Consider the following 72,089-nt stretch of genomic DNA (forward strand, 5'->3'; position numbering starts at 1 on the left):
CGCCGTATACGTAAATAGGGAACACTAGTGACTCGATATAATTAATATATTTATTGTGTATTTAATAGAAAAACAGAATGGACTAGATCTACTGAAAAAAGAAGTATAGGACGACAAAAGAAAAGATGTACAGATGACATTGTAGAACTAGCGGGGAAAAACTGGAGGAATGTTGCTCAAGACAAAATGAAATGGAAAAATATTGAAGAGGGTTTTACCCTAAAAGGGGTCACAAGAACTAGACCACTAAAAAGAAACCTAACGTATATTATTTTGTTAACTTATACTAACTTAACTAATACTAAATTAAATACTAAATTAATTAATATTAAGGAATGCAAACTAACCAATTGATTAATAAAGCTTTAATAATAATAATGATACCGGGAAACTGCACCAATCTAAATATAACTCTTTGGATATATGTGTAATTCTCTCACTTCCTCTCGATTGTATGCTACAAAGATTGGAAAAATACACGCTATATAGAAATAAAATATACATATATAAGATTTCATTTGAAATTACCAGCATCAATCAACGAAAATCTAATTTTTGTCGCAGTTATAAAGTACATGTAACTAACTTAACAATAATCCCACGAAACCTAGTTTTTAATCAGTACAAAAATATTTATTTCTCTATTTATTGTAACAAATATTCTTATTTTAATTTTTTTATTTACTATATACTTATATACAACTTACAAGACTTCTTCACTTACACGGTTAACTTTGACTATTATTATTTTACTACTATTATTATTATTATTATTTATTACATTCTCTTTCTTTTTTTGCGTCTGAGGCGAAAACTTACTGCTGTGGTCTCTGGCAGACCGCAGAATGACCAGCGCTGTGGAACACGTCTGCTCCACAGCATAAAGCTGAGCCAGGGCCAGTTACAACCACAACACACACACATATACACACTTTAACACTTGTTTTTTCATAATTTTTTATTGTTTCTTCTTTAATTATTATTATTTACTGCGTTCCGTTAGTAATAAATGTTATGTCTGTCTGTTTTTCTGTCAAGGCGATTCTGTTAGTGAATTGAAGTGCAACGAGATTTTTCCTCAGCTCTTCTTTTATCAGAAGACGGACACGAATCTAATATCGACCTCACTATGATAATTAAGCGTACTCAACTGAAAGTGAGAAAAAAAATTCTCCAAATACTTTGTATTACTCGGAATGGAGTTGAGTAAATATAAAAATAAACCCGTTGTTAAACAATTACACGATGTATAATAATTAGAAATCCTATCATAATGTTATCAGACATTATCGTTGTGCAAACATAAAATATTAACCGTAACAGTTGTTATGGCGTATCATTTTTGTTGCAGTATGTTTGATTTAATATCACAACTATATTCTCTTAGTTTCGCTTGAAAATATACTAATTACGTTTTATTAACGTTACAATCCTTTATAGGGAGTTAGACTGCATAGGGTTTTTTGATAAGTTTTCTTTTAAAATGTATCTTTTTTCAACGTGTTCTGTTGTCATTGATTCGTCGACTTTTGGATCTACGAGTCATATTTCGTACTTATGTTTTAATTATGAATTGTATTATAAAGTATGTAATGACAACATGTTTAACATTTTATTTCCTCTTTGACCTTACTAGACCCATGAGACTTCATGGCCCAAGGAAACAGTAAATTAATTATTGCTATAATTCAATCACGTATGTGGGTATTAATAGCTATAATTGACATGTTTTAAGATTTCAAACATGATTTTGCGTATTAAACAAAGTTATAAAATAAAACAATAAAAAGTGAAACTACCTATTTAGTCAATGAATATTATATGAATAGTATATTGATGTAAAATGTTTATCTTGATTGAAGACATTACGGTATTAAATGACAGCTGGTATAGCCTTATTGTTATCTCGCTTTGACCGCGCGAGGTCATTCTTGGCGCTCCCAACTCCAGCGAACGCGAACACAGCGCGCTCAAAGTCGAACTTCGTGAATCGTGAATCGTGCGACATTCCGACACAAAGTTTGTAGCGAACCGGTCGTGTACGCTCGCTTACTATTAAAAAGTATTACCAACGTATACTAAACTTTTACTGTGACCTAATTACTTCGTGAGTGCAATTCAATTAACGACATGTGAAATTGTTACCGTATAAACAGTGAATCAGTGTTCAAAGTGTCAAAGTTTATCAATTGTGATTGACTGCGCTTGATTGTTTAAAATAGAAATGGTGTTACAATGAATGGCGAATTATATATCTAATTTGAATTGCCAAAATGTTTAACTCTAGGATTTGGCTGCTATTACCGTATGGATTACAATTAATATGCTTGACAACAGCAGGTTTGAAAACACATTGTTAATACTGAGTAAACTAACTTTTCTTAGCACGATAACTTCTGTAGCTATAGCAATAAGCAAACTAATCTGCATCTTGCTCGAGTGAAGGTCACTAAGAAGTCAGTATAGATGTCAAAGCCATTTGTGTAAAGGAATACAGTATTTAATAATAATTTACACATCTAGTTAGCAACGAGATAAATGGCCCCTTCGTTTCCAACAAAACATTTCAATTATAAGTACCTTTACATTTAAATAAGCAAGGTAACATGTGGAAAACACGACACGAAACACCTTGTTATAGAATTTGTTTACATCGTATATTATTTAAATGTGTTACACTTACAGCTAGAAATAACGTTATTTTACGAAAGTGGAAACTTCCCGTTTAAAGTTTGTACTCATTAAACTTGAAAATCAAATGTTTTTTTGCGATTTATATTAATTTGCATACACGTGGTGACTCAGAAATATTCAACAAAACGTGCCTTTTATTCGCTTTGTAACGGACCAAATGTTTATCTCAAATCTCTCATGAGTGGTATGCCCGATGCCAGTTCGTGTTGAATTATGTTAAAACATTGCAAGAGTATATTTTTGGCTCATTGTTATGTTTTCAAATACCGTTTCGGAACGTGAAGAATTCCTACTATATGCCCATTTAATCGCGAAAATTATGTTTGTCTATATAAAATATACATTAATTCATTTGCTCTAGGCTCAGCTATTCGTAGGGTCCGTGGCCTTTCGTATGATTTAAATTTGTTAATTCTATATTATCTGTCCAATTTTAGTATTTAACCATAAGTTTTAACCGAGGTTAGAACATTGATTATTCTGAAAAGGTTTTTATTACCTCTATTGGTTACTTAAAAATGTGTCAAAGAAAACAATAAAAGACAAAAGCAAATTTATATTCAAATTACAAAATTACACGTCGAATTGTTAAACTCTTCGGGTTTTTTAAAATCGGCTAAAACAGTTACAATGGAGATTACAATAATATAATTTACATCTCAACAATGAAAAACACAAAATCAAATTAAAGCTAAGCCTGTAAATCAGCGATGTAATTTTGTTATAATGGGGCGTATTGTCTGAGGAAAATACTTTGTGCCTACAAAATATTTCGCTGGGATCGATCCAGGAATATTTTACACGTACGCCACTAAGCCACGGAGGCGGTAAATACAACGGCAACCTAGTTATTGCAATTCATAGTCATAAAAAATACTTCCTTGTTCCATTATTAGGCTAGAATGTATACTGATGTCATCGCATAACACTGTCGGTACTTACAAGCATAGTATATGTTCAATTAATAATATTGTTACTCTATCATGAGTTTAAGGGTATTCAGAGTCGAGACTTAGCGCTGAGGATGATAATGTACTGTCAAAGTCAAATCATTTATTTCAATTAGGCCTATTTAAAAGGCACTTAAGTCAAAATTATAAGTTAAAAATGTATAAAAATAATGACTCCAAAAGGTAGTTTCATATGGAGAAGAATGGGCAAAAAACTCCATACTTACTCTTTTAAAATAGTTTTTGAAATATTTTGTATACATTGATGTGATATATGTGACGACCATGTACCAGAATAAAAAAACTACTATACTAAAATATATATGTGTTATAAAAACAATGCAGCCGATAACTAAATTATGTGCTCACATATTTACAAATATTGCACCTATAGATTTTATATTATTATTTAAAAAAAAATGGATTTGACATACGAAAATTCTAAGACTCGACTCTTAATCTCAGGTTACGGATTTAATTGTAAGAATTTGCCTGATCTTTTAAAATACAGGCGGATAACATCCTAGGAATAACTACGCTTTATATATTTCCACCTAATAATTAATCGCTTGGGTATGGATACGTTCTATGAAACACCAAAGGAACTTTTTAAGATCCTTCATACACATATTTTACTAAATACTTTGTCCTTAATAGGGTTGAAAGTGAAACTAAATCAGTTTATGTATGCTGTTAACTAATATATTAATGTTATTTATCGTCGCGTCTTGGTTACGACGATAAAAGATTAAAGCAATTTAGTAAAACTGATTTAGCTTTAAGGTAACAAAGGCTAACTGTCGCTTTGCTTGAAAAATGTTTTATAATATTGTAAATAATTATATTATCTGTAACATAATATACTTTTTGGTTAACTAACGAATGTTAAACTAACGGATTCGAATGCTTGCACGCGAAACGTTTTAATTTTGAACTCTAAAACAAATATGAAATAATTAAATCGTTTTTGACAGACTCTGTCGTGGCCTGATTATATTTTTGATTACGTCATCTAGCGACAGATTATACACACATGTCAAGCCAGACTGTAACAATAAACCTATTTCAATGTTACTAATAAAAATTATAAAATGGTTAGATTTTTCACTGTTTGACTTTAGCGTTATAGTCCAGTCAGTCAAGACAATTAATTCATTATAATTCCAAAAGTTTTCAAATTTTGATGTAAGGTCGGGAGTGGTATTAAAACAAACTATAAAATTTTGCAACCTGCTCTGCGGTCCGGAACATTGTTAAAAATAAGTTTTGGTCGTGAAAAAAATTCCAAAAGTTCTGCAAACTTGGGGAAGTTTTCGATATAATATTTCATATCACGTATAAAATTTGCAACCAACCTAAGTGTACGGAACATTTTTAAACATTTTTAAACAGTACTGAAATCATTTAAAAACCTTTATATATACGTCAACACATGTGTTATAACTGAAAAATAAATAAATAAATTTATTTGAAGAAGTATCAGACACAGTTATTCTGAACACCTTATCATTAAGTTATATTATTGAAGATAAGATTGCTGATTTATATCACGTGTCTTATCGTTCTTTGTCTTTTCTATTTTCAAATAAGACATAAACATATAGAGCTACCACAGACGATGTAACCTACAAAAAAAATTATAGACTGTATTATTTCTTACTTTCCAAGTTTTATCTAATCTAATATCTCCTCCTCGGCTCGACCGATTTTCGTGAAATTTTGTGTGCAAGCGGCGTGAAAGTTAAGTGATACCGCTGTCCATGGACACTAACATTGCCAGAAGGTTCGCACGTGCGTTGACGGCCTTTTAAGAATTGGTAGGCTCTTTTCTTGAAGGACCCTAAATCCGCAGAAAAAACTGCCTTAAGAAACGCTCAGTTGTGGAATGACGGATATCGAGGTGATACGGATGGCATTTTGTATTCTGCCTCGACGTCTTATGATGAAACTCAGCTGTAGGTATTAATCCGAACAAATATGGTGAGTTTCCTTTCGGAATCACAGCCTGATTTTAAAAAGATTTGTAACCATGGTAACAAAACCGTACTAATTAGTCTAGCTGGATTTTGAAAATACACGTTTGCGCATTATTTAAATGAAATACAGTTTTAATGTGATTTATATGCGTCCAATGGCGCCGTAAAGCCGTAAAACATTTGAATTGGTTTTAGTTTAGTATTGAGGTTTTGTTGTTTGTGGCGCCAATTAAATCCTAGTCAAATCTAAAGATTGACTCAGACAGACGTACTGTAAACAGTAAATCACAGCTTAATTTCATATTTAAAGAGTTTTTTAAAATTCGTTATCATTACAATCTTCCTATGCGGTACACTCATGACAGAGCGGTCGTGATCGCTTTTTTTTTTTCTTTTTTTTATAAATAATTCCTTTTCTACTCCCCTGCCATAGTGTCCAGGGACTTTTTCTATCTCCAAACTTCACATCACACGTCTCGCGAAATACGCCCCGGCTTCGGTAATATTTTTGTTTACAATATTCATGGGCGAGACGGGTCGTGATCGCTATGAAGTTTGAAGTATTATTACAATACAAGATATTTTTAAAATGTTGCATAACTTCTCTTATCTTGCGAGATGAGATATCAAACTTTATCGAGATAAGAAGGAAACGATTTAACCTGAAACGTCTTCTAAATGTGGAACCAGCTGCCCACTCAAGTATTTCAATTTTCCGAACAAATTCGACTTCCTCCTTCAATATTAATTCAATAATAGCGTACCAATTCTTAAAAGGACGGCAACGCACTTGGGAGCCTTCTGGCAATGTTCATGTGCGGTATCACTTAACATCAGATCCCGTTTGCCCCCTGTTACATAGAAAAAAAAACAATATATTTTTGAAGTTATACTTCTTTTGGCGCGTTAAGGAAAAATAATGAGAGTAAATTTTTACGATGCGCAGCAAACTATCACAAAAAACTGACACCCGTACACCGTCACAGAAAACCGACACTCGCACACCGTCACAAAAAACCGACAGTCGACACCCTGAAGTTAGCATAAAAATATCCATTTATTTAATTATGTAGAAATAATGTGTTTGTGATATTTAAATAAACTTTATTTACACTAACTAAGAAACACTACACACACTAATAACACACTTATAAGGCGAAAGATACAATTTTAAAAAGATTTTTATCTGGTTACGCCAAAGAAGTATAACTTCTAACGCGTGTACATAATAAGTACACACACGTTTTTTTTTCATCCGTAATTCTTATAGAACTTGAGATGAGAAAGAAATAAAAGATAAAATACATTTATTATAAAAAAGTGGTTAGTAGGTACTTTTAGTACCACAACAAAACCGAAGTCCATAAATGATAAAATTGAATGTAATTAAATACTATTTTTGATCAATAGGTATCTATTTATAATATTGAATGCGGCTTTGTGCCGTACTCAAAACTGTGTAAATGAACCCGTATTTATACTCGTATGTAATTCTCTTATGCCAATTCAAATAAAAAACATGTTTTTATTTATTATGCGCAACTAATTTGGAAATAAAACAGCATTCTGGGTATTTTCCTAGGCCCATGCTTACTGTCCAGAGTCCGTGTGACGTCACACAGCTCTCGTAGATTTTCTGAGTAAGCAGCAATGTGAATACAATTTAGGGGCCATCCATAAAGTACGTCACACGTTAATGGGGAGGGAGGGTATCACCGAAGTGTGACATCGTGTGACAAGGGGCATGGGGGGGTCAATACTTTTGTGACGTCACATGTTAAAATTTAAAATACTAAAACCATTGATATACAAAAAACCCAAGATGCACAGTCTCGAATAAAAGTAACGCTCGAAAGTGTCCCGAAACACTATTTCTGTCTCTTTCTATAAGTTACAAGCATATATTATTGCAAAATCAACCTTACACGAATTGTTTAAAGTTGTTATTACAACGATTATTTTTAAATACATACATGAATTTAAAAAATGTGTGACGTCACATCAAGAGAGGGGGGGGGGGGGGGGGTTATAAAAATGTGACAACCTGTGACAAGGACGGGGGGAGGGGTTCAAAAGACCTAAAATTCGTGTGACGTACTTTATGGATGGCCCCTTAGAATTCCTTCGATGCTTATGCGTGCTGGCCTATATCCCATAGGTTATTTTTGTTTCAGGTGCTTTTAGTTAGATTATTATATATATTAAATAATTAACTAATAAACGTCCTTTTGCGTCCGATCGTGAAGCAGATACATTAATCTAAGTCCCAGACCTAAAAAGGTTGTAGCGCCATTGGGTTTTGTTACTGCTTATTAATAATTGATTATTTGTGTCTGTCATATACACAACAAACCCCAGGAATTAAAATTGTATCATTAAAAGTACTGTAATATATTTTATTTATTTGTAGATATTATGTTATGCAGTGTTAGCTTAGTGGTCAATGCGAGCGACTTATCCCTAATGGGAAGTGCGTTCAAAACCGTGTAACAATTTTCTTTCTCCGTTTCGACGTCTGATCACCAGACTCCTGTGTCTACACGTCTTGCCTACAAATAAAGGGTCAGATGCATATAGAATTTATATATATATATATATAAATAATAATAAAATATGATGCTAAGTACAAAACTCGAAGAGGACTTTTTTTCGAGGAAATTGGGAAAGTAAAACAAAAAATATGAAAAATTTAGTCTTTATTTATGATTTTATTCCAAAAAAGCGAACAGTTTCTATGGTGTAACATAAGTTCAATATGTTGAAATGTACTAAAATATCAAGACGAAAATTGTAAAAAATTATTTCTTAATCGATTAATTACATTTTCGAGGAAATTGGGAAAGTAAAACAAAAAATATGAAAAATTTAGTCTTTATGATTTTATTCCGGAAAAGCGAACAGTTTATATATGGTGTAACAGAAGTTCCATATGTTGAAATGTAATTAAATATCAAGACGAAAATTGTAATGAATAATTTCTTAATCAATTTAATCAATGTTCTTTATGGACTCGCGTACAATTCTTATTGTATATTATAATTAGCATTGAGTTAAATTCGTACTATAAGCCTATCAGTGAGTCAGTAGTTTGTACTTTATGGTTTTTCGATACATTACTACAGACTCCCGTCTTGAGACGCGATGAGTCACCATGACTCACAGATTTTCACGGTAACTGTCTGGTCTGATTCATTATTGGAAAATATATTTATTTATTTACACTTTTACGCATAAAAATAAATTAAACACGTAGGTATATGCCTCTATATTCATATATATCTGACTCTTTTCATTACAGCGTTATAGAAAGAGCCGAAAAAGTACTTTATAGTAAAAATAAGTTAAAAAAATAGTTTTATTACATTGGTTTTTGTGCAGTTAATGTTAAGATAGAAGAACAGTTAATGTTAAGGCGATATACATATATATATAATATGTTGCTATTATGGTGGGAGCCCTGCCACAAGTTTTTTTTTTAAATCAAGAAACGATGATTTAATAATGAAGGAAGACAAATATTAAATAAGTTCAGAGATAAATTATTAAAACTAAAAATAAATGCAAGTTACAGTAGGGATATGAAATTGTTAGAATGTTATTATAATATGACGTGCGTTATACCGTAAAATTGTGAATACCTTAACATTATAACAGCGATATAGTTAGCTATCAAAAGATTCGTAACATACTACCCAATTTAACACATTATTTTTCCACCGATTTTTTATGGGACAAAGCGCAGGTTAGCGTTAAGTGGTTACCGTCGCCCATGGACGGCGAGCGGGAGCTTTGCAAGTGCGTTGCCGGCCTTTGAAGTAGGGTGATCTTCTCTTGAAGGCCGTACGTCGTAACGAAATACCTCGAACGGCAGCTGGTTCCATGAAGTTGTGGTGCGCGGCAAGAAAACCGTTTTGGTTCCTGTTGGACCTGGCTAACTTCGTTCCGCCCTACAACCTTTAATATCGTTGTTACTTTAATTTAACTTATTTTAGGATTTCATTAATGTTAAGTATTACATTAATACAACTTTTTTGCAAGTACAGAAATGTTTTATTGCTTGCCATTGCGAAATAAGAATGGCAGTTTTACACATTAGGCATCTTCTCTCTAGCGTCAATATGGCGATACTGCATGTTAAGCACTTTCTGATATCCAACATCTTTTGTTCAGGATCAAAGCATGGTTATGCATCTCCTCATTCACCTCAAGATCGGATTTTCTTGAACTGACACGAATTCGACATAAAATGATGCGTAGTTTTGTCAACAGATGGCACCATATGGTTTTTGCATTCGTAAAATTAATTAATTAATTAATTGTTATTCGATAACTTATCCGATATTTTATTGCTTATTCTGCTATTCGGGACGGAAACAAATCCAACAAATCAAAAACCATGGCAATCGGTCCAGCCGTTCTCGAGTTATAAGTGTTGTAACAAACACGACTTTCTTTTATATATATAGATATATATTTAATTACATGCAATGGTATTTATGCCACCTCGTCACCACTATAATACATATACAAATCAAATAGAAAGGCAGGAAACATACAAGTTTAACTGGATTTTTTTAAATAGCCTCGCAATGGTTCATAATATTACTATTCATACTTATTACTTACAAATGATAAAAGTGACATATCCTATTGATTTAACATTTCTTTATCTGTTATTCATTTATAGACTTGAACCCAAGACTCACCTAGTACCAAGTAGGTCATGCCTTCTTGATTAACCGGTTGGCGATTTATAGGGGTTTCCTTACGTACGCACGATTTATTTTTATTAAAACTTCGTTGCAAGCTCCCTCAAAGGCCGACAATGCATGGAAAATGGGTGTATTCAAGGCCAGTACCGAAGAGTATATTAATTTTTGGATATTATTTTGGGCAGAAATTTCGTAACATGATGTCCCATGCTAAGCTGGTGAAGCTTGTGTTACGGGTACTAGGCTACGGATATACATACATATTATAGATAGATAGACAAATAAATACATATTTAAACACCCAAGACCTAAGCACAACACCAAATGCTCATCACATCGATGTTCGTCTCAGCCGGGGATCGAACCCGGGACCCATGGATTCGCAGTCAGGGGTACTAACCACTAGACCAATGAGTCGTCAAATCTATGTGCATTGATTGAGATTTTTGGTACAATAGTAATTGCAGCTGCTATTAAATGTCTTATCGGAAATTGCCAAAACATCAGTTAGACGAATGTGTAAAATGAAAAACAATAGAATTACAAAAGTCGAAAGATTTTCATACAAAATTATTTCTGTAATAGTTGTTTCTTTAATCGATCAATTCTCCTTCCAAACACTTTAAATGTTTAAATATTAAGATCTAAAGTCAGATACTAATCGCGCATATAATAATAATGCTTTTGCTAGTGCGCAAAACATGAATTTGTTTTGGGTTCTCAAATGCCGTGAAACGACCGGTCAAGGTCACACAATGTGTATTAAATTATAATCAATACGTAATTTGTTTGTATTTTATTAGGACCCAAATGACTTAAAAACATGTGAGCAGTTCAGTGCCACTCTCATACCTGAAGTTGTAGGTTCGATCCCCGGCTGTGCACCAATGGATTTCCTATGCGCATTTAACACTCGCTCGTATGGAAAAAAGTAAGGAAACCGACATGCCTTACACCCAAAAAGTAGTCAGGTACAGAAGGCTCATCTATATACAATAGACATTGGAAACAAATGATCAGAAACGGTAACCTGAGGCCCAGAACTCACTCGTTTCTTCTGTATGATGTTTACAACTGTAATATTTTTAGACTACAGTACTATAAGCGCGAATTATAAGCGGATATTAGGGAAAATATCACCGCACACGGTAGAAGTCTTTTAAATTAGTATTTTGTTATTAATTGCCTATTTCCTTAACAATCGGGAAAAACCCACGTCATATTTGTTGATAAATGTCTTCGTTTCGTTCGTATCAGATTTAAACCACAAAAGGGTACATATTACCTGTGAACTTATATAATATGTCGCAGCCAACTAGCTTAATTAGCCGTTCAATGAAAAGCCTAGCCGCTTAACTAACGGCGCCGTTTAACTAGCGGCCTGAAAGATGTTCAGCCAGTTGATTAAACAGCTAGGTCTTGGATCGATGACGTTTAATTACTTGCCTAGCCTGTTGACTGTTAGTTTAAATTTAATTTCACTTTCTGCCACACTCAAACTCGAAATACTTCAAACGGTCAATATGGCGTTGGCAAACCACAACTTTGATGGTGTTTTCCAAATTTTCATGCAATTTAGTTTTAAAACAAATCCTTTTTGACGTGATAACGTCTTTAAAATCGTTTTAGTCGGGTGACATGTTCAGAAACTTGTGTCACACCAAAACCTCACGAGCGCGATCGCAGGTATAACGAGAGAGAGACGGACCGATCTCCCGTCTCATCTCGAGCGCTGCCAATAATTCCGTGAATGTATGAAGAAAAATGTATATCATAGTCGAATAAGTAAACTTGTCATTTTACACCCGAAATTTATCATCAAAAGTGTGAATAAAACGATAGATGTAATTTAAAATTTGAAAAAATTGTTATCTTCATTAATTCCTTACTTCCCAAAAACTTATACATATCACCAATAAGACGTTATCACGTAAACATCTCGATCGTAAACCTACTTTACAAACAACCAATATTTTTATGTTATATCTTTATCTTTTTATTTCTGCCATATAATGACTCTATCGTACGACTGGCCTAAGCATTAGCCTGTCAGTTTATTAAATCTTGCAACAAACGCTACGGCTGAACATCTTTCAGGCCGTTAGTTAAACAGCACCGTTCACTCTCGGTACTCTTTTAAAATATCAAATCATCGTACAAAATGACTATGGCAAACATAGAAGAAACCAAAATGAGATACGGTCCGCTCTTGGACGGTATTATTTTTAAGAAATAAATTCCCAAAATGTGTACTTTAATAACGAAAAAACACTTCTTTGATACATGACTTACTTTTTTTGAATCGATCAACTAAATATGAACTTTCTTTTGAGAGACCTGTTTTTAAATTTACAGCTAAAAGTTTAATTATATATTCTCGTGATTTAGAATGGAATAATTGTTTGGTAATTGGTAGCACAATAAAGAATGTGAATCTGTAAGCTTTCAAAAATAATATTTGTTTATTAATAATGAATGAAATCATATAAATACTTGAGAGTTATTGGAAAGAAACTAGGTTAAATTATGACCGTATTTAAAATTATATTTTCCTTATTATTTTGCGGTTAAATATTCTATACTCGGTGTTGTTCTTGTTTTTGTTCGTGGAAATGTTTGTTTTATGAGAGCTACGAGGCTCGGAATAAAGTGTTAAACGCCGACCATGGATACCTACAACGCCGGGGGCTAGTGGATGTGTTGTCGACCTTTGTTCGCAAACGTTGCAAAAAGGTTTCACATTGATATTTCTCCATAGACCGTAGGAATTCAGCTATTTATGCGTGAAAGCGTAACAAACTCTTATACTTGTAATAGGTAGTGTCGTTAGAAAAAGATTTTTTATATTTAACTGTGTATATATATAGTTTTTTTACATCACATTAACATAAAAAAAACAACAATAATTAAAAGAAGTAAAAAAAATGGATAGTCTTACTCGTAAAAGCAGTTTATTCCAGTCACTTCAGTATATTTCCTTATTTGGTTAACATATATTGTATATCTATAAATACCAATAAACAAATGCATTACTCTCAGCACGTAACTGGCCCGGATTTTGTTTTGGGGAAAGTTCGTGCATAGTACACAAAGACTTCTGCGCATAAAATGACAGTGCCAATTTTTTTTTATGGCTCTGGCACGATTTGTGCATTAGCCAGCGTCAAGTATAGGATTTTTTATAATTCGTGCTTGTCTTTTAGAAATACGACCGTGTCCTCCATGTACGGTTTAAGCACTCGCCCGGTACCGCACAACCCTCCCAAAGGCCGAGAACAAATTTAAATTAAATTAAAATTTGCCCTCGAACCGGGAATCGAACCCGGTACCCCTCACCTAGCTGCCACTTAATAAGACCGCTAGGCTATCAGTGCCAATTTACTATAAGTCTAGATATTTGATATCTATCTGTCACCGTACAATTGTAAACACCGTTAGATTGTAATCTACCTCGCGAGTGAACTGTCGAAAGATTGTGAACCTCAACGCACTGCTTATAGTCTAGTCGACAAGTTGAAAATGGAACAAAATAGAGATACTACTCTTAAAATTATGTGCGATAGCTCATTGGATCCGGAATGACGTCTAGAAAAATGTGCTAAAAGCGTGTATTAGCACATAAAAAATTGCAAAAGTTATAGACCATTAAAGATGAAAAAATAATGGCATTTAGTTTTTTGCCAATATTTAATAAACTTTTAATATTTAAGAAATTTCAAATAAAGATTCTGAAAGAGGAGGAAATTTCTAATAAAAAACTCCAGACTCCCAGAACTCTATCTCCATTATTTATAATGTTAATTTAACGCTGAAAATAGGTCTGCGGGTGACATTTTTAGGATTCGCGCGTGGCGTCAAAAGCGACTACGGCACATTAATTAATTTATTTAAGGTATTGAATATTTTTTTTTAAATTTGAAAAAATTATGGTGTGTTCTGAACACTATAATTAATTTATTCCCGTTGAAAATTTTACTTAAAGTTAATTTTTCAACAAGTTAAATAATTGTTAACTAACGAAATTTTCTCGAACGACCGTCTTAATTGTAAGTGAAAAAAAATGTTTAAATAATGGTCGTAAAAATATTTCGCTTCGTAGAGCCTTTCTTACATACATACTTAACAAGATCGTGCCATAAAAGTTAAAAAAATATTTATACTTTGTTTATAACAATTTTTTTACTTAAACAAAAACTTAAAAATCCATGTAATGATGTTAAAAAAATTTTTTTTTTTCTAAATCATCATATAATCGTTTTTTTATTAATACAAGATATTTATTAATTTGCAAAAAAAAAATTCCCGCAATTTGTTGATAAATTTTTTTTAAACAAATTGATTAAATCAATATTTTTAAAAAAAATTTTAACACAACTTTATTACATTAAAAATTTTATGATTTTAAAAAAAAAAAATTTTTCCTTAATAACAATTTTTAATTGTTTATAATCGTTTTTTTTAATTTTCTATTGTTTAAATAATTAGTTAAGAAATTTTTTTTTTCCTAAAAATCATAATTGACAGTCTTCTATAAAGTAACAGAAAAAAATTTTTTTTATCAACAATTCTATTGTTTATTAACTTTTTGATTATCATGAATATTACTTTTATTTAAAATTAAAAAAAAAAAATTCTATACTTTGTTATATATGGTTGTTTTTGTTAATTTTAGAAAAAAAATAAACGAAAGTTGAATATTTGTTTATAACAAATTGGTAAGTTAATAAACAATAGAATTGTTGATTAAAAAAAAAATTTTTTTCTGTTACTATATAGAAGACTGTCAATTATGATTTTTAGGAAAAAAAATTTCTTAACTAATTATTTAAACAATAGAAAATTAAAAAAAACGATTATAAACAATTAAAAATTGTTATTAAGGAAAAAATTTTTTTTTAAAAATCATAAAATTTTTAATGTAATAAAGTTGTGTTAAAATTTTTTTAAAAAATATTGATTTAATCAATTTGTTTAAAAAAAATTTATCAACAAATGGCGGGAATTTTTTTTTTGCAAATCAATAAATATCTTGTATTAATAAAAAAACGATTATATGATGATTTAGAAAAAAAAAATTTTTTTTAACATCATTACATGGATTTTTAAGTTTTTGTTTAAGTAAAAAAATTGTTATAAACAAAGTATAAATATTTTTTTAACTTTTATGGCACGATCTTGTTAAGTATGTATGTAAGAAAGGCTCTACGAAGCGAAATATTTTTACGACCATTATTTAAACATTTTTTTTCACTTAAAATTAAGACGGTCGTTCGAGAAAATTTCGTTAGTTAACAATTATTTAACTTGTTGAAAAATTAACTTTAAGTAAAATTTTCAACGGGAATAAATTAACTATAGTGTTCAGAACACACCATAATTTTTTCAAATTTAAAAAAAAATATTCAATACCTTAAATAAATTAATTAATGTGCCGTAGTCGCTTTTGACGCCACGCGCGAATCCTAAAAATGTCACCCGCAGACCTATTTTCAGCGTTAAATTAACATTATAAATAATGGAGATAGAGTTCTGGGAGTCAGGAGTTTTTTATTAGAAATTTCCTCCTCTTTCAGAATCTTTATTTGAAATTTCTTAAATATTAAAAGTTTATTAAATATTGGCAAAAAACTAAATGCCATTATTTTTTCATCTTTAATGGTCTATAACTTTTGCAATTTTTTATGTGCTAATACACGCTTTTAGCACATTTTTCTAGACGTCATTCCGGATCCAATGAGCTATCGCACATAATTTTAAGAGTAGTATCTCTATTTTGTTCCATTTTCAACTTGTCGACTAGACTATTACAATTTAACGTATTATCATTCGGTAGATTGTAATCTATTGAAGTGAAACCGTTGCCCCCTGTTCTATAAAAAAATATTTAATCAATCAGTCTTAGATATATTATTGTATTATATTAGAAGGTTAGCTTAGAGTATATTAAATTATATAATAAAAAGGGCACATGTAGTCCATTGCAATGACCCATCTAAGGGTAATACAGCCTTCCCTCTATTACCGCCGGCATGCTGATACGGCTGATAATGGCGTAAAAACATTCCACACATGCACAATCAAACATTGTAGACGTACTGCAATAGTGAGCCCCGTCAATATTGAACGCATTATTGGACTGAAGATGTTCAATGTTAAAAATAAGAGAAACCGTCATCATCGTAGAAGAATGTCGGATTTAAAAAAAACAAAATCCACTTTTTATCATATTTGGACACTACATTGACTAAATATTACGGCTATATTAAAATAAAATCCATGTGTTTTTCAAATTAATCAGTGACGTATTTGATAGCAACACGTGTGAAAACTGTGTAATATAATGTTATTATTTTTATTTTGTTTCAAAAGAAACCCTTTTGTTTGCTTGTATGCCAATTTTCATAATAACAGAATTTGAATTAAAATAGTTATGATAAAAACTAACATGATTCCAACACACAAATGCACAAAAAAGAACAATAAAAACAATGACGTACCTTAAAATATAACTAACATGATTACATTATTTTGAAATGGCTGCCCTGTAAAGTTTACTATTTGTCAGATCCGTCACTATTCTACGACTATGACGAAACATTCTAAGATTCTATACATTTTTGATAAAGACAGCTATAGATGAAAGAGATGTAAAAAAAATTCTAACATGTAACATTAAGTTGAAAGTGTTTTTACGCGTTAACTTCCAAAACTTCAATTAAAATATAAAGTGCAGTTATCAGAGTAACAACGAACGAATTAACTTGGGATGGTAAATATATTTATTATACAGCTCAGAGCTTGTAACTTTGTTCTTTTATCAACAGGATACTGTGTATTCAGATACTAGACTTCCTTTTGCGTTTTGTGATAATGTTTTATAAACAGTTCGATTGAAAACAAAAGAATAACGTTTTTAGAACCATTATATTATGAGCAGTTTTGGCCTAGTGGCTTTAGTGTGCGACTCTCATGTCTGGGATTGTAGATTCGATCCCCGGCTGTGAACCAATGCACTTTCGGACGGTGTCCTGTTCTGTATATAAAAGAAACACCGCTTACACTAGGGAAAGTAAGTTAATAAGTCAAACCCTTAGATTTTAGGCTTTTCAGTAAACTTCAATGATATTCATATTGTTATCTCATGTCTCATATTAGACGGCTCATTGGTCTAGTGGTTAGTACCCCTGACTGCGAATCCATGGGTCCCGGGTTCGATCCCCGGCTGAGACAAACATCGATATGATGAGCATTTGGTGTTGTGCTTAGGTCTTGGGTGTTTAAATATGTATTTATATGTCTATCTATGTATAATTCTGTATGTATATCCGTTGCCTAGTACCCATAACACAAGCTTCACCAGCTTAGCATTGGACTAGGTCAATTGGTGTGAATTGTCCAACCAAATAAAATAAATATCTATGTATTTGATGTGGCAGTCTTTATATATAAGGGATGCATTATATTATTTAAACTTAATTTCATCACATTGTTACTATAACGTATCATTATAGATTATTATTCAGTCTTAACACAATTACTAACATAACCAGAAAACAACGGGGTGCTAATAAGTTAATTGATTGTGTTTCCACAGTTTGATCAGATCAATTGTTCGTTTGATAGGATTAATTCCCCAAAACCACACCCTCGCAGGCAAATTAAAAGTGTTTTTGTTAATTAATCTATTACAATTGTGATGTAGAACAAGGCTAAATACGATGGACTAGTATTTATGTGTTAGTCTAAGCGTGTGTTAAAACCCCACCTGTGCGTGTGGTTTTTTTTAATCATACTATTAGCTCTTGCTTGTACGGTGAAGCAATATCTTTCGAACCGGCGTGTATACCTAAAAGACGAACGACACAGACTAAACACCAATATCAATTGCTTTGACTAGAGATAAGTAAAATAAATAGATATGTCCCGTTGCCCCGCAATGGTATCATACAATGTTAATTAGAGCTTATTTGGCTACAGTCTAAAAATAAGTGTTAACGCGCGTTAATAATTCTATTTTTAACAGACAAAAAACCCGCGAGAGTTTTACAATTCGACAACAAAAAATTCAATAATATAGATTCGTAAACATAATTCATAGAATCACCAGTTAAAAGCTTTAAAGTTTTGTGCCGTTATTAAAGGTTTAAAGTTATGTGCCGTTTTGATCTCGAATTTTTTTTGCTACACTTATTATCACGTGACCACTAGCTCTGCGACCAACAATTTGTCCAGGCCTTCAAACCAAGTTAACAAAGACTTCACAAAAGCTGTCCCAATTCATCTCACTTATGGAGGGAATTGGGCTACATACTCCCAATTATAGAGATAAACATAGAAAAAATCTTAGAATTCAAATCTCAATCAGGTTCGAAAAGTCCCATTAACAGAGGTAATTCAATGGAAAAGTTTCTCATTGCAACTCTCAATAATAGAGGTTTCTCTCTTAGGGAGCGTTCGTAAGTATTACGTAACGAGTTTTGGGAGGGGGGGGGGGGTCCTTTTGTAAAACGTTACGATGCGGGGCGGGGATTGAATTACGCGTTATTGTTATTATTATTTTCGACTTGCACCACATAATAGTAACTAAAGAGTCACTAGGTGGTCACGAAACGTTTTACTATACTCGAGTACAGTACTGCCCTGCGATTCTGTAACTCACTTCACGAACTCACACAGCGGTTTTCGCATCGGCGGTCTCTCTCAAATCAGTCGTGAAGCAGTCATTTTATGATTTGGCATTCTGATAAACAATAAAGTACAAGCTCCCACCTTTTCAGAATGCCAAATCATAAAATGACTGCTTCACGACTGATTTGAGAGCGACCGCCGATGCGAAAACCGCTGTGTGAGTTCGTGAAGTGAGTTTCAGAATCGCAGGGCTGTACTTGGGTACTGAAAAACGTTACGGCGAGTTACATGGGGGGGGGGGTTTTCCAATAATCTCCAAAAATTTCGTTACGTAATACTTGAACGCTCCCTTATCCAGGTCCCACTTACCCAGGTTTCACTGTACTTTTTAAAAGCTAATAGATTCATCGTTTTAATCCCTTTCACTAATGAAACTGTTCACATGTTTGTCCTAACATGATGAACTACTCGATAAATGATAATATTACGCGTTTGACAAATTAGCCTAGGGAAGTTTCCATGAAAAGTTAATTCCCTTTCATTATGTTAAACTTAGGCGCGGTTGTACACAACACCGATAAAATGTAACACAATTCTGGTTTCAGATACAAACGGGCCGATAATAATCCCATCTACGGATGAAATAACATTAGAGAAGGGACAAAATTTCACAATAATATGCAGATCTAATAAAAAAGTACAAATAAAACAACAGGAATTGCCCGAATATAGCAATCAATTGCTCAATGAGCAAACAACTGTGGCGCTATCTGACTCTAAATATAAGTATGAAACTGTATTAGAATTAGTCAACGTTAGCAGAATTTCTGTTGGTTACTATGCCTGCTTTGATGAGAGCGTCAACGAAACTGCTATATTAACTAACATAAGAGAGGAACCCACTAATACAGATCATGTAGCTTACATATATATTTACGTAAATGGTAAGGAAAGTTTTTTAAAGGGGATTAGATTTAAATAAAGACTGATTCAATTGTTTCTTTAAAACGTATACGTGTCTTCAGATGTTTTTGATTGACCCTTAACTAGGTCTGATAAAAATTTTGACGATATTTTTTAATAATAAAACAATTTTTTACCGGATTGAAGTTATGTATTTACAATTATTTATCATAATTTTAAATTTAACCGACGTTTCCCGTGCTTTACAGCGTACGTGGTCACGGTGACTGAAGACAAAAGGTGTTGAATGTCAAAAAGTATCACAGCTGTAGAAAAAGTTATATAGAGGACACCGTGAGCCATTTCTGCCAAAACATTTCATCTTTTAGTCGATACCAACTCCGGGGAAACAAATACAGATAATACAACTTTTTCTACAGCTGTGATACTTTTTGACATTCAACACCTTTTGTCTTCAGTCACCGTGACCACGCACGGTGTAAAGCACGCGAAACGTCGGTTAAATTTAAAATTATGAAAAATAATTGTAAATACATAACTTCAATCCGGTAAAAAAATTGTTTTATTATCAAATGTGTCAAAGTTATGTCAATTACAGACAACACTATGATATTTTTTAAATCCTGTATTGATTTGAGAGCGTCAATAAAACTGCTATATTAACTAACATAAGAGAAGAACCTTTTAATACATGTAGCGTAATTATACATTTACGTAAATGGAAATGAAAGTTTTTAAAGGGGATTAGATTAAAATAAAGACAGATCCTTTCTTTAAAACGTATACGTGTGTCAGACTCAGATGTTTTTGATTGACCCTTAACTAGGTCTGATAAATATCTTGACGATATTTTTGAAATTTTGTATTGATATAGACTTGAGAGCGTCAATAAAACTCATGTATCAACTAACATAAGAGAGGAACCTTTTAATACAGATCATGTAGCTTACATATACTCGTACATTTACGTAAATGGAAAGGAACGTTTTTAAAGGGGATTAGATTAAATTAGATTCAATTGTTTCTTTAAAACGTATACGTTTAGTCAGATGTTTTTGATTGACCTGTCACTCTTTACTAGTGTCTAAATATTTTTTGGTATAGATAAATTCTCTTGTTAATGTATAAATTATTTTAGGTACGGATAGTCTATTCGCACCTTTCAGAGAAATGTTGATATCAATAGGTAACTCAAAGGTTGTTATAGAATGTAAACCTACCACGCCCGATGTTTCTGTCCAATTAATAGGGGTATGTATATAACAATGAGTATAATAGGCGAAGATAAAAACGACAAATGTTGCTTAAATTGCATGCCAAATAACATTTGCTTGATGTCAAGTGATTAAAATTTTCAAGTAGTACTAACGCTTAACTCCCACTTAGATCTAGGCATGTTTTTACGATCTAAGTACTTGATTGCTTGAATTGATAACAACGTTCTTAATATCCAGGACTTTCCAGAAAGCGAATATAGTTATAGCCCGAAAATTGGTTTCACCATCGATAGCGAACTTTTGGATAGTCAAATAACATTTTTCAATTGTGATTTTACGAGACATAACATTACCACAACGAAAGATGTGTTTGTACATAAACGTAGGTGTAAATACTATAACTTGTCCGTGAACCACAAAATTATTTTATGATTAAATAAATTTGTGGTAACAAATTGTATTCTTCGATTGGTTGAATTTTAAAACAATTGAAGAGTATGATTAGTTTGTACTTTGACTAACAACATTTATGGTATAATAGCTGCAGAGTCAAAAGCCACCAGATACATTTAAGTACTCTCCAAAGATTGGATTTTTATTGAAAGCAAAAGAGCCCAGTTATAATTGTACTTCACAGCGCGGTGACCTAATGTTATGGCGATTAGTGAGTACTCGTAAGTAGAAATAGTTGGTCTAGATGTTGGCGTGGTGTGGTCACTGAGTATTTCGTTCTGTATTTTTAATTTGGTTGTATTATATGTACTCACATTGTGAAGCTTACCGCTTTCTTCTTTTTGGTGTTTTGCTCTGCGTTATTTCTTTGTGTTTCACTTCTAACAACTAATTTACTAACATTTTTTTAAGTTTGATAATTTAAGTTTGATTTGATTACAATTTATTGTTTCTGTTGGCTTTGGTTGATTTTTGTTTACGTTTAGAATTTTATAAGTAAAACTATTTTTTATAACAATTTTTTTGTGCCAATTTTAATTTTAATAAGATTGTTTTGTTAATTTGTGGTTACAAGTATCAATGTTTAATTAGCAAATTTTACCTTTAAAATCACTATTAATGTAAATTGTGTTTTGACATGGTGGATTATGACTTTTTTAATTTTTTAGAAATTGAAAAACCTCCTACGCCGAGCATAAAAGCTGAATCGCCATATTTCATTAAAGGAGAGACTTTTTCACTGAACTGTACGGTAACTTATCAAGAGAATACCGCTGTGTATCTTGTATGGAAACTGCCTTTCTCGAAGGTAAGATTTAAATATCGTATACGTTTAACTCATAAACATCAGAAAAGAATGGAAGCAGCTGGAAGAGGCCTATGTGTCACAGGACACGCTGATTACCAAAATCGGGTCATACTCGTATGATGTATTAGATTAAGGTCATTTTACTTGTGTTAATACTTAAATTCAAAAAACATTTATTCACGTAGGTAACACAATGTACACTTGAGATGCGTCATTAAAGAAATACATATTAATGCTTCTAATTTTACATTTACTGCCAGTTCTCAAATCAACTCTCCGCCACTCTTTTTAATCGCCATGATTTTTTTTTTATTTTTTATAATGGGTGTCAGCAATTTAATAATAATAATCGTCGACGACCAATCCCTCTCCGAGCGGCTTGATCCTTTGGCGTTGCGTAAAGATGTGGGGTCACTCTGTATCTTCTACCGCATTTACCATGGAGAGTGTTCGGATTAATACCTGCAGCTGAGTTTCGTCATCGGACGTCGAGGCAGAGTACGAAATTCCACCCGTATCACCTCGACGTCCGCCGTTCCACTTTGTGGAACCGACTGCCCAAAAGCTGCTAATTTACTTATATGAATATATTACACACAAAGACTGTGCATGTCAGAATCGTCCGTTCTACGCGCTTTGAGAACTGACAGTAAATGTAAATTTAGAAGCGTATCTTTATTTTCATAAGTTACTTATAAATGACATTTTGATTTTGCCTACCGTCTATAGCGAGCCGGAGGGGTCGTTGAGTTTTAGTGGGGAGCAAAGCTGCAATATCACCATTGCAGCTTCCAGCGTCACTTTAACGATTTGCTCTGGTCTCTGTTGGAGACAGAAAGTGATTTGTATAGTCTGCGATGACGTACGATTTGTCGAGAATGAGACAGCTGAATGTTATTGCCATGCGAACATACGAAAGAAAGAAAGCAAAAACTTTATTATACATAATAAAAAAGGATGTTTAGTTAAAAAGAAAGTGCACTAGGATTTCCTGTGTCGTGGGCAGCTAGTCTCTTCCATTTGACAATTACTTGACATAATAATTTCTACACAACACTTACAATTTTATAATTAAATTACTGTTGTACAAAACGAAAACGTTCCGCTTCACCATATGACATTTGTTTTATGGAACAGCGGGCCATGGTCAAGAGGCTCATCTGATGTTAAGTGATACCGTCGCCCATGGACACTCTCAATGCCAGGGAGCTCGCGACTGCGTTTTAAGATGATGTTGAGATGTTTTTTTAAGAATGTGAATGAATGAAGTTTTGAATCTAGTGTAAATATGTTTTTAAGAAAGTAAAGTAAATAAAATTTAAAATTAAAGAAATTAATGAGCATGAGGGTAAAATTTTTACGGATACGTTACGAAGATGTGCAGCGTTTTTGTCGAAGAAAAGGGAGAGAGCGATTGAGACCGATTGAGAGAGAGAGAGTGAGAAGAGTGAATTACCTTATAGAAATTAATTCTATTTTAAAAATTTCGTAAAGAGAGTTTATGGAATATTAGTATTTTATATTTTATGCAAAATAATTTATTGAGATCTCAAATGACGAATTGTAACTTAAAATGTCACATGTTTTACTATCGAAGAAATAAATTAAAATATATAAATTTGTATTAATTCTGGACACTTTTAATATTTTTTATTCGAAAATCTAAAGTGATTTGTATAAATATAGACTTAAAAATTTGTTTCCAAAGATGTTTCACTTCTGACTTGTATATTTTGTACGCACGCACTTTTAATTTTTTTGAGAGTCAGAGATACGACCTCCAAATGTTCAAAAAGCGAGTCTACTCCTCCCTCAAAGGCCGGCAACGCACCCACTAAAAATGGGTGTCTATGGGCTGCGCAGACTGCCCTTTTTCGTCGTCCCGCAGCTCGTTTGCCCCCCTATTTTATATAAAAAATAAAAAAGTGTGTGTGTACAAAGTACACATGTCAGAAGTGAAACTTCAGTGGCAAACTAATCTTGAAGTGTTGTTCATATTTATACAAATCTAAAAGTTTAGATTTCCGATACTTAGAGGGACGGAAAAAGGAAGATATGTCATGGTCGCTGTACACACTCGTCGAGACACCCCGAGACAGGCCGAGTGCGAGAGTGTACAGTAGAGCTCTCGTCTCGCCTCGCTTCCTCGCAGTTGGTCTCGCCTCTCTCGGTCGCCTATCGGTTTTTTGCGCACGAGTCAAAGGGTCTCGCGAGTAAAACGAGAGCGACCTGTACACACTCGTTCAATCATTAAATTTTGGATAATATTAAAACTTTATGATCCTAATTACCAATTTCTGTTGCGGTGTTTAGTGACCATCTTCTTCTTCGCCATGGCTTCGTATTTTTTTTAATGGTTAACGTGAAGAAAATTATAATAACTCATTGCACAAAGATAAACAGCAGCAGCGGTTGCCACGTCCATTATCAACGGTGTTTTAAATACAATTAACGTAACGAGTGTGTACAGGCTGCGCTCTTCTCTCGGTCCTCTCGGTCGAGACTCTCGGCGAGAAGCTCTCGCCGAGTGTGTACAGCCACCATTAGGAATTTATTGAATTTAATTGTCATTAAAATATTAAGTGTCGAACAATAAATAATATATAATATATAGTAAATTTTTTTCCAACGCCGATAAAGAAGTTTGACTTCAAAAAGGAACATGGCGCGTAACCGAAAAACGTGACGCGTGCGGCGTAACGAAAAAATGTTACATTAAATTTTTTTCCAACCCCGATAAAGAAGTTTCACTTCAAAAAGTCTCATGAAGTACTTATTAATTTTCAGAGTGTTTTGAATGAATCAAACGAGAAGGAGGCTACTGGTGGTAACTTATATAAGAAGATAACTATTGTTAACGCAACGGAAGAAGATGCTGGCGTCTACACATGTTTATCTACGAATAGGAATGGAGAGGAAAAGAAAGAGTTTACCAAAATATACAAAGGTTTGTATACAAGGTTTGGTACTTAAATTAACGAAAAGTAATGCGTAATCCTAAGTTCGAATGCGAATTATCGTTGCGGATTGTGTACATAACAGCTATGTAACTCCCGGGATCCCAAAATTGCGCTGAATTAACCATGGACGGCTCATTGGTCTAGTGGTTAGTACCCCTGACTGCGAATCCATGGGTCCCGGGTTCGATCCCCGGCTGAGACGAACATCGATGTGATGAGCATTTGGTGTTGTGCTTAGGTCTTGGGTGTTTAAATATATATTTATATGTCTATTTATCTATAATATGTATGTATATCCGTTGCCTAGTACCCATAACACAAGCTTCACCAGCTTAGCATGGGACTAGGTCAATTGGTGTGAATTGTCCAATCATATATATATATATATAAAACTATATTGAATACAAAACCGTCAGGAATGTCGCAGTTACAGTCGCAGAAATGTAACTGATACATGCCACGCCATGCCCATTAATAGATTCCCTTTAGAATTTAGCTTAGCGCTCCGCTGAAACATTTAGTCTTTAGTAAGGATTGCAATAGAAATAAGAAAAAGAAAAAACGTTTTAGTACAGCACACACATAATATATAAAAGAAATATAATAAAAAAGGGTCCAACTAAGCTTTTATTTGACCCATACTATCTTGGGACAGCTATATATACAAATAACTATTTATAAAATACGTTTAACAGTTGAATAAGACTTTAATCTACTTTAAGCGTTACTGTGTATTTTTATGGCATGAGGAAGCAAGTGGATTCACTTTGTATTCATTCCCAATCATAATACCAGGATTGAGACAAATACGTCACGCACTGCAACAAAAGCGTAGGGGCGGCACACGCGAAACTGCTTTCCCCCACTATATAGGAATATAAATATATATATATTAGGAATATAATTGGCGATGTTGCTATACTATAATAAAATCCTGCACCACAATCGTCGGGGATGTTAAGAAATTTATAACAAAAGAACGTGAAAAAAGTGCTTTAAAAGCTCCAGAATTTTATGAAATGTAAAGAGCATTAAAAGTCTCTCTATTTAAACGTTTACGGACAATTTAGAATATTTGTGACTATGTATCACTATAAGATTTAAATTTCTAATTTCAGATGAAGGATTTATTAACCTAACGAAACCACATAATCAGATGAACACACTGGAAACAATTCAAAGGATGATAAAGCTTCATGCGAAGATATCGGACTATCCGCGTGCTAATTTCACTGTGTAAGTCATATGTATCTTTAAAACATCCCAAAACAGTTGCACGAATCTATCAAATTGTTAGTCGTCCCGAAATCCATTTATATCATCCTTCAACAAGCAGTTATAATACGGCAAGAATAACCCGCAAATGTCTAGAAGATAGTAACCGATAAAAACTGTTCACTTGGCTTAGGCCCTTGGATTGATTCCTTAAATCCTGAGACAAACAGTTACCAAGTTATCAATTAGATAACACAGATTCATATTAGACTTACTTAAAGACTAATTTTAGTAGTTACTGTCAAAAAATAAAAATAAATTAAATATGAAATAAATGAACAGCCTACGCACTTGTCTCCCAAAGCTGAGAAGCGTACGCACAAACTGTATAACAATTTCCGATTAACAGTCTATTGTACTGAGCATCGCGATCTGCGTAAATGATTTGCCGTTCTTTTCCGACGGATCGCCCAGAAGTCATCAGTATGAGCCTGGGTAAACGTGCGACATTGCAAAAGCGTGGCAGTCCCAACAGCATCACGACGGCATTATTGAACGCGCTAGGCACGCAGTACCCTTGTGTAGAAATTTTGGCACTAAAAACAATAAAATATGTTAAATCAATATTAAATTGCTGACATATCTTGTTTGTGAAACCCACGAGAGAACTAGGAAGAAAATAACGATTTTCTATTGTTCTTTAATCTAATTTTTCGCTATAATTTCCAGTTTTCGTGATGGAGTGCAATTGCCAACAGTCGTCGCTGGAAAATATTATTTGGTAGCTGATCGTGGAAGCGTGGATTATTCCATTTCAAATTTAAATATAAACGACACAGGAAATTATACGATCGTTGCTACAAATGATTATGTAACAAAAAACGTAACCTACGATCTTAGACCGCTTGGTAAGTCACTATTTTCTAATATATAAAAAAATCGTGTCACGGTGTTTGTAGTTAAACTCCTCCGAAATGGCTCGACCGTTTTTAGTGAAATTTTGTGTGCATATCGGTTAGGTCTGCGAATCGGACATCTTTTTTTCATTTCCCTAAATGTTAAGGGTGGTCCGGTCCCTAAATTTTATTTTATATTTTTATACAAAAAAAAAATGTTTTTATTTTTTTATGATACAGCATACAAAAATACATACAACCCTTAATTTTCACCCCTCGATCAACTGCTATTTTTTATTATAGTAGATAATTATTTTTATTGCAAAACAACGTTTGCCGGGTCAGCTAGTTTATTTATATAAATAAAAGTGAATCACTAAATGTTGCTAATCGCAAATCTCGAAGAACTCTGAGGAAGGTTTTTATCGAGAGATTTTTATTTTTATTTAGTAATTAGGTTTTTATTCCGGAAAAGCGAACAGTCTCTATAGCAAAATATTCCTTATGTTGGTATGTACTAAAAAGGTAGGCTAAGAAACAAAATCCTTTTAGGGCGAAACGAAATTCGCGGGGGCGGCGAAATAATAGTCTATTTGTTCCGCCGCGTTCTGGGTTAGCAGCTGTTCGATCCTTTTAAGAAATTTAGATGATCCACAACAAACCAATAAGACACATTACTATTTTTGGGTCTCAGCATGTTTTAGGTTTCTTCAAGTGGCACTGTACTAGCAAGTGTTACTTGCGCACACTGAATAAATCTATTTTTATAATATTAGCATATTCCATTCCTAGGTATTTAAATTTAAACTACATTCAAAATGATCCAGGGACCATATTAGAAATGTACTAGAGGTCGTACTCTAACTCTCAATAGAGGTTACAATGATGATACCAATAATACACTTATAATATACACTTTGCTTATCCTAAACAGATTAATTTGGGTAAAAATGAATAATTTTGTGACATAAAATAATGTCTAACCTTATTAATTATAAAATTATTAAAGTATTATATACGGATACTAGTGGACCCCACAGACGTTGTCCTGCATGATATTTCAAGCTATTAGGATATTAAAGTATGAAAGTACCGACTGCAGCGCCACCTGCCGGGCTGATTTGTGAATCTAAACCATTCCCAGATCCCCTTGAACACACAAAAAATTTCATCAAAATCGGTCCAGTCGTTTGAGAGAAGTTCAGTGACATACACACTCACAGAAGAATTATATATATAAAGATTAAAATAATAATTTCTTTAAAGAAGCGCCATCTATGTTTCGCTTTAGGAAGCTTGTCCTAATTGCCGTCTGTTTTCAATTTTGTAAGGAGCCCATATAAGGTCGGATTTAGTAATAAAAATTAATTGCTTCATTACGAAGAATTACAGAGTAAGGGCTGATAGATGTTACGTCCTTTACGAATTAATTTATAAGAGAAAAATTTATTGTAAAACTTTATGTTCCAGCTATACCAGTGATTAATTTTGGACGCAGCGATGCTAGAAAGTATTTGAAGGATCAAATTGCTTCAATAAAATGCGAGGCAGTTGGGTATCCACAACCAATTATAGACATGGTGTTCACTGATGAGAAGGGTCAGGAAAAGCGGCTTGATGTATGTATTAGTTCATATTTTCCTTATACATATTTAAGTAGATAGTCTGTACGAATACAAAGCGAGAGAGTCGCCCATGGAATATATACCTAAACGCCGTGTGTTTCCGGCCTTTATGGCAATGTTACGCTCTTTTATTAAGTTGTATTAATTTGGAAATACTGGCAGCTGCTTCCACAAAGAACCTTTTGTTGTGATAAGGATGTATTGCATTCTACCTCGGCGTCCGTTGGTCAAATTAGGGATTGTGTCAAAATTACTTTTCGATAGGCGTGACCTACTATCGCTAAACGATGTGGTATGGGAATGGTATAAGCTCACGCTTTGTCACGTGACCATTTTCATAAAGTAATTTTGTCCCAAGCCTAAATTCTTCAGAGCACTCCCCCCTGATATACGTGGTAGAAGATGCCGAAAGTACCAACATTTCTAAAAACCAACTTAGGGAGCGTTCAAGTATTACGTAACAAATTTGGAGGGGGGGGGTCCTTTTGTAAAACGTTAGGATGCTGGGCGGGGGTAATTACGCGTTATTGTTAATATTATTTTCGACTTTCCAGTACTTTACACCACATAATGGTAACTTGGTGGTCACGAAACGTTTTACTATACTTGGGTTCAGAAAAACGTTACGGCGCGTTACATGGGGGGGGGGTCCAAAAATTGCGTGACGTAATACTTGAGCGCTCCCTAAATTCCTATAACGAAATCTTTTATTCATTTTCAGTTAACGAAACGTACTAAATTCGAATCTATAATAAAAACATCGTCAGAAATACAAATAAACGCGCGTGCATCTGGCTATATAACTTGCCACGCCACAAATAGCATGGGTCACGTGTCTGAAGAGAGAAGATTCATCATTCAAGAGGTGCCAGACGGTTTTGGAGTAAAGGACAGTCTGGGCTGGTACTCTGAAAATCAGAAGGTTGAATTGGAGTGTTATGCTTCGAAATATGAGTTCTCCAATGTGTCGTGGATTGATTGGGAAGGTCTACTGATGGATAATTACAGTAAGTGGCTTGTGTTAAAATTGCTAGAGTTACCTTATTTTATACCATTACAGCATCTTAACACTAATTCAATAACAATTTATTAGGGATAACTTACCCAAACTCTATAGTCCCTGGTCGTTCTTACCTGTATAGGGGACACGCACAGAAGAAGCACTTTAAGCTTTTATAAAATGACGAAGGTCTGGCCGTCGTGGGCTCTTAGGATATAAGCCAATAAGATAATATCGAAAAATATAATAAATATTAAAGTATCTATAAAGTATTTAAAATTTAACTTAACCTACGAGTACATAGTAATAATTTATTAAGTGGCAGCTAGGTGAGGGGTACCGGGTTCGATACCCGTTTCGAGGGCAAGTTTTAATTTAATTTAAATTTGTTCTCGGCCTTTGGGAGGGTTGTGCGGTACCGGGCGAGTGCCTAAACCGTACATGGAGGACATGGTCGAATTTCTAAGGCAAAAAGCACGAATTATAAAAACCTTATACTTGACGCTGGCTAATGCACAAACCGTGCCAGAGCCATTAAAAAAAAATAGTAATAATTAAAATAATTAAAAATGAGTATAAAGAAAATTAAAACAAATTCCCACCACTGACATTTGAGACCACGGCTAATGTAGCATTCGAAATGCCGAAATTATTTTAACAAATTAAACCTTTAAGACATAACTTTCGTTCTATATATAGAGGTCCTATATCTTATTTTGCAGCCAAGTTTTACGAGACACAGTTCTCGTTTGTCGCCAAGTTGGTGTTTGATGGAATAACATTAAACGATGCTGGGAACTACACGTGTGTGGGATACAAAAATGATGATTCAGAGGAATCGTATATGACGCATGTGTCTGTAATAGGTATGTATTGTTCCCGGTAAGAAATCAAATCCAGGGTTATATATGCCATAAATGAGCTGGACTTTAATATATCTTAATATATATAAATTACGTGTCACGTTGTTTGTCCGCTATGGACTCCTAAACTACCGAACCGATATCAATCAAATTTGCACACCGTGTTGCAGTTTGATCCAACTTACAAGATAGGATAGCTTACATCTCAATTTATACCCGCAATATTATTTTATTGCAAAATATTTGTTTATTATTTGATAGTCACAATTCTACCAGATGACGCTATGTTGAAAGTACCAATGTTTCACATAAGCTGCAATCTAATGGCATAACCACCAAAAAAGCATGGTGGTCCCCATGACTGGTGTTCTCCTACCGTTTCCCTTGAATAGTTGGCTACTATGTAATATAACAAAAACCTTAGCCACAGCAACGCTTGGCCGGTCTGCTAGGATATGTATATAAAAATGAATACTTATATTAAAGTCACAAGTCACTAATTTTGAAAAAAGCAAACTTAAAAAATAATTAAAACGTTTTAAATTTGGAGAAGGGTAATTTTGCTTAAATAATTCGGACTTTTAACATGATGAACACGACACGATGACTCTTAAGTGCAAATGGGAGATGTAACTTTTTTTTAATGTGTCTGCGTATTTGTAGAACAACGTTTACCTGTTATACTAATTCCGGAGACGACGGAGATGGACGTTCAAGTGAATCCCTACCAACCAATCCAACTTACCTGTCAGGTTGATGCTGTACCTCCTCCCACAGTCACCTGGTATAAGGTAAGAGAATTTCAACATGTAATTGTTAACATTTAATATTTGCCAAACGAATTTTCAAATTTCGAATATTTTACTGTCATAGTTTTTAACACCAAGAAGTTCATATTCTTTGCCTGGATGCGCGTAAACTCTATAGTGTTTGGGTATGTTCCGATATACACTGCGAGTACTGTATAGTGCTCCCACTGTTCAAAAATTCGTTCCGCTATGGACTGCAGTATACAGCCGCAGCGTCCTAGGGAAATATATGACGTCACAAATCCCCGCTATACTTCTACTGCGAACACTGGCGTTTTCGAGGTAAGGTACTCGCAGTGCTTTGATCACGTGATCAATCAAAACCACTTGAATGCCTAACGGCTGATATAACTTACAGTTTAATAACAAACATTTAAAATTCTAACTTACTTTCTTTGTAGTATTAATTCAATTGACAGTTAATATTAATATAGATTTTTTTAATGCGATAATACTCCAATAATAGTTTTTCTTGTTGAATTGAAAAACTTTGATGCACTCATTTGAAAACTGTGTCGAAAAACGAAGCTGACTAGTATACTGGACTGCGTTCCGTTTTAAATTGTAACCAGTATAGCTGGCTATAGAGAAACGGTTTCACAGTATACTAAATTGACGGTACTCTGTACAGTGGTCGCAGTGTATATCGGAACATACCCTTTATAAAGGCATATAAGGTGGTATGACTATCATCATAAATATCAATCATTTTAGATTTGACAAATTAATTTTCAAATTTCGAATATTTTGATGTCATAGTTTGTAGCACCAAGAAGTTTATATTATTATTTTTGCTAGGCTACGCGTAAACTCTATAGTCGTTTTAAAATCATAAAGGTACTTATTTGTCTGTTTTCATTTCAACGTAAAAACAATTGGTCAGATAGAGATACGATAAAACAGTGCAATAAGACTGATTTAGATATTTTATGTATGACACTGTACCTAACTAGGTATTAAAATGTGTAATTCCATAAAAAATATTCTTAACATATTTTTAAAGCTAACTGTAAAAAGAACATTAAAAACTCCTTTCATATCATTCTTTCGAGAAAAAAATAATTTGACATCTAATAAAACCCAATTTATGATCTGCGATTTAGAATCCTTTATCACAGTATCTATGAACAGTATAGTATTATTGTTGTTTTTATGTATTTGAACATATTTCAGGACGGATTTCCTATTGAAGATACCGAGAACCTTGCAATCATTACCATTATGATGAATCGTACTACTTTAAATTCAACGGTAGGAATAAAGAGTATGACAGAGGATGATAAGGGAAAGTACGAGTGTATAGCATATAGCGGAGAAGAAACGCAGAGCAAGATTTATACTCTTCATATGAAAGGTACTTTTTCCTTTCCGTTATCAGCGGAAATTACTTCTGAATTTTGTATAGAGCAAGTAAATAATAACATCAGTGATGGTATCGGAAACTAAAAATATAATCATAAATAAAACTTCTAACTAACGTCATTTGATTCTTTGGTTTGAAGAAGTGTTATTTAAATGTGCAGTGTAATGTCCTAGCGTAAACCACAGACAAAATATAAATTTTTAGCCCTTATATAATAATTGCATAATCTAACATTGTCGTTCAATATGAAAATTGTTTAGAGAATTCATATAATATCACGACTTACAACTATTTCGTAGAAATGTAACGGGTGGTAGATGATCACGCTTGTCGGAACGTTTATTTAAATAATTCGAAAAAAATTACCAAAAGGCGCGAACGTTAGTGTTGCTATGGTTACGTGTTCGCTGTCATTTATTTGTTATTGCGCAATTTCTAGTTGGTTCCCGCCAATTCTGCACATTACATAGTGTTTGAAATACATGTTTACTATTTTATAATTTTTTATCTACAATAATTTGACTCGGCCGATTGTCACATTTAATTCACTACTTTTATTTCGCTTTATGCTAGACGCACTTGATTTTGATTACATTTTTGATTTATTTAATTTTTCATATGTAAACTGAACTTTATTGACTATAATGACTCCTTTTTCAGTCTTTTATTATTTAATTGTAGTAAATTATTTGCATGCAATCACAAATATTTTTAATAATGCCAAAGAAGTATAACTTCTTACGCGCGTACACCTTTTTTATTTTTATTAGTCCTGTTCTTCGTTTTTCCTATATAACGGAGGGTACAAATAGAATGTGACAATTTACCATTTAAAATAAAAATTTCAGAAACACCAACTTACAAAGGACTATTAAGTTGTGTAGGCGTTATTGTATTCTTACTTATAATACTAATTGCCTATTTGGCATGGAGAATACGTAAGATGAAGCAATTTAAGAGGGAGTTAGCTGCAGCTGGTTTGCTCTACTTCAAAGAGGGAGTGCCGAAGTCCCTTAACCCGGACCTTGGAATCGATGAACAAGCCGAACTCTTACCTTATGACGATAAATTTGAGTTTCCACCGGAAAAACTGAAAATAGGTGAGTTTTTTATAATAATATTAGTAGACTCGGCCAAGCGTTGCTGTGGCTTTTTTGTTACATCACAAGTAGTAAACTATTCAAGAGAAACGCCAGGAGAACACCAATCCACCATGCTTTTTTGGTGGTTATGCCATTAAATTGTAGCTTATGTGAAACGTTGGTACTTTTAACACAGCGCCATCTGTTAGAATTGTGACTATTAAATAATAATCAAATATTTTGCAATAAAATAATATTGCGGGTATAAATTGAGATGTAAGCTATCCTATCTTTTAAGTTTGATCAAACTACACACGGTGTGCAAATTTGATTGATATCGGTTCGGTAGTTTAGGACTCCATAGCGGACAAACAACGTGACACGTAATTTATATATATTAAGATTAGTGTAGTTTTGGGTTTTTTTTGTAGTGAAATACGTTGAACAATTGTGTTAACTCACTCGCGTAAAGTATTAAGTTAGCAATCGTCTGGTGTAGCGTAGTGTATCTGTCGCAGCCAACTAGCTTAGTTAGCCGTTCAATTAACAGCCTAGCAGCCTTAACTAAACAGCGCCGTTTAACTAGCGGCCTGAAAGATATTCACCGTAGCGTTTGTAACAACATTTAATAAACTGCCTGGCTACTGCTTAGGCCATTCGTACGATAGTGACCATGTGGCAGAAATAAAAATGATTGAGTTTAATTTCGTTGGAGGCGGAGGTTTTTTATTGGAATAATATACGTGTAATTTGAAAATGATAATCTAACCGTAAAAAATGTTACGTTTATTTACGTGTTTATAAGAATGGTACGCCACAGAGCCTGGTGCGACGCCATCTTGTCTAGAGAAGCGTTTTGGCGCGTTTTTGAAATTATAAATTTGTATTTATAAAGCCAATACATATCATAATTAAAAATAATATTTGTATAGTCACTATATATATATATAATAATCTAAATTAATGAACATTAGTATTCTATAAGTGTTACCCGTTTGCTTGAACTTTTTAGGGAAACAACTCGGCGCGGGAGCTTTCGGGGTGGTATATAAAGCTGAGGCTAGAGGAATAGTGAATGCCGAAGAATCTACCATAGTGGCTGTCAAAACAGTCAAAAAAACCGCAGATAACATGTACATCAAAGCTCTAGCTTCTGAATTGAAGATTATGGTGCATTTAGGAAAGCATATTAATATTGTCAACCTATTGGGAGCTTGTACGAAGAATGCCGGGAAAAGTAGGTTTTATATTCCGTTTGCCTCTAAAATCTTTTACAGGAAAAAGTTTTAAACATTCTGTCAAGATATTAAAAATATAGAACATAGTAGACATTAATATTGCACATCGGCAATTATCGAATTTAAGAATATAAATGAATGCATATTATATTTATCGTTTATCCAAACTTCAATTGAAATAAAATACTTTATGGTTGCTTTGTTTTTGTTCCCTGAAAAGCTGTCGAAACTTTTAATGGTGCTTATTCTTTTTATAACGATGTTATGGTAGTGTGCGACAGTGGCAATGCTACCATGCACATAGTATTCCAAAGATCTCCAATATTTATCGCCGGGAACTATACAAGGTGTTCACAAATCACATTAAATTTCAGGAGAGCTAATAGTTATAGTGGAATACTGTAAATTTGGCAACATACACAATTATTTGATCCGCCATCGGGAAGTGTTTATAGACCAGCTCACTGATGATAAAGAGAAGAGCCTGGGTAAAGTCAACAAGGCGTTCTCTTCTAGCACTGCTAGTAGTGGGTAAGGAAATTTTTGAAGTTATACTTCTTTAGGCGCGTTATGAAAATTGATGAGAGTGAGTTTACGATGCGCGCGCACTGTGACACAAAATTAACAGAATGAAGTTGCCCACGGAAGATGCTACGGCATTGGACATCATTTAAAAACAACATTCGAATAATAATAGAATTTATGTTACATTTAATGTAAACTGAACTTTATTGTCTATAATGACTCCTTTTCCAGTCTCTGATTATTTAATTGTAAATTATTATTTGAATGCAATCAAAAACTATTTTCAATAATGCCAAAGAAGTATAACTTCTTACGCGCGTTCATAAGTACACGCACCATTTTTTTTAAATATAAAATTATCTGTATCTAAAATATATATCTTTTTAGACACAATTATTTATTTTTTTACACTTTGCTGCACATATTACAACTCAAATAATAATAATTAATTGGAAATAAAAGAAATAAAACAGATATTTTAAAGCCTTGATATTTTGTTTGCAGAATGCATTCTGATTATTACGGCTCAAACCACACTCAAGCAACGGATCATACAAGTCTAAATTCAGGAATCACCAACAGATCTGGAAGAAAAGGTAATTTTTAGTGATTTCAAGGCCGCCGAAATATTCTTATGAAATAATAGAATTGTGTGTGAATGACACCAGAAACGCTGACCGGATCATTGCAATTTAAAAAATAACTAATACTGAAAACAGTTCCATTAATTTATCAGTTTCAGAAACGGGATACGTCCAACCAGAATGGCGGTCGAACTACGAATGCGACTCCATCTACGAAGGCCGAAAGCCAAGACCCCTTACATCAAGAGATCTCCTCGCTTGGGCCTTCCAAATCGCTAGGGGAATGGAATATCTTGCCAGTAGAAAGGTAATATTAATAATTTACAGATGATAAAGTATGCGTTCGATAAAGCAAGTTTTAAAATGACTACAACAAAACATGTATACTTTATGGAGCCAGGTGACAATTCAGGTATTTTCGAACCGTATCGACTTAGGGGCCTTCAAAAGAAGAGCTAGACCACCTTAAAGGCCGGCAACGCATTTGCAAACCTACTGGTGTTGTGTGTACATGGGCGTTAAACATTTTAGGTTCCTGCTCGATTGCCTTCTGTCCCAAAAGAAATTAAAATAGAATTCGACAAATTCATTAATAATGAAAAGTGTATTTCGATTTTCCGGTGACGCCCTTAGTATCTTGTAATATTTGACTGCTCAACAGATAATTATTATTGTAATGTAACTAATAATGAAATAGTTATGTAAAGGAAACCTTTTTTTCAGGTCTTACATGGTGACTTGGCAGCGCGAAATGTGTTATTGGCCGAAGATAATGTCGTGAAAATTTGCGATTTTGGTCTAGCAAGGAGCATCTATAAAAACGATGAATATCAAAAGAAAGAGAATGTAAGTAGTTTATGATTTTTTATGGACACGATTTTTATTATTTATTGTTTAACAATTTTTTTTTAAGTATAATTCTACTTCGTTAAGCGTATACGAACTTCACATGAAAATAGTACATACGTTACTCAATAGATGGCGCTAATATACATTCGCAGATAATTGCTCTGCTCTGTAGCAATTATGATAAATGCCCTGTAAAAGTTCTGTACTAGATGGCGCGAAATGACAGTACATTAATAGTACACAAGTAACTTAGATGGCGCTATACTTAACTTTTAAAGACTCGACCATGTTTCAGTTGTTTACTATATTAGTTATATAGATAGAATTTTCTTAATTATAAATAAATAAAGCCTTTATTCTCTGACCGTTAACTAGAAATAACTGTTAAGAAAAACAAAACTATTAACATTTTGCAACCAGGTTTATGGTAAGGTTGTATTAATTTATGATAGTTCTCAAATAACTACCTAGGTGACGCTATATCAAATATTACGTATGTCTTTTAACAAATATAGTTTATAGTAGTGTTTGTTCTACCAAAAAAATAGTAAAACTTTGGAAGTGATCGTCAACGATTTTAAAATTACGTTCAATAAAAAAAAGTTAACAAAAAGCCTTTAAAATGCTTGACCGAAGATGAGTTCCTTCGTTAGATTGAAAGATAAATTAATAATTTTATTCATATAAGAATACCTAATTGATAGTATTTCCGAACTTATTCTTATTATTAAGACTTCTTATTAAGTCTCTTAAGTCTTTGGGCCCTTTAAGAAAAATGCGTACTAATTCTAAATATGAAATTAAGAACAAATTTTGTAAAAACTAAAAAATTAATTTGAATTTTATTATTTACTTTCAGAGCCCTCTACCGGTAAAATGGCTAGCCATAGAATGTATGGTGGACCGCATTTTCTCCACGCAATCAGACATCTGGTCCTTTGGAATTGTTCTATGGGAGCTATTTTCACTCGCACAAACGCCGTATCCAAATATCAGCCCGGCTAACTTGCTGAACTGGCTCTCTGAGGGGTAATTATTTTAAATTATTTAAACATTCACACCGTTTTCTTTAAGGGCAAACGGATCTCCACCGGCTACGGTCTGATATAACATGCATATGATACTAATATTAATTATTACTTATCTTATGATATATATGTTAACGTAAAATTGTAAACACCGTTAGATTGTAATCTATCTCCCGAGATTATAAACTGTCGAAAGATTGTGAACCTCAGCGTACTGCTTACAATTTAACGTATTATTATTCGGTAGATTGTACTACACTAACTTAGTTATCATTCAAACTTCTTTGGTCAATTACAGATTAATTTTACTTCCCAACAATTTCATATAACTACCGAATAATAATACGTTAATTTGTAAGCAGTTCGTTGAGGTTCACAATCTTTCGACAGTTTACAATCTCGCGAGATAGATTACAATCTAACGGTTTTTACAATTTTACGGTGACATATATACTGATATGACATTCACCATGCATGCTCGTTGATTATGGGTAGTTTTACCTGTCTCTAATAAGTCCTGGATTTGGTACAGGTACGGCTTACCCAACCTGACCTCATCATCCACAGTTGCCTTTTTCATCCTATTCATAAGCCGCTTTTTACTCTTACTTTCTACATGACCAAACGTTGGGACAAGCGCGCCTTATTTAAGATTTCTTGGCTTCATATAAAGGAATGTTTTATACATATCATAAATCAGTAAAAACAAAAATTGTTACAAAATTGTTGTAAAAAGTAAAGCCGAAATAAATTGTAGTTGGTCAATAAATTGAAAAAAAAAAAAAAAAAAATTTATTGTTTATACCCAAAGTTCGCCCCTTACGAAACATTATCATATATTCCCAGATAATAATGAATAATTAAATGTAATAAATTTTTTTTTAATCGCCTAGTATTCTTACAAGATGTAAAGAGCTGCAATTAGAGTCGTGATTCAATTGTTTATTTTTATTAATATTCATTTATTTCGCAATATTAAAATCCTTAGATTATTTATTATTTTGTAAGTTTTTTGTAAAGAATTTGAATTGTTAAAGTTAAAAAAAACTAATATGATTTTAGACATCGTCTGGAGAAGCCAACATATTCTGATGATAGGCTGTATGACGTCATGCTGAAGTGTTGGGAGAAAAAACCCACGATGAGGCCATCGTTTTCAGAACTGCAAGTTATTTTGGGTTCTTTCCTCGAGGATAATGTTCGGAATGTAAGATATTTTACTAGAATTTTACAACAATTTCATGAGCTCAAAACATGGGAAGTTTTATTGTTTGGCGAAAGTCGAAAAAGAAACGACTCAGGGTAATATTAGTCGAGACTTAGCAGTTAGCGCTAAGTGTTACTTGAGTATGAAACGTATTAGATCTTGACATACGGGAGTCATACTTACGCAATTTTGACTCTAAGGGTGCGTACAGACTATGTAACATGTTATATAACTTGTGTTTTATAACACGTCCACATTATGTAACCTTGTTATTCATAATTATAACATAAAACAATACTGTACACATTAGAATAACAATGCAATATAACAATGTTATATAACCATTTTAAATAACAAAAGAAAAACAAAAAACGTAGATGCTGGGTTAACATGTTATTATAATATGTTTTATAACATTCAGTGTCCACATTATCTAAAACATGTTGTATTGCAATGTTGTATAACATGTTATGTTATATAGTCTGTACGCACCGTAAAACATACCCAAAGAATCGACTTGAATAAAATTTTTTTTAAATTAAATTACTAGTTATTTTTTTATTAAATTGTGTAATATTAGGTCTTTGTAAAGTGGTAGACCTGCAAATACGTTCTTATAAAATAAGATAATTCCACTTAAATCAAATTTCAAGAGCTGTAATCTTTCTGCATGAAGTTTGACATTTGACAGCGCGACAGGTGAGATTTAAGATACAAATTCGAATATACCGTAGCGGGTAGCCAATTGATTGAGACGCGACTCCTGAACGTGAGTTCGATCCCTGGCTGCATAAATTTTTTTCTATTTTTAAATTTTTTTTCTATATCAATTCTAAGAAATACTTTGAATTCAAAAAAAATCGTCTGTCCATTTATCGTATATAAAAAAATATATTTTCCAGCATTACGTAGACTTGAACGCTATGTACATGGATATAAATGCCAGATCAGATCAAGAAGACTATTTAGCGATGGTATCAGCCCCGGATTATAACAACATCGTCACTCCCAGCCCCCATCATTATACCAACGATGCTAAGCAGTTCTTCCCATCTGCAACACCCAAGATGTTGGCGCATGGTAAGAACTACCCTCATTTATAATAACTAATTTAGTATTTATATTTGATAGTATACATTAAGTGTTATTGAGAGTTATCTGTATAATACATTTAAAGCGTTATGGAGTAACATAACTGGTAAATAATCATTTATTTATGTAAAAAAAAAGATGCGTGTACTTATTTACGCGCGTAAGAAGTTATACTTCTTTGGCATTATTAAAAATAGTGGGCTGTTCATTCTGTTAATTTTGTGTCACGGTGCGCGCGCATCGTAAAATTTCACTCTCATCAATTTTTCATAACGCGCCTAAAGAAGTATAACTTCAAAAATCATAATTTTTAAAACTGATTTTTATACGTCAGTTACGTCACAGATTAGTCAAACCAAGAATGACGTATCGTTGAAGAATGACAATTAACACGTACGTCATAGTGACTGGTGCGACGCCATCTTGTCTAGAAAAACATTTTGGCGGGTTCTGGAAATATTAAATGTTTAATTGAGATTTTGAAAGTATTAACAGATTAAAAAATACCAGACTAACAAATAATCTGGAATGGTTTTTAAAATCTTGTCAAATAGCCCATTGCACTTCAGTATATCTCTTGTAAATTGTTTTTACGCTTTAAAGCAAGTCAATTTTTTATGAGACTAGACGATTGTCTTACTTTTCCTTTAAGTTAAAGGCTTTTGGATCTCAACAGGTCTTTAAGGCTGGAAATTTCTTCGGAAATTAGATTACGCCATATAAATAAATAACAAACATAAACGTACGCAGAATAATTACTGCATAAATTATTATTTCAATGATTTTTCTTCAATGGTGCAGAAAACATTACGTTTTCCTTGTTACACACATCGTACTTTAATAAATCTTATTAAACATTCTACCAATTTCATATAAACATTTTTCCTTTTGTCAGACGAAACGGAAAATACGCCAGTCTGATCACGCGAAAGAGATTCTTATACGGTAATAAAATGTATAAGGCATGGTTGATGTAACTAACAATAAGTGTAAAACATTTTGCCAATGTTTTTATCTTCCAAATTCTAACTTATTGGGAATAAATACACCGCGTTTTAATCTTTATATATTTTTATTCAGTACTCTTAGCTTGCACTTTTCGATTTTGTTTTGTTAAGTTTACAGATATTTAAGTTTTCGAATTTTGCGAAAAAAAAAAGCTACTATTAAATATTACTATTAGAAGCCTTTTATTCTTAGAAAACAATCAGTGCTGAATAAAGTTCACGTTACTGGTATATATATACCCAATTCTTTATATGATATAACTTCTATACGTGTGTGTGACATGAACTAAACTGGAACCTTTATGGGGCTAGAATAATTGAATATTTATTTATTTTATACATTTCAATGGCACTATAATATAAACAGAGCCTAATAAAAAAATATTTTAAAACAAAGTGGAAACTGCTAGAGATCTATAAAGCTAGCCATTTTATCTATGACAAGTATAGATAATGATGATAACTATGTCATGGTACAGACTATATAGCTTTATCTTGTTGACACATTAGAAAAATGTCTCTGTATCAAGTGTGTGAGAGGTTTTTTATAGGGGCAAACGGGCAAAAGGCTTATCTGATGTCAAGTAATACCGCCGTCTATGGACGCTCTCAATGCCAGCAGACTCGCGAGTGCGTTGCCGGCCTTTTAAAAAACACTTTAAATTTGCACTTACTTATTTTCGAATATATGTCCTTCAATGGGTTTGTTTAATACACTGTGACTCTTTCACTGCACGTTGATGTGACTAACCTATCTCGTATTAATTCCTTTATAGATGACGAGGGCTACTTACAAATGAGCCCCCCGAATCAACAACACATATTCAGTCCACGTGTACCGAGCACCAAATTCGATTTTGACGCTCGTAAATTGAACGCAAAAATAGAGGTCAACGAATGGCCCGAGGAGAGCACCCCGATGCTTACACTGAACAATCTCCCAGCCCGAACATCAGAATCGGACGATGCCTACCTAAACATGGCCCCTCAAAATGATGATGAGGTTTTCGAAGCCAAAGATTGCAATAAGAACACGAAGAATATCGCCGCGTCTAATCCGACATATATTATGTACGATATGGATAAGAAACCCCACAAAAATAATTACATCAATGTGTCCAATGGTCTAGTCAAGTAATCTCTTTGGTAAAATCTCATTACTGTTAGTGCTAGAATATCTCTAGTCGATCTAAAACGAATTTTGTTTGCATTTGTCAGAGCTTGAAAATACTCCAGTGTCGTTCCCTTTATGTCTTGCGTTTAGAAACGTAGATTTTTAATGGCTTAGAGGAGATTCGGAAATGGCAATTGACATATACATTTTATTGATCGAAAATTTAGACATAATCTGTACATTAGTTATAAATGTCTTAAGCTTAGGTTTCCTAGAAAAGCGGTGCCGTTAACTAACGGCCGTCATTTTACGGTTGTTAATAACGTCTTTACTAACGTAATGCAAAAAAACAATAATTTTCGCTCGTCCAAGTCACGTTTCCACTCATTGTATTAATTAAATATGGGCACCGCTATACGCGAAAAACTTTGAACTAATGTTTATCACCGCTATGACGACCGTCACGCAAATGACAGCACCGCTATTTGACGTTACGGTGACACTCAACGTTCTATAGGAAACCTACTCCGATGATATTTATAGACAACGTATGGGTGACGTCACCCAATTACGGCCGTTAGATAGGCCGCTTTTCTAGAAAACCTAAGCTTAAACTTTGATTAATTACAATATTTTTAATTCCGACTTCAAAAATTTGTTGGGAAGCTTTACAATTCCACGCATGTTTTTTTCGTCTCTTACTATGTCCAGAAATAGTTAAAAAAATTGGCATAAGAAAAATTTTTTCCAAATTTTTTTTGAAAAAAAAAAAAAAAAAAAAAAAAATAATTTGCTATCCAGTATTGAGGCTTCCCCTTTTGTCTATTTTGTGTACAAATTTTGTTAAGAGATATTCGCTTAGCTACAAATAGTTTTATACGGAAAACCGTAAATGTACGAATATATTTAGTATTTACCACCAGTATTTTGGTTTACCCCACCATTATGTAATAATTTCCTTATTGTAAATATTCTCATTTACCAAAGAGATTTAAATATATAGGGAATAATCAAGTCAACGCAAATACCTTGTGTAACTCGCCCTATATAATTATATCTCTTTGATAACCTTGCTTTTTCTTAATATATTTTTCATTCCTCATTGATTATGGCACCGTGTAATTTGTTTATAGCATCGTTACGTAAATAATAAAAAAAAATATTTCTCCGAGGACCGGTATTGTTAAGCGCTAATAAAAATGTCAGCTGTGTATGAAAAATCCTTTAGCGCTTCTGGTACAAAATCTAGATTTTTCATAGAAATATTGTACGCACTTGCAGCGCTGAATATAAGTTTTTATATATATGTCTATTTAGCTCGATAGAGTTTTTCTTGCAAAACGTTGATACAAAGAAACGGGCTTTAAAATAAATTGACGTTCTAGTGGCATACACTCTAGGAGATACTAAATTTTAGACAAAATTTGTTCCATCTTCCACCACACGTGTCAACATAACACAATAGCTTTGATAGCAATCAATCAATACATTCCTATGCACAGAATATTAAAAGATGAGTCAAATGTCATACGTCAAAACTTTAACCCTAAACACACATATCGCTTTCATTTGGTAATTGATATCTTGATCGAAAAATATCTATTTTATTAAATAATACACTTCTCAAAAATTTAGCTAAACAAACTCAGCACAAAAGTCGAGAAAATTATATTAACTAGAGTAAAGATCTAATAGCACAAACTTTAGGACTGTAATAAAATTGAGGTAACCAAATATTTGACAAAACTGTCAAATACTTGTCAATTAGATGTCAGTCTGACATCTCGACCGCATAGATTCTCCATAAAATTGGTATACTCTACACTAATGCTATTCAAAGATGTCATTGCTTCTGTTTAGTTTTAAATACACACGGAGCGCTCAATATTCCATACTAATCTATTGCTATGTCAAAAATTTAGTTATACACATTGTTTGCTAAAGGTTATTAAACTTACATTAATTTCGGTTTATATCCAAAATATTATTAGAAATTATAAATTTTCTACTTAATGGATGTTCTTTTAGTTTTCTGTACGACTCGTAGAACATACAGTATTTTTGATATGAAACCTAGTGTTATCCGTAAATCTCATACAAAAACAGTTGAATGTTAAACCATATCATAAATAGATAGGTCTTTAAAAAGCTCTTTCAACTAATTACACGGTATACGTAATATAGAAATTAATTTGCATTTATCAGCTATTTTCGTAAACTTGACATTCAAGTTTTTGTTATGTATATAATTATTTTAATTGATATAATATATTTGTTAATTATAGATTTAATTACATTATAAGTTCTTATTTACAAATTATCATGGATTGAATTAAATGTATGATTGGCTGTTTAAAAAAGGAATACAAATAAAATTGTTGTTTTATTTTCGTCATGAACACATTTAATTAAATTTTCGTAACTATTAGAACATTATTGCATAGCCTCATTGAAATATATTTAAATAATTAAATATTTAAGATACAAATCTTTACTGATACATATTTTAATGAGGAAAGAGTTTTATGTTTGTAACGTATTACATTTGTACTGGACCGATTTCGAAAACTCTTGCGAAATTTCTTCAGCTTAGCTACATAGCACATAGCCAAGAGAGAACCGGATAGTCCCGACAAACTGGCAATGATAAGAAGGAGTGATGGCAGAAGTCCGGGTCGATCGCCTGCCAAAATTAAGACAATTGTGGGTCCCTAATGCCCTGAGGCAAGCAGAGGACAGAGCAGAGTGGAGGCAGCAAGGTGACGTATCGGTTAGGGCTTTTCAACAGGCACGACCTTCAGTAATGAAGACAACGAAGGGTAATTGGTAAAAAGTCTTCAAACACTCAGCTAAAAACACCCTTGACCAGAGCAACTGCAACACTTTCTATCGCTTCGGCTGCCTGGAAAGAAATGTTTGTTAAATATGTTTATAATAGGACAGAATTTTATTCTTGGAAAGATAAATTAAATTTTCCGTCTAAAATAACATACTAACGTTTAACTGACTTAAAAAAAAACAAAAATAACATTATCAATTCGAAGTAAATATTTTGTGTATGTTCAAGCATAGCTCTGCTGCCCATGGACCGATCAAGTTGTCAAATGATGCAGATTTGCAGATAGTAGGTCCCAAAGAGGATTTTGTAATCACACTGACAGTTTTCAGGATATTTACCGAAATGTCCTATGCAAAATTCATTTTTTGATTAGCGCTTAAAATCGATGTTTTATTAACCTGTGCCAATATTATTTAATATATTTAAGAAGGCTAATTTTTTTAAAATGTATTAGTACTTCAATACACTTACATCTTTCAGTGCTTCTACGAATCCTAATGGTATATCAATAAACATCCTTCCGACACTGGCCAGGGTCTGAAATGTAAAAATATAATTAATTGTATTTCTTCTGCTGTTATCGCGTCGGGGTGTGGGTACTTATATGTAGATAAAGGGCAGTGTTGGCCCAATGGCTTCAGCGTGCGACTCTAATCCCTGAGGTCGTAGGTTCGATCCTCTGCTGGATGGACTTTCTATGTTCAACAATCAACATTCGCTCGAATGGTGAAAGAAAACATCGTAAGGAAAACGGCTTGCCTTAGACCCAAAAAGTCGACGGCGTGTGTCTCAGGAGGCTGATTAGATAGAGATTGACAAATTATCATGAAACACATGCAGGAATCTGAGGTTCAGACCTAAAAAAAGGGTTGTAGCGTCACTGTTTTATTTTTTAACAAGACACGTTAAATGATATGAATATCAAATTTAGCATATAATTTAAAATTATGAAAGTTTTATTTTATTTTTAAATAGACTGCACTACCCATTTACATTACTTTGTGTTAATCCTAGTTTACGTCGTTTGTCGCTGGCAAGACGTGTGTAACGAAAATCTAAGACAAAAACACGAACAAGTTCATTGTCCAAAACACTATTGATTTACACGAGTTCTTAAAAGCAATGAACGGTTGTCCAAATCTTGGTGTTTCAAAGAACCAGTACATTTTAAAACAGTAGTACTGGCGAATATTTGATGTATTATTTTATTGTATATGTTAAGATATATTTATTATTTACCAAATCAAAGAGAATATGAACTGTCAGTTGCGTTTTGTTATTTAAAATAACTGTACGGTTTTTTAATGATATTTTTTTTTATTTCAGTTTTCCTATTCTATTTAATTTCAAAAATCATAAAAATTTATCCTTTCTGGAGTTGAATTTATATGGCGCAGTCGCCTAAGTTAAGCAAATATACTTACGCCACTAGGACGATAATAATCCTTAGGGACCGTGGCCTCCGTCGCAGTCTCATTTCTCGAAGACGCAACCAGCACGAAAAGAGTGAAAACTATTGCCAGTCTCGAATCCATTGCCACACTGAAGAAATCCTTAAAGAAAATTCTTTTAAATTTAATATTTAGCCATGACTATTGTTAAACATCTAGTGTTATGCATGTTTAGTTAATTTGTGTTGACATTAAAACAATAAGGTGAGGTCGTGAATTTTGTATTGTAAAAAATAAGTCACCTTTATTTATATGCAAATTAGCATGAGAGTGATAAGGACAACATATTATATAACGATAACTGCCTATAGGCTTCAAAAACCCGTGTATAATATAGGATTAAGGCGATAAAGCTATACTAATACTGTAGGGCTGAAGAGTGTTTGGTGAATGCGTTAATCTCAGAATCGGTTTTGAATTGAAAAATTATTTTTGTGTGTGCAAAGCTTTAGGCTATACACGAGTTCATTATGGTACGACCAGTTGTTTTGTTATTGTAATGAGTAAAACAAAAAGACGGTATTGCGCCATCGCTTTGTTTTTAATTTTTAAAGATATGATAAAACAAATTCAATTTAATAACTACGTATGTTTCATAACCTTTTAACTAAGTAACAATAGGTCTTTGTGAAAAAGCATTGCTAAATTTCTTTGAAAAAATAGTTAAAACTCCTTTATTTGTTTAAAAGGTAAATGTCATTATGTTCATTCAAAATTCTTGGCATAGCTGCTAACTTCACGCATATTCTGTCTTTTTACTTGTAGATTGTCTTATTCCCATCTCGCTCGGGCACGCTATAATCACACTGACAACTTTGTGTCTCAGGCGCATCGTAAAATTTCACTCTCATAAATTTTTCATAACGCGCCTAAAGAAGTATAACTTCAAAAATACTATATTACATAAATATACATGTGCACTTCGCGCAGTGTTAATGCGCACTTAATACACTAAGTAAAGCAGTGGCGTAACTGTACCATCTACCATCGGTAAAAATCGTCACGTTGTACTCAGTTTAATTTTAATAAACTTCGAGATTTTCAGCGTATTAAATTACACGTTGTATATTTCCTACTAATGGCCATAGGCCTCCTCTCTTAGGCGAGAGGGAATGGCCTGTAGTCCCCACGCTAGCCCAATACGCATTGGAGACTTCACATTCATCCATAGAACATTATATTTCTTGGGCAGGGGCACTCTTGGGTCGGGGGCCCGTGGCATTTTGCCAGGCCTATTGTTACGCCACTGAAAGAAAGCCTTACAAAAAGTTAGATAAAGAAAAATTACAATATCAGTAATTATATCAAAATATAAATATACAATATATTATAGTAAATAGGTAAGTAAATTAAAAAAAAATATGTGTGCATTGTATATGAAGGTACGGTGCAACAAGACGTGGTGTGCCTTACACTTGTACCCTAAATAAATAAACTTTGTAATTAAATTGAAAGATGAACAAGGATTGAATATTCCGGCGGAGGAAAGTCTTTCACTTGTTTCAATAGGAATGCTCAGCATGTTACTGTGTCTCTTTGCGTTTTTTACAAAGTGTACTATGGTGAATGTTCTGAAGATTTGTTTGGGTTGATCCCTCCTGCCTCGTTTCGACACCGTACGAGCCGTATCAATGCAAATCATCAACATCACCTTGATGGCTGGAAGTCTTCCGTGAGACGTCTTTAGTGAGATATACGTCCTCCAACTATTCAATTATTAAAAGGGACTCCTTTTAATAATTATTTTTAATAACTTTACTAATAAAGTTTAAGATTGTAATTTAAAAGATAATCTTTACAAGTATTATAACTTTAATATGTTATTTTTATTTGGTACAATGGTGCATTTAATAAGATAATTGTTACCACGGTGACGGATGTGTTAGACTTGTAGGAAAATAATGTTGTATTGTTTAGAGCATGTAAGTTGTAACATGCGTTACCTATATATAACATATTTGATATTTGATGTGATGCTCCAGGCATACTTCGAGGCGAACTTGTTGTTCACAAAAGCATCAGCCTATCGCCAGTATTGCATATGTATACCTGATTTCTTCTGGACACTTAAACCCTAGATGCATTCTGCAAGTTCGTTAAAATTTGTCAAAATTTAAAAATAAGTCGGAGATTTACTTAATAAACACGAAAAAAACGTGTTGTTGTCTTCGTCTGACTCAAATTAAGGGTACCGCTTCGGCTATGACAAAGAGGCTGAATTTAATTTAAAAAAATAGTGCGTGTACTTATGTACGCGCGTAAGAAGTTATACTTCTTTGGCATTATTAAAAATAGTTTTTGATTGCATGCAAATAATTAATTACAATTAAATAATCGAAGACTGGAAAAGGAGTCATTATAGTCAATAAAGTTCAGTTTACATTTGAAAAATTAAATAAAATAAATATTTATTACTACATATTATTATCATACATTAAGTGTAACATAAATTCTATTATTATTCGAATGTTGTTTTTAAATCATGTCCAATGCCGTAGCATCTTCCGTGGGCAACTTAATTCTGTTAATTTTGTGTCACGGTGCGCGCGCATCGTAAAATTTCACTCTCATACATTTTTCTTAACGCGCCTAAAGAAGTATAACTTCAAAACAATTCTAAATCATAGGACCGATAGAAAATTGGCTAAAAGTTTCAGAAAGAAGGAACAGCCGCTATTCTAGTTCTCCTACCTTGGGACTCCAATGTGCACAATCAAATCGAATAATTTAGCTGAATCTTATTAGTTACTCTCACGTAAATGAAAATAAATAGAACAGGACCATTACCTATTAAAGCATATAAGGGGTCGTTCAAGTATTACGTAAGCACCATAGTTGTCTTTGATTTCTTATTTGGTGATTACGTCAACAGTAATTATTTACTTTATTACACATATTGTCTACGCTTGCAAACGAAATCCATTTTGGAGGATTCCTACAAAAAATAAATAATAAGTTTATGTAATATTATTTTTGAAAGCTTTGCTTAAAATTGCAGTAAAGCGGGCCATAGACGGACCGCATGTTGCAGTCAAGACCGACTGCAATATGCGGTTTGCTCAGGAACTGCTTAAGCGGTCCGTGTATTGCACCGCATATTGCAGTCGGTCTTGACTGCATAATACGGTCTATGGCCCGCTTATAACTTAAACGGCCCCTAATACGTTAAACTAAATAAATATATTAGATTAAAATATATAAACTGTTTCTGATCAATCTTCGAAATATATATAATTTCGAAATCTAATTAATCGAAGATGACCTGTGACACGTCATTCGCATCCAAGCACTCGAGTGCAATAGGAATCAATTGCGGATGTCAATACGCTATATCCCGTCAACCGTCAAAACCTCCAAGTGACATAAGGTGAGGTAGCAAGCACGCAGTTTTTATTTAAGACTTAATTGTGTTGACCTAGCGGCTCCAGCGTGCGACTCTCATCCCTGAGGTCGTAGGTTCGATCCCCAGCTGTGCACCAATGGACTTTCTTTCTATGTGCGCATTTAACATTCGCACGAACGGTGAAGGACAACATCGTGAGGAAACCTTGCTTTGATCAAAAAAGTCGAGGGCGTGCGTCAGGCATAGAAGCTGACTAACTTGCCTATTAGATTAACAAATGATCATGAAACAGATACAGAAATCTAAGGCCCAGACCTAAAAAGGTTGTAGCGCAATTGATTTATTTATTTTATTTTAATTGTTATGTTAGCAACTAGAACTATTTTATTTATACTAGCGGCCATTTACACGGATTACATCCGTAAATGTCTTGGTGTTGTGAGTGTCCATGGGCGGCGGGAATTACTTATTTCTAATTGGCCTGCTCGTTTTGCCACCTGATTCATAAAACAATCTTTTCTCTTTATTATATTACTAGCTAGATTATAAAATAGTAGATACTAGGTAGTTGTAATATAGAATATTTCGATTTTTTGAAGTGAAACTTCTTTATCGGGGTTGGAAAAAAAATTAGTGTAAAATTTTTTCGTTACGCGTCACATTTTTCCGTTACGCGCCATCTTTTGAAGTGAAACTTCTTTATCGACGTATGGGAGAAATTTTGTAGCAGGTTACGCGCCATCTTTTTCTTGTCCCTACCACGGTTGATCCGAAGAGATTCGAAGCCATTAGTAACAAAAATATATAATAACGATAACAATGATAGTAATACTAATAATTCTATTACAAAAAAAAAAAATCTGTAATAATCTTAGTACTACATAGTAGTACAGTAATAAGTTAAAATGAAATAATTGTATTTGTATTCATGTCTATGATAATAAAAGCCTTTTGTTAAACTTTATCTAATTTAACTTTATTTAACCAATTTCTGTAAAGTTGCATAATATAGTAGATCATTTTTCGAAAAATAAGGTCATAAAGAAGTTTCACTTCTTACGTGTGTACACCTAGTACACGCACACATTTTTTTAAATATTTGTAACTAGATAAGAGTCCCATCTCTGCCTTTCAATAAATTTAAGAAATGTATTTAACAAAAGCTGTGTAAAAAGGCTTACTATAAAGTTAACGATTATCAAGTTGATAAAAGGGCCTGGGCCTAGTGCTAGACAGGCTACTTCTAATTAATTTGCGATATTTGTTCTTTTTAAAAGAAGTGTTGTTTGATGATTTGCTATTTTAAAAGAGTACCGAGAGTTTTTTTACGCCGGCTTTTTCTCTCGGTCTACACCCTCTGTCTTCTTTGCCGATGAGTAGGGATGCCTACAAATTCAAATTTAATGACGTCCAATAAGTGATACCTGTATCTTATGTTCCATAATAAACATATTTTATTTTTTATAAAATACTAGAGATCTTGAATCGTAGTTAATATTATTATACAGTTAAAAATTTAATTCAAGGTAAAATATTTTAAATAATTTCACATTCGTAAACAGTCTTTATTACATCTTAAATATGAAAATTAACAATAGGTGATTTTTTAATTGTCACTTTCCTTTGTTTCAACTTGTACTTGTATTAGAAGAATCCACCAAATAGTGCCTTCTTGAACTGTAAAGAAAAAATAATAATAAGGTTACTAAGTATTTAATGAACATAAATAAAAAAATTATTTGTCTACAAGTTTTTAAATATATATTTTTGACTTAGGTGAGTATTCAACGCAATTATAAAAAAACTTCTTTAACGATAAAAACACGAATTTGTAAAATTACTAGCTGACCCGGCAAACGATGTTTTGCCATGCATCTACTATAATAAAAAAGGGGTTGATCTGAGAGGGCATAATAAGAAAATAATAATAATAATAATAAAAAAAAATTGTAGTAGACACCTCTTATCACTAGAGGTTTGAAAGATAGATAGTAGCCGATTCTCAGATTTACTGAATATTCATAAAAAATTTCATAAGAATCGGTTCAGCCGTTTCGGAGGAGTATGGGAGCGAACATTATGACACGAGTGAAGAACGTGTGTGAAAAATATTTTCAAACCTTTGTTTTATTACATTGTCTATATATATATGTCTAAGGATTGATACTCAACACAAAGGCAAAGATGAAAGATAAAAAGGGACAACAATTTTCCATACTTACATCTGAGCACGCGTCAAAAAAGCCTTTAGGAATATCATAAGCAGCTTTCACCAGGCCTGTTATTATATTCTGTAAAGAGAAGAATGTTATGAAATCCTTATCTAGACCTTACATATATTTTTGCTACGAAATTCATGTATAGGCTCACTTATCATGGTTACTCGCAGTCCAACGCAGACTAAACAGCTATTCTTTCCTTATTATTAATATCACAGTTGTCTATAAGTAACAAAGGAAGTTACTTAAGTGGCTCGCAAGTCCGTTGCCGGCCTTTTTAGAATACCGGTCGAAAGTCTAGTAAGCCGGGAAAATAAATTCAGTATTCAATTATTTACCAAAAGCACGGGATGGTAGTAAGCACACAAATACATGCATTGCCGAACCATTCGACTTAGTCCTTTAAAAAAAACGTCCCAATTCTTAAAAGCCCGGCAACGCACTTGCGAGCCCTCAGGCAATGTATCTATCATTTTAGATTAGGCGAGCCTTCTGCCCGTTTGCTTCCTAATACATAAAATACAAAAAAAAAATTGTTTAGGTACCTTAGATGGGCTCTCTATTTTGATAGCTAATAACTGGTATTTTACAAACCATATTGACAGATACTATATCTCTATAGCAAGGTTAAGAATTTAAATTGAAAAAATGACGTCAACCGGAAGGTACTAAACCAACTAATAACATACTTCCGCTTTATCTGGTTTTGGAGTGGGTTTTGGTGTGGCTGGAGTCATTGGTGTCGTTGCTGCTGGAGCTGGCGATGCTGATGATGGAGCAGCCGAAGATGCGTCCTCTGCGAGAGCCATCACAACAAGCGCGAACACAAGGAACAAACTTAAACGAGACATTTCACGATTTACTGATTTATTTCGCATATTTTTCGCTATATATACAGAGTATGATAGCCGTAACCATGTATTGTATGTCCTGAACCAAATAATCACTATTATAATGAGATGCTAATTTATTTCAGATATTGTAATTTCATTATGAATATTCATTGTTTGGTCAACGTGTTCTTGGATAAACAATACAATTTGTAAAAATCTCGAAGGTACTGTGTCAAACGCTTTAATATTTTTGATGGTTCATAGTAATTTTAGTTTGATACGTCATGTTTGTTTCCTGAGTTATGTGCTGATAATGAATTCGTAAATACTCTATTAATTTCTAGCCCAGCCTTGCTATTCTGTAACTCACTTTTCGAACGGAGCTTGTAGTTTTTTGTTTATCAGAATGCCAAATCGTAAAATGACTGCTTTACTACTGATTTGAGCGCTACCGCCGCTGCGAAAACCGCTGTGTGAGTTCGAAAAGTGAGTTACAGAATCGCAAGGCTGGGCTAGAGAGTAGCGCAGATGGTTTGTAAATCGTATCGCAATTTTTTTTGTTTAAAAGCCATACATGTTTCTGAAGTAAAATGGGTTCGCTGTTGCACTGTTAGTTTTTTAAACTCAACAAGTTGGTGTCTATCCTATGCTTGACACACACGTCCACGATTTTGGATATGACATGCCGGCTTCCTCACTTTGTTTGGGGTTAACGGATTGGTGGCTAATCCGATGTTAAGTGATTCAGTCGCCCATGGACACTTTCAATACCAGAGGGCTCACGAGTGCGATGCCGGTCTATCAAGAATTCGTACGATTTTTTCTTGAACGACCCTAAGTCGAATTGGTTTGGAAATACTTCAGTCGGCAGCTAAACTCTTCTCCTTCGCTGATGACACAGCAATAGTCTTTTACTCACACTGTTGGGAACAAACCACATTGTAAGCTCATTTAGGTCTTCGCCAAATCAAAAAATTTCGCATCGATTGGCAGTAGTTTTATGTCGATACGATCAGTGGTTTAGGCGTGAAGGAGCCTCAAACGAAGACCATTTTTCTTAATTATATCTATAGATTAAACAATTTACTTCCTTGTATACATGAATATCGTAGTTATCTACTTAAAATAGTCTTCATATAAATACTACATTAATTAAGCAACGTAAAAATAACATTCTTTGAATCTAAAATTCAATATTCAACCCCTTTGAATAGCTAGACTAATTCTTTGTCCGAGGTAGCTGCCAGCTCTTAAGTCTTCTGTGAAGTACAGTAAATTATTGTCAAGTACAGTGAACATGTCAAAAGGAGACTGGCTACCAAAGACACAGGGAATCATAGTGTGCTAGTACACTAAATTTTACCTAAATATCCTTTTATTGTGTATAATATATATTTTTTCTTTTGTACCTTATAATACATTTTTATATATATTTACATACAGTGTAAACTCTTTATAAAGTCATTCCTTATAATGATAGGTCTCTAAAACGGAAAAAAAATAGTTACATTTGTTTGGTTTAACACAAAACCCATTCATTTCACTCTTTATAACACACATCAACGAATCTCTATAACGAAGAAATCTATATATATATAATGAAAATGGTCTTCGTTTGAGGCTCAATCACGCCTAAACCACTGATCGTATCGACATGAAACTACCACCGTTCGATGCGAATTTTTTCCTAGATGGTTTATGGCTATTATTTATTAAATTCCAACGTTCCTTCATTTTTTTATTGCTGTTTTACTTTTATGAAAATTTATCCATACGGACTTCACCGCGGAAACATTCGGGGAGGCTTCCTAGAACCTCTAAACGTCAACATCTGTTAAAAACTCGATTTTCGAAATATTTCAATTTTCTTAGCGGGAAGTTAAAAAGAAGAATAATAAAAATATGAAAAAAAATAAAACAATGAAACATAAAATTTATTTTAATTCGTCCAGCAAAGCGGGCGCGAAACGGCTAGTATTTTCATATTTAGACATCCACAACATACTTAAGTGTAATTGTTTTTATATTCAGCTTACAAAACTAACCTATTGAGGTGCCGAAATTTCTAAGAATGATACCTGACGTCATAAACAGCCGTCTTCGTTATTGTTAATTGCATTAACACGTGTGCCATTATTCTTAGATTACATTGCCTGTAGGAAATTTTGGTCTCAGTTAAACCCACCACCGTCACCTATCGTGTATTATCAGTCGTAAGCGAACTTTGAAACTGTCAAGATGGCCAGTAAAAGAGGATTATGTATTAAATGTCTTTAGAATTTTATTTTTGTTTTACCTATTGATAGTAATAAAATTACAAATTATTGTAATTGGTTAACTTTTTTTATCTTCCGTCTCTATAACGAAAGAAAATGTGTCCCTTGAAATTCGGTATACGCTGTTGTACCCTCGACCTATTAAAACTTTTTCAACAACATCCGAAAATGTTCGGTCCATTCCATTATATCTGTACATATAATACTTGTTATCGATTCACTTAAGGCGTAAAAGCAAAAACCTAATGATTTAAAAGTTATCTATAATTTTGTTGTGACCTTGTGCCAGATGGACAAACAACCTTGAGATGACGGCGGGAAAAAGATGGCTGCCTTGAATGCCTTGGTTTTTACCAGTGGGGTCCATAATATAAATGCAACATTTTATTTTATTATGTACTGTTAATATCATGTGTCGTATATGTTTGTATTTTATGAATTAAAATAAATTTCCAACACACAAATATACAGTATTTACAATATTCTTAACCTAAACGTAATAATTGAAAAATGCTGGCAGCATTTCCTTGCAGTATTAATACTCATTCAGTGAGCAAGGAAAGTACCCCGCTCTGGGGTCACCGGTACAATGTACCAGGCGCTATTTCAATCAGCCAGGGTTCAATTAGCCCCTGTACACGTGAACCTACGGCCCATGAGTCTCTATAATATATATATTATATATACTAGCAGACCGACCAATCGTTGCTGTGGCTAAGGTTTTAGTTATATTACATAGTAGTTACCTATTCAAGGGAAACGGTATGAGAACACCAGTCATGGAGATCACCATGCTTTTTTGGTGGTAATGCCATTAAATTGTAGCTTATTTGAAACGTTGGTACTTTCAACACAGCGCCATCTATTAGAATTGTGACTATCAAATAATAAACAAATATTTTGCAATAAAATAATATTGCGGGTATAAATTGAGATGCAAGCTATCCTATCTTTTAAGTTAGATCAAAATGCACACGGTGTGCAAATTTGATTGAAATCAGTTCGGTAGTTTAGGAGTCCATAGCGGACAAACAACGTGACACGTAATTTATATATATTAAGATATTTAGCAAGGCTGAAATAGATATTTCTTGTTTTAATTTGATTAATAAATAATAGGACTAAGGGAAATCACCCGCGGGTATTTACTTATATCTTAAGGAAAATAATTCATATAATCGAGTAAACTTATTTATTATTGAAATAACAAATTCGACATCATTTATTTGAAAGTATCTTTGTGTTATGAAGACATTTGTACGACCTTTTATCATTATTATTTAGGAAAATAACGATAATAATTTGTTGAATGTTTATTTTCTAATGGTTTATTATGTATATATTTATCTTCCACATACCATAAAGATGGCCGTATTGGCCGATAGCTATTAAGCGATCCCCTATATACCATACCATTTTTTTAAGACGTTATTGCGGCGCACCACCACTACGTGGAACTAGCTGCCCACTGAATTATTTTCGAACCAATTCGACTTAGGGTCCTTCAAGAAAGGAGAGTTCTTAAAAGGCGGCAACGCACTCGCGAGCCGTCTGACATTGAGAATGTCCAAGAGCTTGACTTAACATCAGGCATTCCTGCCCGAATGCCTCTGTTCTAAAAAAAAGGTGTATTCATGAGAATCTTTGTTTTAATTACGACAGTACCGCAAACCATAAACCGTACAATTGTGTTTCTTCTTGCTGTGCCTTCATCATAAAGAAAATAAATCACAGATTAAGGAATATTGGTGTGTGTGGGCAATATTTTTCATCGTCAATTTGCTAACCTAACAAAATCATCCATGTGTAATTACAAATTTAAACGATGTGAAGAATTTTTTTTCCCAAAAACGAGAGTTCCATACAATGCTTTCACTTACGTTGTTTCTATTGGTCCTGGAGTGAAATAATATAAAAATGCCTTCGTGGAAAAATGATTCTTCCGCTGGTCGTATGATTAAGAGCTTTGACAGTTCTCATTTCTATTCACTATTAATTGATAAACGATATTTTGTTGTCTATGTTTAGGTTCCAGTTTTGTCACTCAACCAATCCAAGTCTTTGGTAACCGATGTCTGAGATAGATCCTGGGCATCTTCTCTGGCCACCAGATTTTACGCCGCAGATGGAGATGGATCGGACACACTCTTCGGAACGACATCCCCAAACAGGCACTAGATTGGACTCTTTAACGAAAAAGGAAACGTTTAAACAATTCTGTTGACACTCAGTTCTGGCTGAGGCACGAGCCATTGGGTTGACGTGGTCCGAAGTACATGGTGCGGCTCAAGAAAGAATGCGATAGCGAAGCGTTATGGTCGCCTTCTGTTCCACGTAGGGCAATGACGTACTTGACTTATTTTTCTATAAATAAGTCAAGTACGTCATTTACTAATTTTTATATATTTTGAGAATAAAGGACAAATAGACGAATTATATATCAAGATCTGTCAATCCGTTCTTGAGGTGTGAATAGTAGATGTTTATATAATCAGTGGCCATACGCGAAATGAAATACAAACATAGTTGACTTAAAAGAGATTATTAATTTTCCTTAGCGGAAAATCCATCGGAAAACCTACACGGCTTAAACATTTCTGAAGCAGCCTTTGACCTTTTAACTCTTAATGCCTTTGTGAATCACACAAGTTAATGGACTCGTACACATAATCACAAAGATATATAAGACATATTTATTGTGAAATGGGTCTTTCATAACCATCGCTCTCTTTTTTTGTATATTTCTGGACGTAAGCCTCCTCCAATTTTCTCCAGTACGCCCTGTACTGACTTGTCTACATCGACTGGGAGCCAACCGACTTCACGATGCCGTCGGTCGACCTGGTCGGAAGGCGGCCGCGCGGTCTTTTGTTCTGCCGAGGTCTCTATTCAAGGAGCCTGCGGGTCCAGCGGTTCTTGTCCTCTTGGCCTGCTCACCGCCACTTAGATGTTGAGACAGCTTTCACTTAGACAGGATAGTACAAAATATGTAACTTTACATTTTTTAACGTAGTGCAGGAACTACGGGTAACAATTAGAGTTGATACTTAGCACTTGTTAACCATACCTAAGTCAAATCCAGTACTTTTATACTTACCGCCAAATCTCGGCTCTGACCCTATGGTCAACCTAGTGATTTTGGGAGTTTGTTGTTTTTATATGTATATATTAATTAAGCAATGAAACATAAATGTTACATACTATTTATACATATTACGATAAGACCAAATACGTACAAACTTATTTGATATTACTTGCCGTAAGCGTATCTATATTATGATAGATACGTTTTACACTGTATTGCAGTTATATAATACATAGATTATATAGCCTTTAAATGCATCAGCTTATGTGGGATATATAAATTATTCCGGAACCTTGCTGGAAAGCTCCGTGCGAGTCAGCCACCTTGCGTTGGATCATCGTAGGAGTACTTACTTCATTAAACACTATATGAAGACCTTTTAAAACTTATACAAAGTTTATAATAATAATAAAACTGTATAAATGAAACCTCATGCTATCGTTTCATTATTTTAAAGAGGCTGGTACCCACACTAGGACAATGCCAAATTTGGACATCGTTGGAAAAATAGCAGAGTGTTTCCGGTGCTTAAAGGTAGACGAAGACAGACGTAGTGCTTTATTAAGCTTCGCACTCTGACACAACACGGATTTCGAGCAGCAAGAAGAACCACGAGCAATTTATTGAGCTTCTTGAGTAGAATAATACCAGTTATGGATAGTGGGGAACACGTTGATGCGGTAAACTTTGAAGTGGTTGATAATGATGTGCTCTTGCAGGAATTATAAAAAAAGCCACTGCAAATAATCTTCAAGTTGAAGCCGATTGAAAGCTTTTTTCTAAAGATCGTTGAGTTCTTTGTTACCATTGAGCTTTTGAAGCCACAGAAATGCAGGTTGCATTCTTGTCTCTGGATATTACATTCTGTAACTATTAGAGATTCTTCCACCTATAACCAGCCTTGCGATTACCTATAAGCAGTCATTTTAAGATTTGGCATTCTGATAAGGAGGTAGCTTGTAGTTTATTGTTTATCAGAATGCCAAATCGTAAAATGACTGTTTTACGACTGATTTGAGCGTGACCGCCGCTGTGAGAGTTCGTAAAGTGAGTTACAGAATCGCAAGGCTGTAGTCCTAAATAATGGTTTAATAATGTTTAAAAATCACAATAGCAGCTGACAGTAACATCATTGCGACATACATAATTTTATTTATTATTTATTTTTTATTTATACTATTATTCATTCGGGACCAAAACAAACATTAACTGATCACTGATGCTTAGTGTTTTTATTAACTTAAAGGCTTTTATTTATAAATGAAACTATTGGTTCGTTATTTTTGGGTTGCCAGGTTGATTGGTAACTTGGTAGTTGCTTGTAACAAATATAACACAATTTATCAGACAAACAATGTATCACCAATGGGACGTTTTTAAACATTGATTGTAAAGTTTTACAATGGTACTTAAGGGAGCGTTCAATTATTACGTAACGTTATATTATTAACTTAATTACGTAATACTATAATTAAAATTAATTATAGTATTACGTATTGTTAATATTTTTTTCGACTTACACCACATAAAAGTAAGTAAAGAGTCACTAGGTGATCACGAAACGTTTTACTATACTTGGGTACAGTACTGTACTTGGGTAGTGATAAACGTTACGGCGAGTTACGTGGGAGGGGGGGGGTGTCAATAATCTCCAAAAATTGCGTTAATAATAAAAAAAAATATATTTTTATTATTACTATACGTAATGTTACCATAAGTAATGATTAAATTACAAAATGTTTTATTAAAAAAAAAAAATAATAATAATTACATTTAACTAAAAGTTTTAAGTCCCCACAATGTTATGTTTTCCTTTCTTACCTGTTCCTGAATATTTTTATAGTGAAGTGATCAATCTGCCTGACACAAGTTGTCTTTGGGTCAGTTTGGTTCTGTTTTACACAAAGAGGCTTCGAAAGAACATAGATATAAAGGATTTTGTATATAGTTACTACGTAAATACTTGAGTAATATACCAATTGAAAATCGGCTTTACAAGAATACTTTAAAACTAAACTTCTAATATAATATTTGGAACAATATTGTAACTAACACAATATGGACTTTTGATCGTCTGATTGAATTAATAAATAATTATTATTTCTTAAAGACCGTCAACGCATTGCGAGCCTACTGGCAGTGTCCATGAGCGATGGTATCACTTAATATCATATGAGCCCTGGCCCCTTCTGTCCCCCCCCTTTTTTTTGATATCCGAGGTGGAAATACCTTTTCCCCTTAAAAGTTGCAGGGGTATGTGGGACTCGACCCACACCAAAATCTCCGCCATTCAGAGACTGGGTGAGCAATACCCACTAAAACCACCTCGAGTAGTTCCTACGAAGTCGCGTTACAGAGGCTCCTGGGTCGCTGTCGCATTCTACCGGGACCCCCTTCTGTCCCCCACGTGTTTAAAATAAAATGTGTGCGTGTACTAGGTGTATACACGTAAGAAGTGAAACTTCTTTAAGACCTTATTTTTCGAAAAATGATCTACTATATGCAACTTTACAGAAATTGGTTAAATAAAGTTTTTAAATTAATATACTATATATAATATATATTAATAATAATTACTATCATTGTTTTCATTATTATATATTTTTGTATATATAATAACGAATGGCTTCGAATCTCTTCGGTTCAACCGTGGTAAAATGTGCCGGTAAATTTTTTTCCAACGCCGATAAAGAAGTTTGACTTCAAAAAGCAACATGGCGCGTAACCGAAAAATGTGACGCGTAACGAAAAAATTTTACACTACATTTTTTTCCAACCCCGATAAAGAAGTTTCACTTCAAAAAATGAATTTTATAATAATTGACTATATTGCTAATGATATAAGAAAAATACATTAAATGTTGTTTTGTTTATTATTTTGCAAGAGCTTTTTAATAATACATTAAGGAAATCACGAGATTAACTCACCGCATCAGTAGATTATAATGTCACCCTACGGCTAACACAATTTGACTCCAGGATGCTCGGGAAAATCTACTTGCCTTATCCTTTCACGTAGAAAATTAAATGTCTCACGGTTATATCCGCGGCGTTGCTTTTGGCATTTGATCTATTGTCTGCCAGACTCGAAATAATTATAATCCTCAAACATAAACTGTTAATGTGAAAATAACTCAGTTGGAACGATGAATAATCGAGAAATAAATTAATATAATAATAAAGCCCGTTTTATATCCAATCATGACAAAAAAACAAATTATTATACACAGCTTAGATTATTTTTTTTTCTTTTGCGTGTTATTCTATATTCTAGCTTCCTTCAGTACCGTCGATCGGAACCCCTTCACGGGTAAAGGACTCTGTCTATGGCTCTCTTTCTCCATTCGCTACCGCTTCTATTTCTTCTATCCACCTTTTTTGGGCAACCTCTTCTTCTTCTTCCTCTTTAATTAATAATATAATAGATGTTATATCAACTGAATTATTTTTCATTCCTTAATTTACAAAAAAATATACAAACAGGCATGAGTAAACCAGAGTTATTGGATCTTAATTTTGTAGTGTATTTATTTTTTCGTAACACAGCTAACATACATTATATAAGTTATGTTGTACATGTATTTAGATATATATTTGTTCGTTATCATGTACAATAGTTAAATAAATAAAACTACCGCTTATAGATACTAATCTTGTCAGAAGGCTGACGATTACGTCGCCAGGCCCTTTAATAAACCCTTGTTCTTGTTCCTAAAAGTGGTTCGGAAACACCTCGATTGTTATTAGTGTGTTTATTACGATTGTAGAAGAAAAAATCATGTAAAATTGAATAGGTAACGTATCTATTACGGAGAACTGTTTTAGTCTTCCATATATTTGTTTCTACATTTTGAAAGTATTTTTATGTATCACTGTTGTGGGTGAATGAATTCTGTTATTCAGTATTTGTTATTTGTGCACTGACTAATTAATTGTGTGACTAATAAATAAATACTCTTCTAAAATAAAATCTATCTCAAGCTACGCTCCGTGAAATTATAGAAACAAAAGTACGAACACATCGTTCGAAGAGTTTTACGACTCATTGGTCTAGTGGTTAGTTCCCCTGACTGCGAATCCATGGGTCCCGGGTTCAATCACCGGCTGAGACGAACATCGATGTGATGAGCATTTGGTGTTGTGCTTAGGTCTTGGGTGTTTATATGTCTATCTAAAAAAAAAAGTATTAGTTTTATACATTGTATGGGATATGTACGCGAGCTGTCAAAATCTTAAACGTATGCGAATAATAAATAAAATAAAAATAGCCTGTATTTGAATACTACATAATTGGGATTACATTTAGTCCATGTAACTATGTTAGTACACGACCTCCGAGAGACCTCCAAATTCTTCCACTTCTCGCTCATCCTCGCCGCCATTTTCCAAATTTTTTTTTTTTGGAATGGAATCTCGCTGTTGGCCTTTAGGGCCTTTACAGCTCAGCTCGGGCTGTTTTGGCGAGCGTAGCTCGGCCAGAATGGGCGTTTTTCTTGTCGAATGTTGAATGTCTGTGAGACTCAATTTTCCAATCCTTCCCCGCTATTCCTTTTATTCCAACGTTTGCGAATAATTTACTCTAAATTATAGTAAACCGTTACCACCAGCGTTCAGTAAGTGTCAAGTGCATTTTCTACCTATATTTCTTTCTTTATACAGAATATTCATATAATGTATCTATTACGGAGTACTGTTTTAGCCTTCCATATATTTGTTTCCACATTTTTAAAAGGTTTTTTATGTATCACTGTTGTGGTTGAATGATTTCTGTTATTCAGTATATTATTTGTGTATTGGCTAATTAATTGTGACTAATAAATAAATAAATACTATTCTGCGAATACTTTACTTTAAATTATCGTAAACCGTTACCACCAGGGTTCATTAAGTGTCAAGTGCATTTTTAACCTATATATATTTCTATATACAGAATATTCAATGTCTTGTATCAATTACAGTTGGTATTTAGGGCGCAGCACAGATCGGATTGCATTAGGAGATTAGAAATAGTATTGAAGTGTCTATAGAATCGTTTAAGTGCTTTTGACTTGAAACCGTAGAAGTAGGCTCTCAATTTGACCTATTTTTCGGTCCCCTAATGTTTTGATTAGTATTGTAGAGGTGTAATTATTGTCTATATAGAAATTTCGTAATTCCATTTGTAATATTGTCGACGTATCATTATTTCGTAATGCCACTTGCACGTGGATCAACCAGTCGCCCTAAAACCGCCATGTAAGTCAGAGGACAATAAAGATAGTGAATTCTATTTCGGGTTTCATTTGGTGTACCTCAAACACTAAACTGGTGACCTCCCGACGTGATTCAAAGGAACAAAAGGGAAATAAAAATAGGGCGGGGTGACTCACAAAAAGATGTACAACTCGCCACCACCATCAGGCGGCCTAACGGCGCCATCTCGGATGAAAGAGGAACAGCCAGAGTGCACTAGCATGTCTCTGGCAGCCATCAGCGTATCATTATTTCGTAATGCCACTTGCACGTGGATCAACCAGTCGCCCTTAAACCGCCATGTAAGTCAGAGGACAATAAAGATAGTGAATTCTATTTCGGTTTTCATGTGGTTTACCTCAAACACTAAAGTATGAATGGTAAGAAATTATAACAAGCTTACGACTAACCTATTCCTAAATCTTGTAAATTAAAGAGGTTCTTTATGCATGCCTCTGAGTGTAACATTTGGATTTTAATTAATTCACGAATACTATAAACACATAGGTACGTAATTAAATTATATATAATCCATAACCTATTAGCGTTCAACAAATTTTGCTTCTATAAATATATTTTTAGTACTTGACTGTGATATTCAAGGAAGTCTTTATTTTATTTATTTAGTTATATTATTACCGCCACATGTTTGCAATCCTAGGACAGTAACTAATCCAGTTTAATGTATGAGATTATAGTTACTGTGTAGTTGTATATATATATATATATATTTTTTTTAGATTGGACAATTCACACCAATTGACCTAGTCCCATGCTAAGCTGGTGAAGCTTGTGTTATGGGTACTAGGCAACGGATATACATACATATTATAGATAGATAGACACATAAATACATATTTTAAACACCCTAGACCTAAGCACAACACCAAATGCTCATGCACATCGATGTTTGTCTCAGCCGGGGATCGAACCCGGGACCCATGGATTCGCAGTCAGGGGTACTAACCACTAGACCAATGAGCCGTCTGGGAGAGATATCGTCACTCCTTCGATATGGACATCGTCTTTAGCTGATTTAGAGGGCGTCTTGTGGGTAAAGTGCAAGCACAAAAGACAGAAATAATTATCGTACAGTATTAATTTTAGATTGATTCATTTTGATTTAAGGCTCCGATCACACTTTTAATCACAATATACTCAACCACATAACACATAAACCTAACTCGGTCCACCGTCTCATCACCACAATGCTCCACCAATATGTCAACGTAAAATTGTAAAAACCGTTAGATTGTAATCTATCTCGCGAGATTGTAAACTGTCGAAAAATTGTGAACTCAACGTACTGCTTACAATTTAACGTGTTATTATTCGGTAGATAATAATCTATCGAAGTGAAATCGTCATATTGTGAAACGGTACGCACCTCGCGCGCTGATTTATAATAATACATAACTTCAATCCGGTTAAACAGTTTTTTCTTTAATACGTTAAATTGTAAGCAGTACCTTGAGCTCACAATCTTTCGACAGTTTATAATCTCGCGAGATAGATTACAATCTAACGGTATTTACAATTTTACGTTAACATATATATTACCAACCTAAACTACCTTGCGTTCCCTAAACGCACTGTCCAAAGTCAAGATGGCGCCCACTCGTGGCATTGGCTCGGCCCTGATTGGTCATTCGTTAAGTAATGATTCTAAATTATGAAACAACAAAGTAAGAATAAAACAAATCGCATCAAAAAATTAATTATAATTCTTAAAATAAATAGAAGAAATCTCAATCCTTAACCAAAGCAACAATAGAAATTAACGGTCAATTGACTCGATCAGAACATTTATGATAATCGGAGCATTCCCTATATGAGAAATTATCATACATATAAAAGAAAGAACTTGTTCGATATAAGAGAAAATACTCATTACTTTCTCCTTAATAAGATAAAAAGACTTTTTCGTTTGGAACTTTATTGTGCTGTCGTAGCTTTTTAATTCGTTTTAATTTGCAAACGACTCGCACCTTCTAAATTAGGCGACGGGTGATGAATTAATTACCCGTTTTTAATTTGTATTTTACGTAATCTGTAAATGAGAAAGGAATACAAAATTTGTTTCAAGAGCTAGTAAAGACTATTAATAATGAAACCTTTTTGCTTATTATGTTTTTACTACGCTGTGCGGTGTTTTTCTTTGCCTTAGATTATTCCTACCTGTCCCTTCAATAGTTAAATATTATCCAGTCTTTGCTTGGTCAGATAAAATTTAAAAATTATATTAAAATTCGATCCAGAACTTTTGAGTTTATTCGTCACAAATACAGAAAATACAACTTTCTCTACACTTTATACGTATACAAGAATAGATATTTTCGAATATGGTAATCAACCCAGCCAGTAAACTATGATGATTTACGATGACTTCCAGGCAATTATTACATACATATCAAAACTAATTCTTTGTTCTTGCTCGACTAAAATACTCGTGCCTTATACATGTGAGCAATGTGAAATAAAAGTACCTAATATATAGATAATATCAGTTCTGTGGCGCTACAACCACTTATGGGTTTTGACCTCAGATGGCATCTGTTCCTTCTTTCAAGAAAATTGTCAACGAGGAGAAGAATAAAAGAGGTTTTATAGGCAAGTCATGATTTTTGTCGCAGGTTCTATAGCAATAAATAGCAGTCTGTGCACCAATGGACTTTCTATGTGCGCATTTAACATTCACTCAAACAGTGAAGAAAAACATCGTGAGGAAACTGGCTTGCCTTATGACCCAAAAAGTCGACGGTGTGTGTCAGGCACAGGAGGCCGATCACCGACTTGCCTTGCAGAATGAAACATTATAATGAAACAGATACAGAAATCTAAAATGGTTCAGTACAGAAGTCTAAAATCGTTATAAATACATAATCAAACACATAAATTCCTGAGATCGCGTTCAAATTCCTCCGAAACGGCTTGGCCGATTCTCATGAAATTTTGTGTGGATATTGGACATGTCTGAGAATCGGACATCTAACTTTTCCATCCCCTAAATGTTGAGTCCAGTCCACCCCTAAATTTTTTTTTTAAATTTTAGATAAAAATATTTTTTATTATTTTTTTATGATACAGCATTAAAAAATACATATTCCCTAATATATAATCCCTAATTTTCACACCCCTCTACGATCAACCTCTATTTTTTTATTATAAATGATATACACTTAAAGAAAAACGCTTTTTACCGGATTAAATTTATAATAATACATAACTTTAATCCGGTTAAAAAGCGTTTTTCTTTAAATGTGTAAAGGTTATGTTAATCAAAGACAATACAATGATATACACGGCAAAACGACGTTTGCCCGGTCAGCTAGTGAATTATAAAATTTATCAAACACTGAACGCAGAAAGCCATACAAAAAGTTACCGACTTATCTACAGGCAAAAAACTCCCGTATCCCTTAATACCGTTCATTTTATTCTATTTCTTTGCGGCATATGATGCACTGCGGATGCATTTGCATAAAAGCCTCCATTATCTACAGCTTCCAAATAAAAAATCGATAGCCCAGACGCGTGTATAGGTACTCGAGTTCGTAATCAGCATTATAGAGATGAATAGTCCATACATTAATGAAAGCCTATACAACCGTAGGCCTTTACAGCTTTCCGTTTATTGAATTATTTCATGACTTGCAATTAGTTCTCAAGTTCTGTATACGTGTATTTGCAATAGCTTTCACTCTTGTGTCTTTTGATTACATGTTATGGTGGATCTAGCGTTCCCGTCGTAGTTAAAAACAGTAGAAAATAAATGGGTGCGTGTACTTATGTACGCGCGTAAAGTTATACTTCTTTGGCATTATTAAAAATAGTTTTTGATTGCATGCAAATAATTGATTACAATTGGAAGAGGAGTCATTATAGTCAATAAAGTTCAGTTTACATTTGAAAAATTAAATCAATAAATATTGATTATTATTCTCTTACATTAAGTGTAACATAAATTCTATTATTATTCGAATGTTGTTTTTAAATTATGTCCAATGCCGTAGCATCTTCCGTGGGCAACTTCATTCTGTTAATTTTGTGTCACGGTGCGCGCGCATCGTAAAATTTCACTCTCATCAATTTTTCATAACGCGCCTAAAGAAGTATAATAACTTCAAAAATCGGTATCATATCGATTTCCTTACGACATTTACTGTCACTTACATTACTTATATGTACTTTGTGTTTTAAATGCGCATAGAAATGTCCTAGCCGGGGTTCAAAGCTACGACTCATGAGTGTCAAGTCGTGATGGTCATAAATATTGATTAAATTAACATCATTTCGAGCATGATGGTTTTGACATCTTAATTAATTCAATAAAAATCGTGATAAAGCGAGACATGGTTTTGAAAAGGTTTGATAATCTGTTTATCTTATTAAATTCTTATTTTCTACAGACTTCTTATCTTTCTATATGATTCAATATAAATATTTGATAAAAATAAACTTAACACATATTTTTCACATTCCGTTTAAATTTTTAACCAGTTGGGCCTAATTATTTGTAAGTGTGGTATGGTATGTAGTTTCTTCTTGTATGTAAACAACGTCGTTACCATGACAACTAATACAGTACAGTACTAACTTATTTTAAGGTAGTATAATAAGAGAGTGACTCTTTGGTTTTAAATTCTTGAAAAAAATGAAAAAGCTAAAAAGTTGACATCTTGTATAGTGGTGGTGAATTGGCTAAATCTAAATACGTATTAATTCAAAATATTTTCCGCATCTCTTTGAAGGCTGGGAGTCCCCACTGAAATCGACCAAGAATCGACACCCGTTAAGGGTCTTCTTCTTCTTAAAAAAAGAGCATACTCCTCCCACAAAGGCCGGCATCAAACTCAGAGATAGGTGTGACTGCGTGCGATGACTGCCCTTTATGGGTGGCCCCAACCCTTGCTCTCCTAGCCTATAAAAACACGACCCTTACGAATTGAGCCCCTCTTGTCAATTGCTAGATTATTAAACCAAGTCGAGGTCCTAACAATGTATGCTGAAAAGCTGGGCACAAATCAGCAAGGTGTGAAGAAGAGAGTGTGGGCGAGTGAGAACATGACGGTGAATCATGTGTTAGATGCAAGAAATTGCAACCCTACTGTAACTAAACACCAGTTAGCGATGTCAATTTAATGGAAGGTGGTTTCTCTAGCAGCTAGGGCTCTCTTGGTAGATTGCTATGATGACCCTAAGTTTCCCCAACGATGGCGTGATGGGTGGGAGAGGTTTAGTAGGTATACCGAGTCCCACACTCTGAGCGGAACTGCATTAACCTGAGTAAAAAACCATGTAACGACTTTTTGCCTGTTTAATCGGTTTAAATACTTAGTTTTAGTTCCTAATCAACTTTGCCTCTGAAATATACTTACTAAATACCTTACATTCAATTAACAAAACAAAACCACGTTTTTAATATAACACAAGGAACGCAGAGTAAGTGAAATTAGTGAATTGTAGGATAGGGCGGGCGGCCGCCCACGAAACAGGTGTTGGGACAGCTCAGCGATCTGCGAACCCAACGACTACATTTATTCTTTATTGCGCCCACGAAATATGCGAAATCTTCGAACTATAATTTAAAAGTTACTTAAAGCAAAATTGTATCTTTTTTTCTGGCGGTAGTTTTGACTTGCGTTCCCTTGACAATCTAATTCTTGTAATCCTACTTATAAAACTGAGTTCTATCACTCCTCCTTTACTGTGCAAAGTATCCTGATTTGGAACTCCATACCTCTTGATATCAGACTATCTCAGTCTTCAATTTATTTAAGAATCGTTTTACGAAAATTGTTTAACGAAAGAGTAAACTTATACCTAAAATTCCGGCAACGCACTCGCGAGCCCTCTGGCATTGAGAGTGTCCATGGGCGGCGGTATCACTTCTCATCAGGTGAACCTACTGCCCGTTTGCCCCCTGTTCTATAAAAAAAAACTCATTTGGATGCCAATGGGCTGTAATAGGCGCGTTTGTCCCCCTATAGTATTAAAAAAAATGTTTATCCTAAATTTACAGAAACACATGAAAAGTGTAATTCAAAATTCGAACGCGATTCGACAATACTTGTTTAATCTAACTTACCAAAGAGTTCACACATATCTCATATTCAGATCATTATAATATTAATACGTTCGGGGAGTGTCACACTTCAGAAAGTCTAATCATTGGTTTAAACTTGAAGAGCGATCTAAGAATGACTTCTTAGATGCCTCTGCACGTAATCTTTTGCATATCTAGTGAATTTCAAAATTGCGTCGCCGCGGGAAGCTTGTCAAAATTCACAATGCAAATGTTAATATCGAGGTTATATTCTTAGACGCAAATAACCGGGTGAATTATTAAAATTCATTACCCATTGGCTATAAGGGATAAGTTTTAAAATTCGAACTTCCCTCTCATTTTAAAAGTTTTCGCCTGCTATATTAGAATAATTTAATTAGCATTACTTCTTGTAGCTGATTGGGGACTTTTTATTTAACAAAAATTTTAGTTTAAAATAATATTATTAACGCTGATTTTTTTATATAAGCTTTTCCTCTAGATATACTTAGGACCTCTAGTCAAGAGCATGTAAGATTACTATTTCGATCGTTTTTTTATAATAAACGTCGTATACGTTCAAAATAATACTAAAAAAACAATAATAAAGTTTTAAAATTTATTTTATAATATTTTTTTTTGTATCAGAGCTGCATATAATGGAGACGTGTCCTTAGAGCTCTCACGATGACTGAGCAATCGTGTTTTTAACTTAAAAATAAATAGGTCATGTGCAAATCGTCAGAGGATAAGTTTGAAGTGAAGGTCGCAGGTTCAAACCTATGTGCACATTTAAGACTTGCCCCAACGGTGAAGGAAACATCGGGAAGAGAAGAAAAGTCAACGGGATGTGTCAGGACAGAAAGATTTTCCTTTTAAAAAAACAAATGACGACGAAAGAGATACAGAAATCTGAGCCCAAAACCAGGGGTTATCGCGACACTATTTTTTTTAGTAGTGGCTACATATTTTTTGCCTTTACTTCAAGAACCTGTATTTCTTCGTTTTTTCGTGTATATTTACAAGTACTTAATTAATTGCTTTAATAAAAATACTAAAACGCTTGTTGTAAAGCCTTCTATAGATCGCGGTTCGACCTCCGTCTGCGACTATTAACTTAATTTCAATGAAATTTTTCTGAATACAATTCATTATCCTTGATTGGATTATTCATTCACTATTGAATAAGATTTTTCAGACTCTAAAATCAAGCTATTATATTAAAAAAAGCTATTGTGAAACAGACCTCTCAGTAAAACGATTATTTATTTTAATTTCACGTAAATTGTTTGACAAAATATTATTAACGATATTAGAGACCTTCCCCGAACCAGCTGCCATTACAGATATTTTCGAAGACCAAGCGGCGATTAAGAGAAGTAGTTCAGGAATTACTGGTTTGAACATAACATCGATATGATAGCGGCTTAAGACAGTTAATTAATGACGACTCATTGGTCTAGCATTTGGTGTTGTGCGTTTAATTTGTTGTCTTGGGCGTTTAAATATGTATTTATATGTCTATCTATCTATAATATGTATGTAAATCCGTTGCCTAGTACCCATAACACAAGCTTCACCTGCTTAGCATGGGACTAGGTCAATTGGTGTGAATTGTCTAAAAAAAAAAAAATTATAAACACTATTTATATTTTATAGTACTTATTAATTAACTTACTGTCTTAATTAACTGTCTTACGCCAATTATATTTTTAATTAAGCCAATCATAATAATCCAGTGGGACTCTATGTGTGTCTTGGTCTTGCATCCGTTTCTTTAACCAGTTTTATAGACAAGGTCAGTCATCTTTCTGACACATGTGTGTTTGAATTTGAGACATGCAGGTTTCCTCATGATGAATGCCTTCACCGTACGTGCAAAGTGTGCAAAAAAAAGTGAAAGAGGCGCACATATACATTACATTGGACAACGATTTGACATAACT

The 72,089-nt window shown here is 33.6% G+C and overlaps 1 protein-coding gene across 5 annotated transcripts; it reads left to right on the plus strand.

Moving 5' to 3' along the window:
* Positions 1 to 1,988: 1,988 nt before the first annotated feature.
* On the plus strand, positions 1,989 to 43,159 carry LOC125061296 (vascular endothelial growth factor receptor 1). Of its 5 annotated transcripts, none has more exons than XM_047666654.1 (23): positions 1,989 to 2,340; positions 19,566 to 19,904; positions 21,023 to 21,135; positions 21,339 to 21,483; positions 22,223 to 22,362; positions 25,150 to 25,309; positions 26,441 to 26,558; positions 27,267 to 27,445; positions 28,904 to 29,052; positions 29,780 to 30,065; positions 30,781 to 30,924; positions 31,585 to 31,712; positions 32,904 to 33,084; positions 33,942 to 34,193; positions 35,188 to 35,412; positions 35,788 to 35,944; positions 36,443 to 36,534; positions 36,681 to 36,829; positions 37,246 to 37,368; positions 38,231 to 38,400; positions 39,462 to 39,606; positions 40,509 to 40,686; positions 42,482 to 43,159. In XM_047666654.1, exons 1-23 carry the CDS (start codon positions 2,274 to 2,276, stop codon positions 42,841 to 42,843), a joined length of 4,002 nt encoding a protein of 1,333 aa, XP_047522610.1. In that variant the 5' UTR covers positions 1,989 to 2,273; the 3' UTR covers positions 42,844 to 43,159. The 5 variants fall into 5 exon arrangements, with proteins under 5 accessions (XP_047522610.1, XP_047522611.1, XP_047522612.1 ...); XM_047666655.1 differs by lacking the exon at positions 21,339 to 21,483 and adding an exon at positions 21,643 to 21,775 and having other exon boundaries at positions 36,675 to 36,829; XM_047666656.1 differs by lacking the exon at positions 42,482 to 43,159 and adding an exon at positions 41,594 to 41,742 and having other exon boundaries at positions 36,675 to 36,829.
* Positions 43,160 to 72,089: the final 28,930 nt, after the last annotated feature.

Source organism: Pieris napi, chromosome 23, assembly GCF_905475465.1.
Source record: "Pieris napi chromosome 23, ilPieNapi1.2, whole genome shotgun sequence".
Taxonomy (NCBI): domain Eukaryota; kingdom Metazoa; phylum Arthropoda; class Insecta; order Lepidoptera; family Pieridae; genus Pieris; species Pieris napi.

Bases quoted from the DNA above. Each gene is read 5' to 3' on its own strand.
- LOC125061296 (XM_047666653.1), top strand. From the start codon at position 2,274: ATGTTTAACTCTAGGATTTGGCTGCTATTACCGTATGGATTACAATTA. The intron at 26,559-27,266 runs GTAAGTCATATG...TATAATTTCCAG, and splicing joins CCGCGTGCTAATTTCACTGT to TTTTCGTGATGGAGTGCAAT. The intron at 30,925-31,584 runs GTATGTATTGTT...GCGTATTTGTAG, and splicing joins GACGCATGTGTCTGTAATAG to AACAACGTTTACCTGTTATA.